Genomic DNA, 63,076 nt, shown 5'->3' with positions numbered 1-63,076 from the left:
AAAGTGCAAGACCTGTACACTCTAAACTACAAAATCTGTAGAAAAATGTTTTAAAGACTAAATAAATGGAAAGGTATCTTGTGTTCATGGATTGGAATATAATACTATTAAGATGGCAATATTTGTGAAATTAATCTACAGACCAAAGCAGTCCTTATCAAAATTCCAACTGCTTTCTTTGGTGAAACTGACAAGCTGTTCCTAAAATTTATATGGAATTGCATGGGACCTAGAACAGCAAAAACCATTTTGAAAAAGGAGAGCTAAGATAGGATCTAACACTTTCCAATTTCAAAACTTACTACAAACCTAGATTAATCAAAATAGTGGGGGTATTATCATAAGGACAGACATATAGATCAATGTAATAGAACTGACAGTTCACAAGGAAATTTACACACCTATAGTCAATTGATTTTTGATAAGGGTGCCAAGGCCATTTAATGGGAAAAAAGTAGTTGTTTTTTTTTTTTTTTTTCAAAAAACAGTGAAGGGACAAATGGATATCCAGATGCAAAATAATAATAATAATTTTGAACCCTACCTCACACAATATGAAAAAATATACTCAAAGTGAATGAAAGACTCAAATGTAATAGCTAATACTATAAAACTCTTAGAAGACAGGTCATAAATACTTGTACCTTATGTTAGTGGAGAAGGAAATGGCAACCCACTCCGGCATTCTTGCCTGGAGAATCCCATGGACAGAGGAGTCTGGAGGGTTCATGGGGTCACAAAGAGTTGGACACAACTTAGTGACTACACCACCACCACCACCACTACCACTCTGTTAGGCAGTGGTTTCTTAAACGTAATACCAAAACGACAAGTAACTGATGAAAAAAATAAATTGGATTTCATCGAAACTAAAACTTTTATATGTCAAAAAACACTACCAAGAAAGTGAAAAGACAACCCATGGGATTAGAGAAGATGTTTGCAAATGAATATAGCTGATAATCTAGTATATAGAATACATTAGAATGCTTAAAACTTTATAAACTCAGTAAAAAGACAAAGAATGCAATTTAAAAATGGGCAAAGGATTTGAATAGACATTTCTCCAAAGAAAATATACAAATGGCACAAACACATGACAACATCATTAGTTATTTGGAAAGTGCAAATCAAAGTCACAGTGAGATACACTCATTGGGATGGCTATAATTGAGGAAATGGAAAAAATAATACTGTGTCAGTGAGGATTTGGAGAAATTGGAACCCTCATACACTGCTGTTGTGAATATAAATGGCGCTGCCTCTGTGGGAAAAAGCTTGGCATTTCTTCAAAAAGTTAGACATAGAGTTTCCATGTGTGCATGCTAAGTTGCTTCAGTTGTATCTGACTCTTTGTGAACCTATGGACCATAGCCTGCCAGCCTTCCTGTCCATGGGATTCTCCAGGCAAGAATACTGGAGTGAGTTGCCATGCCCTTATCGAGGGGATCTTGTATCTTTTATGTCTCCTGCATTGGCAGGTGGGTTCTTTACCACTAGCACCACCTGGGAAGCCCAGAGTTATCATATGACCTTGCAGTTCTACACCTAGGTATATACTTAGGTGTCAGAAGTGAAAACCTACATTCAAACAAAAATCTATGCCCAAATGTTCACAGCAGCATTATTCATTATATCCATCATTCAAAAACTGGATACAATCCAACTGTCCATCGACTGATGAATGGATACAGAAACATGGTATATTCATACAATGAAATATTATGCAGCCATTAAAAAGGAACGAAGTCTCTCGACCTTAGCACCATATTCTGAGAAACTTCTGTGCCATGACAAGTGAAGTGGGGGAAGAAGCAAATGGGCAGGCTGAAGCACAAAAGAAGAAAGATGAGGCAGAGGTCCAAGTAAACCTGTACACCCATGGAAGCCACCGGAATAGAAACAAGGGAAGCCAGAAGCCAGGGACACTGCTGCAAATTGTTGGACTGCATGCCTACCGTCTAGAACTTATTTCAAAGGCTCTTGAACATCTATGGCCATTCTGATCACCATTGGGAGACCCACCTTGCTTATATTAAAATGGTCCCTTTTGTTCTTTTAGAGCTTCCCTTGTGGGTCAGACGGTAAAGTATCTGCCTACAATGCAAGAGACCCAGGTTCCATCCCTGGGTCAGGAAGATCCCCTGGAGAAGGAAATGGCTTCCCACTCCAGTAGTCTTGCCTGGAGAATCCCATGGACGGAGGAGCCCATTGAGCTACAGTCCATGGGGTCACAAAGGGTCAGACATGACATGAGTGACTAACACTTTCACTTTTGGTCCTTTGCCCTGGATCTCTGACATTCTGGACTAATTTTGTTCTCAGTTGTCACTGAGTGTAACACATGTACAACAAATAATCTCTTTTGCTGTCTTAGTTGAAGAAAAAAAGGAATGAAGTGCTGATACATACTACAACATAGATGACCCTTGAAAACATTATGGAAAGTGAAATAAAATGGCATATATTGTCTGATTTCATTTATATGAAATATCCAGAGTAGGAAAGTCCATAGAGACAGGAAACAAATTAGCAATTGCCAGGTGGAGAAGGGGAAACAACTGTTTAAAGGGTACAGAACTTATCTTTGGGTTAATGAAAATGCTCTGGAATTAGTGGTGATAGTTGCACAATATTGTGAATATATTAAAAATCACCAAACTGTACACTTTGAAGTGGTTAAAATAGAAAAATTTATCTCAGAAAAACTTAATTCTTGAAAAGAGAAAAAATGGAGCCTTACTTCTAGACAGCCTATGACAGCAAAAAAAAAAAAAAAAAGAAAGTTTTCTTTTAAAAGGTCTGTATGCCAGCAAATTTAGAAAACTCAGCAGTGGCCACAGGACTGGAAAAGGTCAGTTTTCATTCCAATTCCAAAGAAAGGCAATGCCAAAGAATGCTCAAACTACCACACAATTGCACTCATCTCACACACTAGTAAAGTAATGCTCAAAATTCTCCAAGCCAGGCTTCAGCAATATGTGAACCGTGAACTCCCTGATGTTCAAGCTGGTTTTAGAAAAGGCAGAGGAACCAGAGATCAAATTGCCAACATCCACTGGATCATGGAAAAAGCAAGAGAGTTCCAGAAAAACATCTATTTCCGCTTTATTGACTATGCCAAAGCCTTTGACTGTGTGGATCACAATAAACTGTGGAAAATTCTGAGAGAGATGGGAATACCAGACCACCTGACCTGCCTCTTGAGAAATCTGTATGCAGGTCAGGAAGCAACAGTTAGAACTGGACATGGAACAACAGACAGGTTCCAAATAGGAAAAGGAGTACGTCAAGGCTGTATATTGTCACCCTGCTTATTTAACTTATATGCAGAGTACATCATGAGAAACGCTGGACTGGAAGAAACACAAGCTGGAATCAAGATTGCCGGGAGAAATATCAATAACCTCAGATATGCAGATGACACCACTCTTATGGCAGAAAGTGAAGAGGAACTAAAAAGCCTCTTGATGAAAGTGAAACAGGAGAGTGAAAAAGTTGGCTTAAAGCTCAACATTCAGAAAACAAAGATCATGGCATCCGGTCCCATCACTTCATGGGAAATAGATGGGGAAACAGTGGAAACAGTGTCAGACTTTATTTTTGGGGGGCTCCAAAATCACTGCAAATGGTGACTGCAGCCATGAAATTAAAAGACACTTACTCCTTGGAAGAAAAGTTATGACCAACCTAGATAGTATATTCAAAAGCAGAGACATTACTTTGCCGACTAAGGTCTGTCTAGTCAAGGCTATGGTTTTTCCTGTGGTCGTGTATGGATGTGAGAGTTGGACTGTGAAGAAAGCTGAGCACCGAAGAATTGATGCTTTTGAACCGTGGTGTTGGAGAAGACTCTTGAGAGTCCCTTGGACTGCAAGGAGATCCAACCAGTCCATTCTGAACGAGATCAACCCTGGGATTTCTTTGGAAGGAATGATGCTAAAGCTGAAGCTCCAGTACTTTGGCCACCTCATGCAAAGAGTTGACTCATTGGAAAAGACTCTGATGCTGGGAGGGATTGGGGGCAGGAGGAGAAGGGGGCGACCGAGGATGAGATGGCTGGATGGCATCATGGACTCAATAGACGTGAGTCTGAGTGAACTCCGGGAGATGGTGATGGACAGGGAGGCCTGGCGTGCTGTGATTCATGGGGTCGCAAAGAGTCAGACAGGACTGAGCGACTGAACTGAACTGGGGAAAAGTCAAGAGCATCCTTTTCAATTACTGTATATACAGGGGACTTCAAACAAGGGACAGAAAGTCTTCCCTGGGTGTTTCTATTGACCAAATGCAGTATGCTGTCTTACCTTTTCTTTTTTTCCATTATTGTGGTCTGGTAGAATGGAGACCACCCACTGGTCACTGACAACCGCCCCCCACCCCCTGGACTACTTATCTTTTTTCAGGATTCCAGCAGGCTTCTGCTCTGGCAAAGACTTTATTCACTGTTGCCAGGACCCAGGAGCATCTCATCCAACTGGGAAGAGTGGTCACACCAGATCCCCAGAACTGTGTGGTTCCATGGTCTGAAGTTGAAATGGCCTACCTGACATCCACACTGGTCCCTCTTCCCTGGTCCTCAAGGCTCTTCACAGTCCATGTAGCATCTGGGCTGTCACCACCAGATGACAGCCCCACCAAGCCCACTTCCCTGGCCGGGGTAGACTGGGATGGCATCAGCTGCAAGCATGGTCAGGACCCAGGAAAGCCAATATAGCCTTCAGGTCACAGTGGGTGAGGTCACCACTGTCTCAGGGTCAAGACTGGACTGGTTCCAGTGGCAAGGGTTCCAGGTCACTGAAGTACCAAAGCCACTGTACACCGTTCCCTTCCAGCTCACAGCCCAGCCTGCCTAGGAGGTCTCCCGGGCTGGAGCTCCAATCTCACCTTGCTTTCTGCTGGAACTGACTACTTGAGCTAATGGGGTTTGAAAATCAAAGCTAACTAAGCTTTCTGAATACTTACACCTACATTAGCCTAAAGTAGTGTCATTGGCCCTAAGGGGCCCTTTCCTTCTGGCAGACTGTCACTTGATGACTATATTACACACTAGTGAAGACTGGGCATTACACCACAATTTTCCACTCCACTGTGCTATAAGCAGATACAATCCAGTACTGCAAAAGACTAATGCAACAGACTCAGACTTATTAACAAGACGTTCAAACTGCCTTTCCGAGACAGAACCCTCTCTTTTTACCCCTGATTTTGTTCCCTGGTATTTATAAGGGTATAAAAAGAGTGACCATAGTTCATTGCTGGCTCCAGGAAGTTCTGGGACTTACCTCCCTGCGATGAAAGTCTTACCGCAGTGAAAGTCTTGTCACGGGGTACAAAGACTGGTAGCACCGTTTTTTACAGCCTGGCTTGGGACAATGAAGTATAAGGCCACTAAATCTTCTTGCACTAATACTTATGGGTTCCAGCAGAAACCCTCGCAAACACATCCATTCAGCCCCTGGGGACCACACGACTACCCGCACAGAACCAGCAAAAGGGAGACAACATGGCTGCCCCAGCCCCCTGCACATGCGCACAGAGGCATGGGGTTGTGGGAGGGGTGGAGGAGGGACCTGGACCTGGAGCAGTGTTTGCAAACAGGGTCTGGGAGGCTTTTCTTAACCTGAGGCTGGGGATGAGGGAGTTGGAGTTTTGCACCTGAGTTTGCAATACTTTAGTTAAAGTTGCTACATATAAATTCAAAAATTACCAAAATGGGACTCTGGTGCATCAGGACAGAATTCCAGCTGCCTAGGAAGCATATTTGGGCAGCAGGAATTGGATGGAAAATGGATACGAGTTAGACAGCTGCATTTGAGCAGTGAGGGTGCCCTGGGAGCTGCTTCTAGGACCCAAGGAGAAGAGGAGGCTGATATAGGCAGTGAGGCCAATGTGGTGGATGAGGGTAAAACCAGGTATTTGGAACTGTGAATGAAAAATGTTGCCTATGACTTCCCCAGTGATCCAGCAGCTGAGACTCTGCACTCCCAATGCAGGGGGCCCAAGTTTGACCCCTGGTGGGGGAACTAAATCCCATATGCCACAGTTAAAGATCTGCCTACCACAATCAAAGATCCCACATGCTGCAACTGAGACTTAGCACAGCCAAATAAATAAATATTTTTAAAAAGAAAAATGTCCAAGAGGGAGGGGACATACGTATACCTATGGCTGATTCATGTTGATGTTTGGTAGAAACCAACACAATTCTGTAAAACAATTATCCTTCAGTTTAAAAAACTTCATTTTAAAAAATGCTTTGTAAAAGTGGAAAAAAGGAAGTTGGCTGGCTATCTTTGCTGTGCCCCTCACTACCTCAGCCCTTTGTTCTCAATAAAATCTCTATTCTTAAAAGAAAAGAAAAGAAAAGGAAAAAATGGCTCCTGCCATATTAGCAAACAAAGGATGCCCTCAACCACAGCAGTTGCCCCAATAGTGAGCCCTGAGGGGACTCAGGATGGGAAAGAACAGGATACTGGCCCTAGATAGCTAAGGTGCATATCAAATGAATGATTTCAATGAGCCTAGATTCTTGCATCTTCCCACACAGGAAATTCCTGGAGTAGGAAATGTCAACCCACTCCAGTACTCTTGCCTGGAAAATTCCATGAACAGAGGAGCCTGGCAGGTTATAGTCCATGGGGTCGCACAGAGTCAGACACAACTGAGCATGCACACATAGACACAGGAAAAGCACTAAATTCATTAACTTGAGATGTCTGGGTTTTCTTTAAATAATGGTGAGAGGCTTTTGATGTTCCAACTATCTGGTCTTTGTTGCAAAACTACTATAAAACCCAGTTCTTCCCATAACTCTTCAGAACCATCCCTTAGAGCTATCTGAGAGTCTGCCTCCCAGGCTTAAGTTCTCAGAAAGTTCCTTGAATAAATTACAAATCTCAACTTTTAGGTTGTGTGCCAGGAGCCAGCATGAGGAACTCCGCCCTTGGCAAAGGTCATGAGGAAGGAGGCTCGGCATACACAAAGGCAGGATCAAGCCTCGGGAAACCCCCTGTTCCCGAGCATCTACCCTCAAAACCAGAGTCTGTTTATGCTTTCACCTATACCTCTGACTTTACGGAGGGCTCTCCCCCATCACCATTTCTCTCGGAGAAGGAGTTAACTTGCAGCTCCAGTTAATAAAAATTCCTGGGTGTGACAAGAGCGTTTCAACTTACAAACTCCTCTGAAGGTTCTCTAGCCTGCCTGATCAGGTTCGTCCGGCCACATGTGATTGTTTACAGCCTCCCAACCGTGAGAGGCATGAGATGCTTTAAAACTTTCTATATACAGACTCTTTTGAAAAGTTAGAAAATTATTAGTATAGTATAGTGGGTTGATTAGGAATTATATTGGTGAAGGGTTTTTCATTTATTGTGCCAATAATTACTGCTAATTCCCTGCCCTGGGTGTGACAACGGTGTCTCAGGTCAAACCTCTCTGCTGACAGACTAGCTTATGTGACAACCTCTCAACCATAAACAGCACAGAGAGTTTGGAGTATTTTGAAAGTCTTAATTAGCATAGGGCTTTTCTCATTGTTGAGTCAATGATTGCCGCCAGGCCTCCATATCCTTAGGCACCTGGGAATATATTAATGTATTTAGAATATAGAAAAGGAAATATAGTAGTTTTTGATGTTAGCAATACTAGACTTTTCGAGTTAATGAATTTTCTCTTTTGTTATAGATCACTGTACTTTGTTATAAATCACTGTGTCCTTGCTATGTAAAAATGTAACTTTATCACTATCTTAAGACTAAATAGATCTTAAGGAGAATACTGGTGAAGGGTTTTCATTTGTTGAGCCAATATTTGCTGCTAAATCTCCATATTCCTTGCCCTTATAATGAATATAACTAGCATATAGGAGAAGTAAGTATTAACCTTTAAGATTAATCATGTTAAACCTTAGACTAAGTAAATTCCTTTCTTGATTGTAACCCACTACACCTTCACCCTATAGGAATGCAACTTTATTTGGAGGGTGGCACCTGGTTTAAGAAAAAAATCACCCCTGGAAAAAACAAGTTTTCTGGTTGACTGACCGTTATCAGAAAGGGCCATAAAATGTCAGCAGGCCTCATGGCCAGAAGATGATGTAAAACCCATAAGACCTTTGTATAATTTTATATGAAGCACCTGATTGTGACAAGGGTCAGGTCTGCTGACTCCCACATGACTCTGTATTCATCCCTATGTATAACAAAAAGTATATAAGCAAACCTGAAAAATAAAGAAATCAGATCAGTTTCTGGAAAGACTGATTCCCCTGTGTCGTTTCTTTCTTGCTCCCCATTTTTGTGGCTGAATTCCCATCTGGTACGTGGGTATTCACCAAGCCTACTAATTCTGCCTGGGCTTCTAAGATTGGACTGGAGAGGCCTCAGTGCCTCCTCTCCTTCGGGAGAACGGAAAGATGCCTGTGGCCTACGTAGGTGGTGATTGGTATTCCATGTAAACCAAGTTATTCAGCCTCCTTTTCTCCACTAATTTTCCTACTACATTATCCGTTTCTAATCTCTCTATATATCTGTAATTAAATAAGTTTTTTCCTAGGATGCCTACTCTGTCTCCCCTTCGAATTATCCTGGATCCACTGGGGCTGGACCCCGGCAGTTGTGTGTGTGTGTGTTTTTTTTTTTTTTTTTATCCAACAGAGCCTAGGTCCTGCTGACTGCAAAGTCTGTGCCTTTGTTCACCTTTCTCTTAGAGGCTGGCATGTAGGAGATACCAATAAACATCATTTGAATAAGTAAATTTACACCATGGCTTTTCTTAAAATTCCTTCCCTCCATCTCTGATAAAATCCCTCCAAACCTCTCAAGGCCCAGTTGAAATGTAGCCTCTTCCATGTAGCATTGGGTAATTTTGTGTCCCCTCTCAATCCAGCAGATGTGGTCACTCCTGTGGCCATGGAGTGAGTAAGGGAGAGACAGGGAGAAGCATTCATGCTGGAGTGCAGAGGATTGTTGGGTCCTTTGGGATGGGACAGAGCTGGACTAGCAGGTGAATTCTGAGTTTTGCAAATGGAGATTTTTGGCTCTTGAGTTTGTCTATTGGAGTTAGTGTTGCTACAGGAGATTTTACCTGATTAAATCTATGACTTAATAACCCATCCTGAATCCTACTGTTAGGTAGTTAGAATAGGAAAAAGGAGTCCAGAATGGCAGTGGCTAAAAGACAAAGAAGGGGGGTGGTCCTAAGATGGCAGAGGAATAGGACGGGGAGACCACTTTCTCTCCCATAAATTCACTGAAAGACTATTTGAACACCGAGAAAATTGCAAAAAACAACTTCTGAGTGCTGGCAGAGGACATTAAACACCCAGAAAGGCAGCCCATTGTCTTCGAAAGGAGGTAGGACAAAATATAAAAAATAAAAAGAGAGACAAAAGAGGTAGGGACAGACATTCGTCCCAGGAAGGGAGTCTTAAAAAAGAGAGACATTTCCAAACACCAGGAAACACTCTCTCTGGCGGGTCTGTGGCGAGCCTTGGAATCTCAGAGGGCAAAATAACTGGGAGGAAAAATAAATAAATAATTAAAACCCATAGATTGCATCCTTAACAGCAAGCAGGGGCTGGACAGGGAGGCGCGGGCTGCATTGCTTAGGGTAGGACCAGGCCTGAATGCCCTGAGGGCAATCTGAGGGAACCAGCTTGAGATAGCAACCCAGACTGTGGGATAGCTATCCCATGAAAAGCCCTAACCTAAGACACTGCCAGGCCCGCTCACAGAACAAAGGACTGAGCAGAGCTAGCCGGCTGCAGACGGGCCCATTCCCTAATGGAGACAGGCAGACAAGGGCAGCCAGAGCCGGAAGGGGGCAATCTCGGCCCCAGAGAGGCATCCTGTACCAAACTGCAAGCAGACTGTTGCTAACCAAGACTTCTTGGGATTCTGGACGGTCGACATCCATCGGGAAGGTTGCAGCCAGAGATCAGCTCCTCAGAAGAGACACATGGCACACCTGAGAAGGCACACCCTTGTACACCCAGACAGGGGAGGTGATAAGACACAACCTTCAACTGGGGGCGACTGCGCTCACCAAGCACCTGGTCACCTGAGCAGCTTGGACCTGGGACGGGCACAAAATGCAGGCCCAAGTCTGCGCCTTTGTAGAGTACCCAAGAACCTGAAATTGAGTGGCTTAGACCTGGGGAACGCATGCAACCCAGGGCCCACATCAGACAGTTTCCAGCAGAGCAACCTAGAGCCTGAGCAGTGTAGACTTGGAAAGCACACACGTCGTGAGCGGGGGCAAACCCACTGTGGCCGAGACACTGAGAGCACACGCCAGTGATATTTGTTTGCAGTGTTCCTCCCTCCCCACAGCACGACTGAACAAGTGAGCCTAAAAGTGTCCACCACCACCCCCTTTTGTGTCAGGATGGAAATTAGACACTGAAGAGACCAGCAAACAGAAGAAGCTAAAATAAACACAGGGAACCGCTTTGGAAGTGACAGGTACAATAGATTAAAACCCTGTAGTTAGCACCGACTACATAGGAATGGGCATATAGATCTTGAGAAGTATAAGCCGGATCAAGGAACTATAAGAAAATGAACTGACTCCACACTGTCCGCAACAGCTCCAGAGAAAGTCCTAGATATATTTTTACTATTATCATTTTTAATTTAAAAAAATTTTTAGTCCTATATTACTCCTTTAATTTTCATTTTTATAACCTACTATTACCTTGCAAAAAAAGACCCTATTTTTAAAGCAAACTTCATATATATATATATTTTATAATTTTTGTGACTTTGTTTTTTTTTAATACTATATTTTTGAGAGTCTAACCTCTTCTCTAGATTTTTAATTTTTGCTTTTTGGTATTTGTTATCAACTTTATACCTTTAAGACCCCAATCTTCAGTATCCATTTTTACTTGGGAGCAAGATCACTGGCTTGATTGCTCTCTCTCCCTTTTGACTCTCCTTTTCTCCACCAGGTCACCTCTATCTCCTCCCTCCCCCTTTTCTTCTCTACCCAACTCTGAGAATCTCTTTGTGTGTTCTGGGCTGTGGAGAACACTTAGGGAACTGATTACTGGCTGGATCTGCCTCTCTCCTTTTGATTCCCCCTTTTATCCTCCTGGTCACCTTTATCTCCCTCCTCCCTCTTCTCTTCTCCATGTAACTCTGTGAATCCCTCTGGGTGTCCCTCACTGTGGAGAAACTTTTCATTTTTAACCTAGATGTTTTATCATTGGTGCTGTATAGATGGAAAAGTCTTGAGGCTACTGTAAGAATAAGACTGAAAACCAGAGGCAGGAGGCTTAAGTCCAAATCCTGAAAACACCAGAGAACTCCTGAATCCAGGGAACATTAATCAACAGGAGTTCATCAAATGCCTCCTTAACTACACTGAAACCAAGCACCACCCATGGGCCAACAAGTTTCAGAGCAAGACATACCACACAAATTCTCCAGCAACACAGGAACATAGCCCTGAGCTTCAATATACACGCTGCCCAAAGTCACACCAAACCCACTGACATCTCAAAACTCATTACTGGATGCTTCATTGCACTCCAGAGAGAAGAAATCCAGCTCCACCCACCAGAACACCGACACAAGCTTCCCTAACCAGGAAACCTTGACAAGTCACCCATACAACCCCACCCACAGCGAGGAAACTCCACAATAAAGAAGAACCACAAACTGCCAAAATACAGAAAGGCCACCCCAAACACAGCAATCTAAATAAGATCAAAAGGCAGAGAAATACCTAGCAGGTAAAGGAACAGGATAAATGCCCACCAAACAAAACAAAAGAGGAAGAGATAGGGAATCTACCTGATAAAGAATTCCAAATAATGATAGTGAAAACGATAGAAAATCTTGAAAACAAAATGGAGTTACAGATAAATACCCTGGAGACAAGGATCGAGAGGATGCAAGAAAGGTTTAACAAGGACCTAGAAGAAATAAAAAAGAGTCAATATATAGTGAATAATGCACTAAATGAGATCAAAAACACTCTGGAGGGAACCAATAGTAGAGTAAAGGAGACAGCATAGGATAAGTGAGGGAGAAGAATGGAGAAATAAATGAAGCAGAGAGAAAAAAAGAAAAAAGAATTAAAAGAAATGAGGACAACCTCAGAGACCTCTGAGACAATATGAAACACCCCAACATTCGAATCATAGGAGTCCCTGAAGAAGAAGACAAAAAGAAAGACCATGAGAAAATATTTGAGGAGATAATAGTTGAAAACTTCCCTAAAATGGGGAAGGAAAGAAACACCAAAGTCCAGGAAACACAGAGTCCCAAACAGGATAAACCCAAGGCAAAAACACCCGAAGACATGTATTAATAAAATTAACAAAGATCAAACACAAAGAACAAATATTAAAAGCAGCAAGGGAAAAACAACAAATAACACACAAGGGAAACCCCATAAGGATAACAGCTGATCTTTCAATAGAAACTCTTCAGGCCAGGAGGGAATGGCAGGACATACTTAGAGTGATGAAAGAAAATAACCTACAGCCCAGATTACTGTACCCAGCAAGGATCTCATTCAAAGATGAAGGAGAAATCAAAAGCTTTACAAGCAAGCAAAAGCTGAGAGAATTCAGCACCATCAAACCTGCTCTTCAACAAATGCTAAAGTATCTTCTCTAGACAGGAAACACAGAAAGGGTGTATAAACTCGAACCCAAAACAATACAGTAAATGGCAACGGGATCATACTTATCAATAATTACCTTAAATGTAAATGGGTTGAATGCCCCAACCAAAAGACAAAGACTGCCTGAATGGATACAAAAAGAAGACCCCTATATATGTTGTCTACAAGAGACCCACCTCAAAACAAGAGACACATACAGACTGAAAGTGAAGGGCTGGAAAAAGATATTCCACGCAAATAGAGACCAAAAGAAAGCAGGAGTAGCAATACTCATATCAGATAAAATAGGCTTTGAAATAAATGCCATGAAAAGAGACAAAGAAGGACACTACATAATGATCAAAGGATCAATACAAAAAGAAGATATAACAGTTATAAATATATATGCACCCAATATGGGAGAACCACAATATGTAAGGTAAATGCTAACAAGTATGAAAGGGGAAATTAACAGTAACACAATAATAGTGGGAGATTTTAATACCCCACTCACACCTATGGCTAGATCAACTAAACAGAAAACTAGCAAAGAAACACAAAGTTTAAATGATACAATGGACCAGTTAGACCTAATTGATATCTATAGGACATTTCACCCCAAAACAATGAATTTCACCTTTTTCTCAAGCATGCACGGAACCTTCTCCAGGATAGATCACATCCTGGGCCATAAATCTAGCCTTGGTAAATTCCAAAAAAACTGAAATCATTCCAAGCATCTTTTCTGACCACAATGTAGTAAGATTAGATGTCAATTACAGGAGAAAAACAATAACAAATTCCAACATATGGAGGCTGAACAACACCCTGCTGATTAACCAACAAAACACAGAAGAAATAAAAATAGAGCTATCATGTGGTCCAGCAATCCCACTACTGGATATATATCTAGAGATAACTATAATTTGAAAAGATACATGAACCCCAATATTCATTTCAGCACCACTGACAATAGCCAGAACATGGCAGCAACCTAAATATCCATCAACAGATGAATGAATAAAGAAGATGTGGTATGTATACACAATGGACTATTACTCAGCCATAAAAAAGAATGAAATCATGCCATTTGCTCAACATGGATGAACCTAGAGATTGTCATACCAAGCGAAGTAAGTCAGACAGAGAATGACAAATATCATATGATATCAGTTACATGTGGAACCTAAAAAATAATACAAATGAACTAATTTACAAAACTGAAACAGACTCACAGATTTTGAAAACAAACTTCTGGTTACCAAAGGGGAAAGGAAGGGAGGGATAAATTAGGAGATTGGAATTAACATGTATACACTACTATATACAAAATATATAAGCAACAAGGACCTACTGTATAGCACAGGGAACTCTACTCAATATTCTGTAATAACTTATATGGGAAAAGAATCTGAAAATGGATGCATATATGTATCTTACATATATATATATACATATATATATATATAACTGAATCACTTTGCTGTACCCCTGAAACTGAAAAAATTGTAAATCAACTATATTCCAATAAAGATTTAAAAAAAGAAAAGAATCTGAAAAAGAATGGTTATATGTATAACTGAATCACTTTGCTGTACACCTAAACTGAACACACCATTGTAAATCAACTATACTCCAGTTGAAATTGAAAAAATAAAACACAAAAACTTTTGGTTGTGCCATATAGAATATGAGATCTTAGTTCCCTGACAAGGGATCGAATTCATGTCCCCTGCATTGCAAGGCAGATTCTTAACCACTGGACCACCAGGGAAGTTCAAAATTTTTTTAATAGATAGAATGGAGGTAGGTCAAAGTCCTTAGGTTTTAAGAAGTCAAGAACTGCTAGGCCTACATTTTGGATGAATAAAACAGGTGAACAGTGAAGCCCGTTGAAGACAATGACATGATACTGGTAAAGAAGGCTGTGTGTTAAAAGCTAAAATCCCTGATTTACTTTGAGGACATGACCAGTGTCTATGCATTAGAATATATACATACATACACACATATCTGGGCTTCCCAGGTGGTGCTAGTGGCAAAGAGCCTGCCTGCCAGTGCAGGAGACATAAGAGCCACAGGTTCAGTCCCCGAATTGGGAAGATCCCCTGGATGAGGGCATGGCAACCCACTCCAGTATTCTTGCCTGGAGAATCCCATGGACAGAGGAGCCTGGTGGGCTACAGTCCATAGGATTGCAAAGAGTCAGACATGACTGAAACGACTTAGCACACAAGCACAAGTCCCAACAGTGGGAAACCATGTTGTAAACAAATGTACTGTCATCCAGGCTTTGTTGATGCATTTTCAGAGCACAGGCAGGGTAGATTTACCATTATTGTTATGGGCTCTAGGATTTTTGGTGGTGGTTTAGTCACTAAGTCATGTCCGACTCTTGTGACTCCATGGACCATAGCCTGCCAGGCTCCTCTGTCCATGGGATTCTCTAGGCAAGAATACTGGAGTGGGTTGCCATTACCTTCTATAGGGGATCTTACTGACCCAGAAATTGAACCTGGGTCTCCTGCAAAATCACTGCAGATGGTGACTGCAGCCATGAAACTAAAAGACACTTACTCCTTGGGAGAAAAGTTATGACCAACCTTGACAGCATATTGGAAAGCAGAGACATTACTTTGTCAACAAAGGTCCATCTAGTCAAAGCTATGGTTTTTCCAGTGGTCATGTATGGATGTGAGAGTTGGACTATAAAGAAAGCTGAGCACCGAAAAATTGATGCTTTAGGACTGTGGTGTTGGAGAAGACTCTTCAGAGTCCCTTAGACTGCAAGGAGATCCAACCAGTCCATCCTAAAGGAAATCAGTTCTGAATGTTCATTTGAAGGACTGATGTTGAAGCTGAAACTCCAATGCTTTGGCCACCTGATGTGAAGAGCTGACTCATTGGAAAAGACCCTGATGCTGGGAAAGATTTAAGGTGGGAGGAGAAGGGGATAACAGAGGATGAGATGGTTGGATGGCATCACTGACTCAATGGGCATGAGTTTGAGTAAACTCTGGGAGCTGGTGATGGACAGGGAGGCCTGGTGTGCTGCAGTCCATGGGGTTGCAAAGAGTGGGACAAGACTGAGTGACTGAACTGAACTGAACTACATTACAGGCAGATTCTTTATCGACTGAGCTATGAGGGAAGCCTAAGGTGAAAGTCACTCAGTTATGTCCAACTCTTTGTAACCCCCTGGACTATACAGTCCATAGAATTCTCCAGGCCGGAATACTGAAGTGGGTAGCCTTTCCCTTCTCGAGGGAATCTTCCCAACCCAAGGATCAAACTCAGGTGTCCTGCATTGCAGGTGGATTCTGCACCACAAGAAAAGCCGAAGAATACTGGAGTGGATTGCCATGCCTCCCTCCAGAGGATCTTCCTGACCCAGAAATCGAACCTGTGTCTCTTGCATCTCCTGCATTGCAGGCAGATTCTTTACCAACTGAGCTATGAGGGAAGCCCTCAGGATTTTTGGAATCCTAAAATGAGCATTGGCTTCAGCTTAAAGCCACCAACTGCACTAGCCCCTAATAGGAGTCAGCCTGTTCTTTGAAGATTTGAAGCCAGGTATTGACTTCTCCTTTCTAGCTATGAAAATCCTACATGGCGTCTTCTATCAATAGATGGCTGTTTCATCTACATTGAAAATATATTGTCTTGTATAGCCAGTTTCATTAATTTTCATAGCTAGATTATCTGGATAACTTGCTGCAGGTTCTATATCAGGACTTGTAGCAGCATCTTGCACTTTGATGTTATGGAAACAGCTTCTTTCCCTAAACTTTATGAACCAACCTCTACCAGCTTGAAACTCTTCTGCAGATTCCCCACCTCTCTCAGCCTTCATAGAGTTGAAGAGTTAGAGCCTTGCTGTGGATTAGACTTTGGCTTAAGTAAATATTGTGGCTGTTTTGATCTATCTAGACCACCAAAACTTTCTCCACATCAGTAATAGAGCTGTTTTACTTTCTTATCATTCATGTGTGCATTGGAGTAGCACTTTCTATTCTCTCCAAGAACATTTCCTTTGCATTCGCAACTTGACAACTGTTTGGTGCAAAAGGCTGAGCTTTCAGTTTTTCTCGGCTTTTGACATGTCTCCCTCACTAAGCTTAATTTAACTGTTTCTAGTTTTTGATTTAAAGTGAAAGGCATGCGACTCTTCCTTTCACTTGTACACTTAGAGGACATTGTTGAGTTATTAATTGGCCTAATTTCAAAATTGTTTTGTCTCAGTGAATAGAGAGGCTCAGGAGAGGAAGAGAGGAAGAGAGATGGGTAAATGGCTGGGCAGTGGAGCAGTCAGAACACACACAATGTTTATTGGTTAACTTTGCCATCTTATATGGGCACAGTTCATGGCACCTCAAAACAATTACAGTAGTAACATCAAAGATCATTGATCACAGATCACCATAACAAATACTGGAAAAGTATGAAATTTTGTGAGAATTACCAAAATGTGACATAAAGACACAAAGTGAGCAAATGCACAAAGACATAAAGTTAGCAAAATGATACCAAAAGAAAACTCAACACAGGGTCTCCATAAAGTTTCCATTTGTAAAAAATGCAGTATCTGAGAAGTGCAATAAAACGAGGTATGACTGTATGAGAACACGAGATATGATTGCAGTAAGGCTGCTCTCCCAAACTGCTAAGGTGGTGACAGAGCTGGCCTCTTGGGAACAGTTTCTGTTGTCCTGATTATGAACTCTATAATATTTAGCTTTTGAACTTTTTTTATTTTGCAGGAAAGTGACTTTCTCTAAACCTGCAACGTATCTTAAGCTTTGTATAAAAGTTAATATTTTGTGTAATAATTTTTTATTGTGGTAAATTACACATAGCATAAAGTGTACCATTTTATATATTTGAAAGTGTATAATCTGGTGGTGCTGAGCACAATCATAATGAATGAATGGTTTTAAACAAAAAAAGGCTGGTGGGGCATATTTGTGGTGGTGGCAAAATACAGTGGCAAGGTGCTTCAGACCAAGTACTAGATCTTGAAGCAGCTAGTGGCTCCAGTGTACGTTCTGAGGTGGGTGTACCTACCTTTGTGCTCAGTTGCTCAGTCGTGTCCGACTCTTCAACCCTGTGGACTGTAGCCCACCAGGCTCCTCTGTGCATGGGACTCTCCAGGCAAGAATACTGGAGTGGGGTGCCATTTCCTCCTCCAGGGGATGTTCCCGACCCGGGGCTCGAACCCGCGTCTCCCACATCTCCTGCACTGGCAGGCGGGTTCTTTACCATTAGCGCCACCTAGGAAACCTAGTATTATTATCTATTTTTTTCAGAAAAGGGGGCATGCCTCCTCCCACCCACCATTCTGATGGGGATTAAGGAGTGGCTTGTTGAAAGAGAGTGTGATACATTCACACTAGGGAGTGAACTTTTTTGGGTGGAGGTGGCTAACCATGCAGCTTACAGAATCTTAATTCCTCAGCCATGGCAGTGAAAGCACTGAGTCTTAACCACTGGACCTCCAGAGAAGTCCTGGGAACGAAACTTTCAAGGAAGATTTCCTGGATTGGAAAAGCAAGAAAGAGATAAGTGAGCAAGAGAAACTGAAACAACCATAAACAAAACTGAGAAATGGGTGACGTCTGCTTGTGGTGACCCCCTTTCAAGCCCAAGTCATTACTTCTCTAATTTAGGTTTTTACTGATACACACACAGGCACCCATATTGTCTGCCAGTGCTCTAGAATCTTCCCCTCTTTTGTTCTCATCACTAAAACTCACTTGTTCTATATGTTCTAGACTCTTGGAAACCAATCGTGCCCTAATTTACTAACCTGGGATGAGATGTTAACAGGCTGCTAATAGTTTCTTGTTTTCTCCCTGCACAGCACTTTTATGCACCTTAACTTACAAGAGAGACTGGCTTGTAAAAACTACCATTCTGGGTGGAAGGGATGGGGCAGAAGCGGGAAAGTGTTTGGGCAGAGAAAACTTTCCCATTTTGCACAGGCAACTGCTTACTTAGCCCTTGGATGGAGTGAATCTTGAACAGAAGAAAAGGAAAATGAAGTAAAATAGGCAGGTCCTTCCCAATAAAAACTTTGATGCCCTCAAAGTGCTAGTGAAAGTGAAAGTGTTAGTGGCTCAGCGAGTACAACTCTGCAACCCCATGGACTGGAGCCCACCAGCTCCTCTGCTCATGGGATTTCCCAGGCAAGAATACTGGAGTCAGTCACCATTCCCTTCTCCAGGGGATCTTCCTGACCCAGGGACTGAACCTGCATGTCTTGCTTTGCAGGTAGATTCTTTATTCTCTGCGCCACCACAACCACAAAGTTGCAGCCATCTCCTTTCCAATTCACACTCATTATCACTCACTGACATTACCTTTTCTGATCCTCTATCTTTCTAGGTTTTCCCAACCCTTGCTTGGGCTTCCCGGGTAGCTCAGCTGGTAAAGAATCTGCCTGTAATGCGGGAGACCTGGGTTCAGTCCCTGGGATGGGAAGATACCCTGGAGGAGGGGATGGCAAGCCACTCCAGTATTCCTCCCTGGAGAATTCCCATGGACAGAGGAGCCTGGCGGATTACAGTTCAGGGGGTCACAAAGAGTCAGACATGACTGAGCGACTAAGCACAGAACAGCAGCAAGCCCTGCTTGCCTCAGATCCAGTCTGTTGCCACCTGCATTTGCCACCTACTTGTTTTTAGATAAAAGAACTGCCCACTGCTTATCTAGCATGACATTAGGTACTGATGGGTTGCTTTCCAGGCCAGCCTTAAATGAATGGCAGAGAAAGTGGTGTGCTAAGGCAGAAATGTGTTGGTAAAGTTTTAACTGATGGCTTAGATGGTCAAGAATCCACCTGCAATGCAGGAGACCCAGGTTTGATACCTGCGTTGGGAAAATCCCCTGGAGAAGAAATGGCTGCCCACTCCAGCCAGTATTCTTGCCTGGAGAATTCCATGGACAGAGGTGTCTGGCAGGCTACAGTCCATGGGGTCCCACAGAATTGGACATGACTGAGCGACTAACACTCTAAAGTTTTAACAATCAGCTCTCTGAAGGAGGGGGAGGAGAGGAGGGTGATCCCTAATTTGTAGCATTTGCCGATTTCTGTGTTGTAAACACACCCACTATGACCAATTTTAAGTTACCAAGGCGATGCAAAGCAGAACACCATTATTTAAATTTCCACTATACAAATACAACAGATGTGAATTACCTCAAGAGCACAGATGATGATGCGATACAAATAATTAGGAAGTCATGTTCTACAACATTTCTTATCTTTATTAAAATTTATTTAATTTGAAGCTTTATATCATGTGGTTTTTAAAAATGGCTTTAACAACTGACTTGAAAAATTCCTGAAAATGTAACCATCAACTTTCACCAGTCAGTATGAGCCAATTCTGGCACATCAGTGAAAGAACCCCGGAAGTCACTCCTTTTCATCTTGCACGTCTCCTTCCCACTCGTCTACCACAAAGGACTGGAAACAAACCATTTGCAATGTACTCCTTTGATCTGAACTCTGCCTTTAGTGTACTAAAATGAGCAAGACCAGGAATAAGGACACAAGTTCTAATCCCAGTCTTAACATGAATTGGCTGTGACCTTGACCTCTTTGGATTCCAAGCTCCTTATCCATAGAATAAGGGGCTTAGACAATTGGTGTTCTTAAACGACTCTTTCAGACACATTTGTGTGTGTGTGTGTGTGAGTGTTTACAACTCTGTTGAGGTGCAATTCACATAAAATAAACTAGATATATTTTAAAGAGTATAATTTGATGAGTTTTGTCGGAAATAATCACCACAAATAAGAGAAAGAGAACATCCATCACACCCAGATGTTCTCTTGTGCACCCTTATGTATCCCTGCCTCTCAACTGTCACTAGGTACCAGTAATCTTTTGTCACTATAGAATACTTTGAATTTTCTATAATTTTATAAAAATGGAATCATACAGTATATATGTATTATGCTCTTTTTTTTCTGCTTACTTTGGATTAAATTTGATCTTCTTTTTCTAGTTTTTTGTTACAGAACCTGAGGTTATTGATTTAAGAGCTTTTCTAAAATAATGGTTCAGTGCTATAAACTTCCTTCTAAGTACTGCATTAGCTATATCCCACAAATTTGTATGTCTGTTTTCACTTTCATTCTTTTTAAAACACTAACTTCCCTTGAGACTCACTCTTGAGCCATGGATTATTTACAAGTGTGTAAATTTTTCCAAATATTTGGAAGATTTTCCATACATCTTGCTTTTACTGACTTTTAATTTAACTCCATTGTGGTCAGAGAATACATTTTATATTACTTAAATCCTTTAATATTGAGAGTTGTTATATGCTCCAGATATGGTAAATATTCAATGTGCATTTAGAAAGAAAGTTTTCTATTGCTGTTGGGTTGAGTGTTGTACAGGTGTCAATTAAGTCAAATATATCGCTATTCAAATTTTCTATTTTCTTTTTGGTCTATCCATTATTGATAATGGCACCCCACTCCAGAACTCTTGCCTGGAAAATCCCATGGATGGAGGAGCCTGGTAGGCTGCAGTCCATGGGGTCGCTAAGAGTCGGACACAGCTGAGCAACTTCACTTTCACTTTTCACTTTCATGCATTGGAGCAGGAAATGGCAACCCACTCCAGTGTTCTTGCCTGGAGAATCCCAGGGATGGGGGAGCCGGTGGGCTTCTATCTATGGGGTTGCTCAGAGTCGGACACGACTGAAGTGACTTAGCAGCATTATTGATAAAATTATGGATTTGTCTCTCCTTGTTAAGTCAGTTTTTCTTCATGTATTTTGAATTTGTTATTAAAGTGCACATATATTTAGGGTTATTATGTCCTTATGATCAATTAGCCACTTTATTATGAAATAGCCCTCTTTATCTCTCTTTACATTCTTTCCTTTGCAATCTACTTTCTCTGATAATAAGTCATTCTAGCTTTTTAAAAATTAGAGTTAACATAGTGTATCTTTCTCTAGCTTGTATGCTTAACCTATTTGTGTTTTCATATTTAAAGTGGACTATCTATGAGCAGCATATGGCTGAGTCTTTAATTTTTTTTTCCATTCTACCAGTCTCAGCCTTTAAATTGGGTTGCTATAAAACCACTGACTTTAATATGACTCCTGATACAGTTCTGTTCAAAACTGCCATCTTGCTACTTTTTATTTGTCCCAACTCTGCCTGTTATCCAATGTGTGGAAATGGTTGTTTCCCATAATTTGCCCACTTTTGGAGTTGTTCATGTGAGAGGGCAAATCCATTCATTGTTACTTCATTATTGCTGGAAGTCAAAGTCCTCTATGTTATGTTTTTCATACTGATTTGTTATTTATATTTGGGTATTTGTTATTATATATGGATATTGATCTTATCTTTGTACATGTGCCAAATATGTTCCTCCAGTTTATCAATAGTCTTTCAACTCTCTTTATGGTGATTTTTCCATGAAGCAATTTTTAATTTTGATATTATCAAATATTTCTCTTCCTTTGGGTTTTTATGTCATGTTTATAGATGCCCTATATTATCTTCTAAACTGTCATGGTTTAAAAGAAGAAAAATAACTTCTCAATATGAATGAGTTTTATTTTTAACATCAAGTTTATTAATTATAAAAGTAATACATGCACATGGTAAAAATCTAGTAAAACAGACTACTAAAGATAAAAATAAACAGTTCCTTTCCTGTTCTCCCAATGCCCCTGCTTGCCAACTTCCTCTTGCCAAAAGTAACTCTTATTAACAATTTCTCATCTATATCTTTCCTTACAGATTCTGGACACATACATACACATGCATATTTATCCTTTTTGTACACAAACAGGATACACACATGTGAGTGCATGTGCACACACACACAGGATTGTGCAAAGTTTTCATTTAACATTATATTTTTGAGTTCTTAATGTGACTGAGTTTTATCAGATATTTGCCAGACTGACAGAGGGACCAGAGCAATCAGAGAACACGGTAAGGAAAGTGCACAGCAAAAGGCAGATTCATCTCTGCAAAGCCAACACTTAGCAAAAAAAAAACGCCTTGCACAGAATAAATCCTCAATAAATGTGTTAAACAACTAAAAGGAAAGAAGAACTTGAGAAAACTGGAAACAAATTGCTATCTTGACCATTCTCAGGCCAGACCGGGTCTCCTAACTGAGAGTCACCACCTCTGAGGGCAACAGGGAATAGTACTCAACGATAGATGAGGACACGGAGTGGCTAGACCTCTTGCCTGCAATCGCTTTCCACTGTGTGTCTCCTTCCCCACTAGATTTACCACCTTCAGCACACACATTTAGTTCAAATGCACAGTTCACACTAACTACACAGCAAGAAAATCTGGGAGCTCAAAGACTACACATATCAGCTATATGACAGGTACAGGCTCATACAAACAGCTACCATTAATCAGTACCTACTGTGGGGTAGGCATCAGGCTGGAAACAACAGCCCTGCAAGGTTAATGTCAATCTACTCCCATTTTATAGATTAGAAAACTTAAGGCTCCAAGAATCCCAGTGACTTATTCAGGGTCACACAGCTAGCAAGCAGCCTCCAGAGACAGCTCTACACCTTAATCAAGTAAGCCTATTTTTCTGTCAGTCTCACAGACTCTGTGATATTTTCCTTGCCTGGCATTCCCTTTCTCCATTTGTCTCATCTGGTGTTTTGTGGAAGCCAGGCAGAGATAGAAACATGTGGTTGTGGATCCATCCTAGGCTATGGAATATGTTGTGAGGGATGAGAGGTGTCAGTCATAAGCGCCCATGAAGAAGGACACACACGTGGGGTATGTCTTGAAAGTTCAGAAGGAGAACGGAAACTGGGTACTGGAGAACACCTTCAGAAGCCTAAGATATGAATATCATGGCAGCACAAGAAACTCTAACACAAATATTCCCCTCTTCCTAAGTGCTTTTGGTGAGCTGCTCATGAACATGGCCCTTTCGTCTGCAGTCTCACATCTGCTGGCCAGTATAATCCTTTCATTCTCAAGGCCCACATTAAGTCTTACCTCTATGAAGCCTTTCCCTATTGATCTACTCATTCCTCTTACTTTCTTTTGTGAATTACAGTTTTACTTAAAATCAGCACCATAATATATAACATGTGTTTGTTTGTACACCCTCTTGTCCTTTAATCATTTCAGGTATTTTGTCTCTTTACGTGGACTCCTTCATGGTTATTATTTTTTTTTCCTATTGTTTCCCTGTCTGGTCTAAGTTTTGGGAATCCTGGTTGGAGGCTAGTCCCAACTCTCCCACTAATGAGCTGTGTGACTTGGAGCTCGTCACACCTTCTCTGAGCCTTATTTTCCCACCTGAGGTTTTTGTAAAAACAGTAAACATTGTAACACAATATATTGATGTAAGGAATTATTGCTGAAGATATTTCAACTAAGGTGCTTCCTTTCATCTTTTACATTCTATTTAGTGGATGGTTCTACATAAGAAATAGCAATCACTGCTGCTTGTTTCACACTAGCATCCTCAGCAAAGGTTCCGAGCAAGAATACTGCACAACTGTTAGAGACGGTGCCAGAGAGAGAGGAGGTCTCTATGCAGCTGATTCAGGGACTCTCCTTGGAAACTACCAGGTGATTCCAGGCTTGCTCATGTTTAAAGCTTCTATTTTTCTGAATGTTTCTTCGTGTAAATGATCTGTGTCAACGCTATGAAAAACAAAAAGAATCTTGTGTCATGTCAAGCCGACAGATGCCTTTAGTACCTTTCCTAGTCTTTTAAGGATAAGATTCCCATTCACATTTGTGTCACATCACCACTCAGTTACTTCACCCACCCTGGTATCTACCTCCTCCCTTAGTCTTAGCTCTTCTTAGATCTGAGAAAAGAAAATTCTTAACTTCCTCCTGAACTCTCACTTCTATCCCTCGCTTGCCTTTGCTGAAGGTCCTGTATCTATAACCTCTCTCTCTATGAGCTCTTTTCTCTCAGCCTACAAACTGGCCTATCCTAAAAAAAAAAAAAAAAAAAAGATAAAGAGAACAACTCCACCCTCTGCCAGCAGCTACGACCCCACATTTCCTCTCCTATTCACAAAGATCTGGAAAAAGCAGTCTCTACACCTTCTCTACTTCCTTATCTCCCATCTTCTCAAGTCACTGCAAGCTGATTTCCGACCCCATCACACCACTAAAATAGCCCTTAACAAGGTCATCTATGGCCTCTTAATTGCTAAATCCAAAGGACACTTTTCAGTACTCATCATTTTGCATTTGACACTGCTGAGCAATTCTTCCTTGAAACTCACTTTTACCAAAGCTTCCAGGACACCTTTCTCTCTTGGTTTTCTCTATGGGTTTTCCTTTCCATGTGGTGGTTGCTTAGTCACTAAGTCATGTCCGACTCTTTTGACCCCATGGACTGACTGTTTCCTTTCCATACTCACCTCTTAAAAGTTGGTATTGTCCAGGGCTAATTCCCCAGGGATGTTTCTCAGCAGTGCTTCTCTTCTCACTGTCTCTAGAGGAATCTCATCCACTGATATGGCTTCAGCTGTCACCTCCAGGGAATAATCCTATACCCAACTGCCTACCTACTAGAAAACTCCCCACGATGTCCTACAGGCAATTCAAACGCCACAGGCATATCCCCGATTAAAACCTACTGACTGTAAAAGAAGGTATAAACTCTTTCAAGAGTGTAGCGAGTTACAGATTTTAGTTTTTAATGGATAGAAGCTAATCTTTATCTAGCAAAGGCAAATGAGTAGCTCTGCTAGTTATGCAACTGTAGAGTAAGTAAACATTTAATGCCATGGAAGTGTATCAAGACATTTAGAATTTTTTGAATGACTTAGCAAAAGCTGTCTTACCTCCTGACATGCACAACTCACTGCTGGAGGAGAGGTAGGCCAATATGCTTAGGAAGCCTGGAGGTCTCCTGAGACTAATGAGACCACCTACTCTGAACCACTTCTTTCCAAAGTTAGAATTAAGAACATGTGTCAGGATGATTTGGGGGGCCTTTATACAAGGCCCAGTGCCTGGGAAAGGCACTAAGGCACCAAAAATAAAATATCTTGAAGAAAGAAGAGGGCTTAAGTGGGGCTCCTGCCTCAACTCATGGGCTTACATTTTTGTGGGCAAGGCCTGGCTTCACACATATATACTTGTGGCTGATACAAGGAGCTCTTCTAGACCCAGACCTTCTGACACATATGGTATTTTAGAGAATGATGACTGCACATTTGGGTGAAGACTAAAATATATGTAAGCTAGGAGTCCAGATATATGGCACTGCAGGGCTGGGAGGGATCCACTTCAGTCAGAGCATCACTGTTCAGTCACCAGGCTTCTGTGGGATTGGGAAGGATCAGTCCTCAAGATGAGCACCACGTGGCAGTAAGAAAGAGCACCAGCAGTGGACTGATTTTCCAACCAGCTTTGGGAGCAAAAGTGGCTCCATTTTCAGGACCAGTTTTGGAAAGGTGAGGGAAGGCCCTCAAATCTCCTACACTCAGATATGTGAGAAAGAAGAGTGACAGCTGAATCTGTACCCAGAGTCCTATAAACACATCTTACTAATCACACATGGAATACAAAGCCTTGCTTACACCCTCAGTTTCATTTCTTGACACATTCTGCTTTGCACTTTATGTTCCCATAATAGCAAACTTCCTAGACATTTCCCACCTGTATTCCTATCAAGTACTATAAAATATGCTGTTTATTGTCTACCTTTGCTCATGCTAGCTCCTGAGTATAGACTTACCCTTCTCCATAGTTACCCCCATTTCCCTGGCTATAGTCCTGAGCCTCCTGAGCTGGGTGAGTTGTCCCCTGCCACGGTTCCCTTAAGATCTCGTAATTACCCTATTGCATTCATCACTTCATCTGTCTGTCTCTACCACTAAGTCTACGGTCCCAGAAGAGTACAAATCAAGTCTCAAGTTATTCATTCTTGTCTCCTAGCACCTGGCACATTTGCCTAGCACATAGTAGACATTCAGCAAATGTTTGCAGAATGAGTGAAGGTAAGCATGGTAACTCTGAGGCTACAACCTCTTTTTTTCCCCTTGATCTTCTGAATGTCTAGACACCTAGTCTATATTGAACACATCATTAACTGTCTCCTTGTCTTGCCCTCAGATGCTCAAAATTAATAGCTGGCTTCCTATATGTTTTTACTAAATGCAAAGGACTGAGCTAAAAATGTTTACAGGGGAAAATACAATGAGAAATAAATTCAGACCTCACACTCAAGCAGTTCTTAGAAAGCAAACTTTTTCATTCAGCTTTTACCATTTCCAGACAGGACTCCCCTTTTAAGAGGCTCTCCTGGACTTATCCCCTATCTAGCCTACCACATTAAATGATCAACAGTTTCCTCTCACCTTACTTGGGTAAGTATATATTTCTACTGATTTCAGTGTTGTCTGTCTATATACACTCTAATGTTTAAAATTTGAGGTCAGTGTATGGTGTGTATTCTGTTAACGTGTATCCTTTATTTTGTATTTTGAGCTATTACTACACACTGCTATCAACTTATAATAGATTGACAAGTTATAAGGGTTTGAAGGTTGGCCTGAAAACACAGTGGAAGTAGATTGGTTAAGACAAAGGGTGAGAGAGACAGGAAACAGTGCAACAATTTACAATAATAATAATAATAAAAATAACAGCATGTACCATCTCAAAATAATTTATCCATGATATCATTTAGGACCTCTGCTGAAGCTTACATACTATAGAGTGTTACCACATTAAATTAAAGAAACATTAGGATTGATTGTTGAGTTTATTTCAAATTGCTGACAATATAGAGTCCAGTCACCTTTTTCTGAGAAAGACATCATGGAGGTCCCTAAACCCCTGGGGTTTATTATGTTGTGAATAAATACTCTGGAGTCAAATAGACTTCACTTTACTAGTAGAGAACTAGCTTCTATTTCAGCCAAACTTGCAATCAGGGCTTTATGCTGTTTTCATTTATGTTTCAATCCATCAAGTTGGCTTTGGAATGTGGAATTTTTGCACTCAGCCGTTATTTTCCATTATGTGTTCCAGTTCTGAATGACAGAAATAAATGGCCATTTGGCCACTGGTTAGCTGCCAAAAGAGCATAGCTACATCCTAATTAAGAATTACTTTGTGTGTTATGCCAGGCTGCTGAGCTGGCAGATGGAAACTGACCTGAAAGGGTGATGACCTCCACTTTCTATAATTATAATTCTGTAATAGCTTCATACCCCTGCATCTTAAAGGCTCTCAAAATGTAAAACCACAAGCCCTCTATCAGGTATTAGAAGAAGGGAAAGGGTCTAATATTTATGGAGTACCTCCTATATGCCAGGGTTGCACATTCATAATTAATGTCTTGCTTCATCCAATCTCCATGCTAACACCAGGTAGTCAGGTACTACTCATGTTGGCCCCATTTTATAGATAAGGATGCTAAAGTTCAGGAAGGTAAAGTAAGAATGGCCACATAGCTAGTAGATGACAGATCTAGTACATAAGCCAGACCTAGCAGAATGTGGATTTGGTGCTCTTTTTCTTACACTTTGTTTCTTTTCTTAGCAATGACATCTAGGACTATCTGTTCTTTACCTCTCTCCTTGCCTGTGTCCAGGGAAAGGGCCTATTTCACTTACCTTGATATTTTGCCTAGGCGTGGTCTGTCCTCAGTTCTTCTCTTTTCTCACTGCAATGGCTATGACCAAACAAGAACGCCTGTCCTGACCCTCTCTCGCCCACTTCCCCCACCGCTATAACTTACTAGAATGTTTGTAGTTTACATATGGGATGAAGCAGTGCATCACACAGCATTTGAACTCCAAAACCTTTAAGGTGATTTCCACTGAAGTCTACCAATGTTAGGTTCTCGTTTCTGCTGAGGACAGAGGTGAGGGCTCCACAGCACGCACCTGTGAAATGGCATTCTGCTAGGCTACGGGGAACTGGGGATTCAAGAAAGAAATCCATTTACCCCAAGTTCCATAATGACCTTCCATTTCATACACAGCTCGAACAAGAGCCCAGCGAACAAGGAGTCTCTGTGAACTTACCACAACGTCTGTAGCTTGCAGGAGGGGTGTTTCAGCCCTTCACAGAGCAGCTGCATGCCTTCATCCCCTAAGGCATTGGCACTGAGTTCAAGGACTCTCAGGTGTCCATTGGTGTCCAGTGAACTGCATGAATGCTGACAACACTCTCCAGTTAGGTGACAAGTCCACAGTCTGCCAGGAAGTAAGATAGATAAGGCTGGCATAATTTCATCAGGATTGGGTTACTTTAGATATTGGGTTTACCCACTAGAAAAATACATTAGAAAATCAGTTTGTCATGTAAAAAAATCCCTTGGGCCAGGGCCAAGCAGAGATTGTGGAGAGAGGAAGATTTATTCCCCCTAAATTATCGAGTCATCATGTTTCGTTGGAGACTGTATCACCAGGCCAGAAAAAAATCATTTAATTTGGGGAGAAGCTCAAACATCAAGGAACTCTGCCTGTGGCTATTGTCCACGATACTTACACCAGATCCTTTAACTGACAGTCAGGCTATGTTAATCCTTCACACAGCAATTTCAGTCCCAAATCTTCAATTTTGTTATTAATTAGAAGCAGTCTTGTCAGGCTCCCGGTAGAGCTTAGGACTTGGGTGAGGGACTCACAACAAGGTGGAGAGAGGGAACATTTAAAAAGTCTGCAGGTATGGGGACACCAACATTGTTGTTAACCATGGCAGCAGGAGTCCTACTGAACCTCAAATGCAATGCCCATGAGAAGGACAAGGATGAGCAAACACTTACACAGGATTCTTGATTATACCATTCACGTGACACAGCCCTTCACAGAGATGCTGTACTCCTGTGTCCCTCAGGGAACTGGCAAACACAAACAGCTCTTTTAAAGTCTGACTCACTTGCAAGAAAGAAAAGAGATACACACAGCTTGCATCTGTCAGGTAACATGTGTTCAAGCTACCCCGAGACAAAAAAGAAAAGTCAGCCACTGCTGTCATTGAACTTCCTGGGAATGTTTTCCCAGCCTTCTCATTTAGCCAAGTCCTAGTTATCCTTCAAGTTCTAGCTCCTGGCCCACCACCTACACAGTCTCCTCCTGAGGTCTCCAGCCCACAGTGACCTTCTCTCTTTCCCTGGGCCCATCTGACATTTCTGAATGATTCTATAGCGTTAGGCACTTGATTACACATTCAACTGCGTGGCTCTTTGTTTCATATCTATGTGCCTTTAAGGGCAGTCTTGTCACTTGCTATCCTATTGATAAATCCATTCACGTCTAGCCCAGTGTTGGACACATAGTAGTATTCTTTATAGAGTTAATGTTTAATTAGCATCACTCCTGTAAACACACATGATGGTTGTATACTGGAGACAGCATGGGATATGGATAAGATAGATTCTGGAGTCACATCTTGACTATACCACTTTTGTATAGAACAGTCTTTTGGACTCTGTGGGAGAGGGCGAGGGTGGGATGATCTGGGAGAATGGCATTGAAACATGTATAATATCGTATATGAAACGAATCACCAGTCCAGGTTCGATGCATGATACAGGATGTTCGGGGCTGGTGCACTGGGATGACCCAGAAGGATGGGATAGGGAGGGAGGTGGGAGGGAGGTTCAGGATGGGGAACACATGTACACCTGTGGTGGATTCATGTTGATGTATGGCAAAACCAATATAATACTGTGAGGTAATTAGCCTCCAATTAAAATAAATTTATATTTTTAAATATTTATTTATTTATTTTTGGCTGTGCTGGGTCTTTGTTGCTGCATGAGGGCTTTCTCTAGTTGCAGACAGTAGGGGGATACTCTCTAGTTGCAGTGCACAGGCTTCTCATTGTAGTAACCTCTCTTGTTGTGGAGCATGGGCTCTAGAGCACTCGCGTTTCAGTAGCTGTGGTATGCAGGCTGAGTTTCCCACTGTATGTGGGATCTTCCCAGACCAGGGATAGAACCTGTGTCCCTGCACTGCAAGGCAGATTCTTAACCACTGGACCAACCAAGAAAGTCCCTGACTACACTAATTTTTAGTGGTGTGATGTTGGACAAGTCACTTTCTCCCCAATCCTCAAAATTTCCTCATCTATACAATAGGGCTAAGAAAACTCAACTTATATAGTTATTTCAAGGAATGAATTATCTGAAATAACTTCTGGCAAGCACCAAGCATAGATCCTGCCGCAGAACAGGCATTCAACAATTTCAGTAGTTGTAAGATGTCAGCAGATAGTTCTAAAACCTTACTCTTGCTTCTCCACCTTACAGTTCGAATGTCTGAGACTCTCACAGAGAAACTTCACCCCTGTGTCCCCCAGGGGATTTTCACTCAGGTCCAGCTCAGTGAGGTTTGGATTGCAAATGAGAACAGAGGCAAGATATCTGCCAATAGTCTCTGAGCTTCCAGGGAGAAAACTAGCAGACAACCTGGAAAAAAAAGACACAGAATTGGCCACTCATTCTCTACCTGCAAAACATCATGAGAAAAGAAAATAAGGCCCACCTATATGAGACCCCCAACCTTGAATATGTCACAACCCCCTTTTACCTATGACAGGGATTTGTACATTGCCCCCACAACACTGTATGCTCCAGTGAGAACTCAATAAATGTTGACTGCCACCAAAAAGAAAAGAATTGGAAGGAAATATCAAATGACCTAATCTCACTTTAATTCCCAGCATGAATTTTATCACTCTCATATCTTCTTTCAAATTACTGGAGAAAATGCTATAATCATCCTTAATACACTCAAAAGATCTTTCGTTTCCTCTTATCTATAAGTTCATTACTAATTAATAATTTGCCATCCTTAGAGAGACATCAGCATCATCCATATAATATTTCTTCTTGGACACAAAAAGTGGTTTTTACTGACCTTCCTGTCTTCTCGATCTTTGTCTCTCCATATTAAGCAGTCCAATTCCTTAAACTGTTTCCCATCAACTTTCTCTGCTATCACTTTCAAGAATTTCTGTTATATACACTACAATATCTGAGTCCTCAATTTTTCTCTTGAGTTACCAGGCTCCAAATGCAATCTTAAAGAGGGCTCATAAAGACATCATGTATACATATTTTCCCAATTTAGACATTTTAAATAGAGGTATTTTAAATAAAAAATTAATTTCAAAGTGGATTTAGAAAGGTTTAATGCTTAAGAGCTTTGACAATAGAAAACTCCAAATATACATTGTGATTGTTAATTTCATGTTATCAAGTTGCCTGTCAAGGTACCCAGATTTTTGGTCAAACATTATTCTAAAAGTTTCTGTCAAGGTACTTTTTAAATGAGACTAACATTTAAATCAAGATTAACATTCAAAACAAGACCAGGAGCTGACTGTGGCTCAGATCATGAACTCCTTATTGCCAAATTCAGACTTAAATTGAAGAAAGTAGGGAAAACCGCTAGTCCATTCAGGTATGACCTAAATCAAATCCCTTATGATTATACAGTGGAAGTGAGAAATAGATTTAAGGGCCTAGATCTGATAGATAGAGTGCCTGATGAACTATGGAAGGAGGTTTGTGACGTTGTACAGGAGACAGGGATCAAGACCATCCCCATGGAAAAGAAAGGCAAAAAAGCAAAATGGCTGTCTGGGGAGGCCTTACAAATAGCTGTGAAAAGAAGGGAAGCGAAAAGCAAAGGAGAAAAGGAAAGATATAAGCATCTGAATGCAGAGTTCCAAAGAATAGCAAGAAGAGATAAGAAAGCCTTCCTCAGCAATCAGTGCAAAGAAATAGAAGAAAAGAACAGAATGGGAAAGACTAGAGATCTCTTTAAGAAAATTAGAGATACCAAGAGAACATTTCATGCAAAGATGGGCTCGATAAAGGACAGAAATGGTATGGACATAACAGAAGCAGAAGATACTAAGAAGAGGTGGCAAGAATATACAGAAGAACTGTATAAAAAAGATCTTCACGACCCAGATAGTCATGATGGTGTGATCACTCATCTAGAGCCAGACATCCTGGAATGTGAAGTCAAGTGGGCCTTAGAAAGCATCACTACGAACAAAGCTAGTGGAGGTGATGGAATTCCAGTGGAGCTATTTCAAATCCTGAAAGATGATGCTGTGAAAGTGCTGCACTCAATATGCCAGCAAATTTGGAAAACTCAGCAGTGGCCACAGGACTGCAAAAAGTCAGTTTTCATTCCAATTCCAAAGAAAGGCAATGCCAAAGAATGCTCAAACTACTGCACAATTGCACTCATCTCACACACTAGTAAAGTCATGCTCAAAATTCTCCAAGCCAGGCTTCAGCAATATGTGAACCATGAACTTCCTGATGTTCAAGCTGGATTTAGAAAAGGCAGAGGAACCAGAGATCAAATTGCCAACATACGCTGGATCATCAAAAAAGCAAGAGAGTTCCAGAAAAACATCTATTTCTGCTTTATTGACTATGCCAAAGCATTTCACTGTGTGGATCACAATAAACTGTGGAAAATTCTGAAAGAGATGGGAATACCAGACCACCTGACCTGCCTCTTGAGAAATCTGTATGCAGGTCAGGAAGCAACAGTTAGAACTGGACATGGAACAACAGAATTGTTCCAAATAGGAAAAGGAGTCCGTCAAGGCTGTATGTTGTCACCCTGCTTATTTAACTTTTATGCAGAGTACATCATGAGAAACACTGGACTGGAGGAAACACAAGCTGGAATCAAGATTGCCAGGAGAAATATCAATAACCTCAGATATGCAGATGACACCACCCTTATGGCAGAAAGTGAAGAGGAACTAAAAAGCCTCTTGATGAAAGTGAAAGAGGAGAGTGAAAAAGTTGACTTAAAGCTCAACATTCAGAAAACGAAGATCATGGCATCCGGTCCCATCACTTCATGGGAAATAGATGGGGAAACAGTGGAAACAGTGTCAGACTTTATTTTGGGGGACTCCAAAATCACTGCAGATGGTGACTGCAGCCATGGAATTAAAAGACACTTACTCCTTAACTTTGGAAGAAAAGTTATGACCAATCTAGATAGTATATTCAAAAGCAGAGACATTATTTTGCCGACTAAGGTCCGTCTAGTCAAGGCTATGGTTTTTCCTGTGTCATGTATGGATGTGAGAGTTGAACTGTGAAGAAGGCTGAGCGCCGAAGAATTGATGCTTTTGAACTGTGATGTTGGAGAAGACTATTGAGAGTCCCTTGGACTGCAAGGAGATCCAACCAGTCCATTCTGAAGGAGATCAGCCCTGGGATTTCTTTGCAAGGAATGATGCTAAAGCTGAAGCTCCAGTACTTTGGCCACCTCATGCGAAGAGTTGACTCACTGGAAAAGACTCTGATGCTGGGAGGGATTGGGGGCAGGAGGAGAAGGGGATGACCGAGGATGAGATGGCTGGATGGCATCACTGACTCGATGGACTTGAGTCTGAGTGAACTCCGGGAGTTGGTGGTGGACAGGGAGGCCTGGCGTGCTGCAATTCATGGGGTCGCAAAAAGTCGGACACGACTGAGCGAGTGAACTGAACTGAACATTTAAATCAGCACACTTTGAGTAAAGTAATTTACTCTCCATAATGTGGGTGAGGCTCATCCAATCAGTTGAAAGTTTAATAGAAAAGACTAACCTCCTAGGAAGAGAGAATTCTGCCAGCAGACTGCCTTTTGACTTGCAGTACAGCACTAGCTCTCCTGTGTCTCCAGTCTGCTGGCCTACCCTGCAGATACTGAACCTGCCAGCTGCCATAATCTGAGAGAGCACCAATTCCTTAAAATAAAGCTCTCTATATGTTTATTCACATTTTACCTCTCTGTTTCTTTGAAGAACCCTAATTAGTCCAGGTTCTTCAGAAAAGAAGATATATATATATATGATAAATCTTTTATCAAAGTCATTACATGGACTTTGGGCTTCCCAGGTGGCACTAGTGGTAAAGAATGTACTTGCCAATGCAGGAGATGTAAGACGTGGGTTTGATCCTTAGGTTGGGAAGATCCCCTGGAGAAGGTCATGGCAACCCATTCTAGTATCCTTGCCTGGAGAATCCCACGGACAGAGGAGCTTGGTGGGCTACAGTCCACAGGGTTGCAAAGAGTCAGATATTACAGAGGTGACTTACCACACATGCATGTGGACTGTGAGGTCAGACACATCTGGGTTTCCTATTGTGTCTCTGTCATGTTATTTAGCCTTACACTATTGGGTTTCTATTGGGTTTCTCATCTGCTAAAATGGGGACAGTAATCTGAATCTTGCAAAGCTGTTGTACACATTAAAGGAAATCAAAGCACTCAGCACAATGCTTAGCACAAAGGAATTGCTCAGTGAGTTTTCATTATTGACATTAACGTTATTGCTACTTTCACTGTTCTTCCTCTCCATGACTCCTTGAAATGTGTTTTGATTATACAACATCCATCTTGAGCTGCATCTTTATAAATTTTTTCTTGCAGTATGAAAACTAATAGTGACAACTTACTTGAGCTTCTGTACTTTGCAATTTGGATCTTTTAAGCGTTCACAGAGCAATTTCAAAGCCAAAGCTTTCAGTTTTGTTTCAGTAAATTCCAGCTCAGTGAGCCACTGATTGGTGCCGTGAACAGTTGCTAGTGCACCACAAGAAGCAGGAGAGATAAGGCATATCTCTAAAGGTTGTAAAGGTATAACCTTTAGACAACAGAAGAATGACCTCATTACTTTATTCATGCTCTCCCCCAAAACAAAAGAAACTGACCAAAAAAATTACATGAACACAAACAACAAATTCTCCTGCTCTCAGTTACCTCAATGTCTATAAGATACAGTTCAGCTGTTTTAATCCTTCACACAGAAACTTCATTCCAGAATCTTCCAGGGTGTTTTTCACAAATCCCAAATCTGTCAGATACTGGTTGGTTTCAAATACTAAGGCGAGGTCTCTTCCATAAGAGGCTGTGAGGTGGCAGAAAATCAGTCTGTGTGGAGAAAAAGCATTTCAGAGGAGAAAATAGAACTCTCTATAAAGGTACTTGTTTGCCTCATTACTGATGTAATGAATTATTTCAATTAATTCAGCAATTAATTTATTAGGTGCTAACCACTGTGCTAGATGTGAAAACACAGAAATAATTAAGATGCAGCCTAGACTCTGTCCTCAAGGAATGCCCAGTTAATAGGGAAAATTTTTAGAAAATCATGAATTATAATACAGTGTGGAAAATACTGCATATGGTGAGCACAAGCACCATGGAGACACAGAAAAGTGGCACAATCCAGCCTAGCCTGTGGGAAGGGGTTGGAGGATCAAGAAATACTTATAAGAGGAGCAAACACTTTAGTTCTGCTTGAAAGGGTAATAAAGATTGAACAGGAATTAGGTGGATGAGGAGAGTGGGAGTGGGGAGAGCAGGCGGCGCTGAGGAACAACCTGTTCATGAAGCAGCCTGTGCAAAAGCCAGGAAGCAAGAGAGGGGAGGCTTCAGTTGAGAAACTGTCAATTACTTGCTATGGGCTACTTAATAACACTGGAAGATAATATCAAACTGTTAACAATGGTTATCTTCCAGGTAGGAGGGAAGGGTTGGATTATAGGGAGACATTTACTTTCTAGTATTTAAATGATCAGAAATTATCAGAAATAAATAGTTTAAGAAATGTGAAAAACATAATACATGTTTATTATAAATAAATTTTACAATAGAGAAAAATATAAAGAATAAAATTTTTTGAGAAAGTACTGTATCCTTACCACCCAAAGATAACCACTGTTAAAACTTTGGTAAGTAACTTTCCAGATTTTAAATGCATGCATACATGTAAGACACTTGCTCGGACACGACTGAGTGACTTCACTTTCACTTTCATATATGCTTCCACTCCTTTCTCCAAGATCATAGAAACATATGAATGTGCACGTGCTCATGCGCATGCGCACGCACACGCTCCCACGCACACAGAGGATTTGCACATTTTACAAAAATAAAGTGGATTCACTTAGTCATGTCCGACTCTTTGCAAACCCATGTACTGTAGCCTACCAGGCTCCTCTGTCCATGGGATTTTCCAGGCAAGAGTACTGGAGTGGGTTGCCATTTCCTTCTCCAGAGGATCTTCCTGACCCAGGGATCGTACCCGGGTCTCCCACATTGGAGGCAGATGCTTTGCTGTCTGAGCCACTGGGGAAGTACCTATTTACAAAAATGGGACCAGAGAAAACATTACTACTTTACATACGTTTTGTCATTCAGTCCTCAGGCCCATGGATAAAAACTGAGACAGTCACAGCACATCATATAGTAAGTGGTAAAGTAGTACTCAACTCAACCTGAGAGCTGGCAAGTTTATCTTATAGGCTTGGAAATACCATCAGAAGTTTACAGAGACAGAGTCAGGTCCTTATGACAGGGTACGGCAAGAGACAAACCTGGTGCACAATGGCTGCAGGCAGGGCGGGGGGGGCGGTTAAGGGGGGAAACGGTGGTGGTGGCAGAGATGGTACGCACTGGAAGTAAACAAATTCAAGACACGAGCATGTTTTGGGAATGGATATGGCCAGGATTTATGGACACTGAAATTAAAAGACGCTTACTCTTTATAAGAAAAGTTATGACCAACCCAGATAGCATATTCAAAAGCAGAGACATTACTTGGCCAACAAAGGTCCATCTAGTCAGGCCATGGTTTTTCCACTGGTCATGTGTGGATGTGAGAGTTGGAGTGTGAAGAAGGCTGAGCGCCGAAGAATTGATGCTTTTGAACTGTGGTGTTGGAGAAGACTCTTGAGAGTCCCTTGGACTGCAAGGAGATCCAACCAGTCCATTCTGAAGATCAGCCCTGGGATTTCTTTGCAAGGAATGATGCTGAAGCTGAAACTCCAGTACTTTGGCCACCTCATGCGAAGAGTTGACTCACTGGAAAAGACTCTGATGCTGGGAGGGATTGGGGGCAGGAGGAGAAGGGGACGACCGAGGATGAGATGGCTGGATGGCATCACGGACTCGATCGACATGAGTCTGAGTGAACTCCGGGAGTTGGTGATGGACAGGGAGGCCTGGCGTGCTGTGATTCATGGTGTCGCAAAAAGTCGGACACGACCGAGCGACTAAACTGAATTGAGCTGAGGTGATGGGGAATGAGGCGGTAGTCAGGTTCCACTTCCTGCCTCCAGGGGGCAGCCGAGGCCACTGAGAGATGGGGCTATTTCCTGTTCTAGACTATTCCATCTCTAGAAGGGTCCGGCCCCTGAGTGGGACAAACCATTATGGTGGGGGGTTGAGAATTTTGGTATTTGATTACAAGCGCTTCATGTTCTTGGTTCTGAGTCTTTTTTGACCACTCCTGTTTCTTCCCACCTTCAAACACTTGCAATACTGCAGGAGGTTCCCTTATGTCTGGGGGAGGGGAGAAAATCTTCTACATGCACCCCCCTCCCCCTCGCAGTTTCTGGAAGTTGGAACATTCCTGAGGTAAAATCCTCGAAGGGTAGGCCGGAGCTTCTCTTTCCTTGGTACCTTTGAGGAGAGAGAGGTACCTTTTAGGTGTGGTAGGCGGTTTTGTTTGGCCTGTACTCTCACTGGTCAGGAGGTGAGGTTTGGTGGGAGGTGTCCTGGGGCAGGACAAAGGGTCTTTAGGAGGGTGTGCCTTGTGGGGGGAGGCAAGCGGAGAAGAGGAGATTCATGGGGTGGGGGAGGGGAGTGGGACTGACTCATTCATCCCCACAGAGCCAGCCAAGCCCCAAAGGCACTCAGTCGTCATGGCCTTGAAATCTGAGGACCTCAGTAGTGGGTTCCGGTATGACAAAGTGATGGCTTTCATCAACGAGAGGATGTCCAAGCACGCGAAAGGCCCTGAGTTCTACCTTGAGAATCTTTCTCTGTCCTGGGAGAAGGTGGAGGACAAGCTCAGGGCCATCCTGGAGGACCGCCTGGTGCCCAGCCAGGCCAAAGAGGCCTGTGCCTGGAGCAGCCTGGCCCTGGGCGTGCGCTTCGCCTACAAGCAGAGCCAGTTACACAGGCACAGGGTGCAGTGGCTGCATGACTTCACCGGGCTGCACAGGTCGGCAGCTCAGGCGTTGGCCTCAGACCTGACAATGCTCGCGGCACAGCACGAGGTGGAACGCAAGGAGACGGCCTTCCGGCTGCAGCTGACCCAGGCCAGCCTGGCGGAAGTGCAAAAAGAGCGGGACCTCCTCAAGTGGAAGATATTCAAGGCCGTGAGATTATCGTCGCCCGCCCACCCCCGCCCCTGCCCAGCCCCGCCCACTCCCCGCCCAGCCCCGCCCACTCCCCGCCCAGCCCCGCCCCGCCTCGCCCATTCCGTCCTGCTGCCCCGCCCCCCCCATGTCAGGGCAGGTCGCAACTCTGCTCACTTTCCAGGAGCTGCAGTCTGCCCAGGCGCCAGTCACAGAGGGGCCAAGCCTAGCCACTGCCGGTGGGGCTGGAACAGAAGGAACAAGTGAAGAGGAGGAAGAGACAGGGGCCACTGCTACTACTGCTGCAGCTTCTGAAGCCACAGGAGGAGGAAGACAGGAGGATGCAGAGGGGGCAGAAGTTGCCAAGGGGGCAGAATATCTGAGTGCAGACCTTATGCAGCTTCTTGAAGTTGTAGACCAGAAAAATTACATTTCTGGAGGGCAGAGGGAGGGAGATTTTAGGTCAGTGGAAACATCCATGTATTCTTTCTCTGATATGCTCAAGCCCGAGGCAAGAGTCTCACCTGAACCCCTTCCTGTCCAGCTCCCTGCCTCATTCACATACTCATACTCATGCCCCTTATCCCCCTTCCCGGATGCACCAACACCATCCCCACCCACATCTCCACCACAAGCACTGTTCACAGCAGGAGCTTCATCTCAAACATCTCCCCACTGGGGATCCTCTGGTTTTAGCTTCTGGTCTGATGGAGGGATGCAGGGAATAGACCCTCAAGGAGGAGACAGGAGCGACTCTGATCCCCTTCAGCAGCTAAGACTTCCAGTATTCCACAGGCCTGGGAATTGGGATTGCCCTTGGTGTAAACCTGTTAATTTTTCACTGAGAGGAAATTGTTTCCACTAAGTGTATCTGACTACAGAGCCCTCAAGTGAATTCAGAAATGTGAAACAACAAAAATATATTCAGCGGGGCGGGGGGGGGGGGGAGGGGGGGGAGGGGGCTGTGTGGTGTGGAGTCAGGGGAAGACAGAGAATGACGTTAGGGGAGGAGGGTAGGAGTTGGGGAGGGTGTATACTACTAGACTGTTAGTATACACCCTCCCCAACTCCTACCCCATTTCCCACCCTCGTTGACCCCCTTTGTGTTCCAGGGGCTTCCCTGGTGGTGCAGACAGGAAGGAATCTGCCTGCAATGCAGGAGACCCTGGGTCAATCCCCTGGGTCAGGAAGATCCTCTGGAGAAGGAAATGGCAATCCACTCCAGTAATTCTTGCCTAGAGAATTCCTTGGACAGAGGAGCCTGGCAGGCTACAGTCCATAGAGTCACAAAAAAGTCGCACACGACTGAGCAAGTATCCACACCCCAGAACTGCTGCAGCTTCTGTTTGTTATTTCTTTTCCCAACCCTAGTATCTGTTGGACCTGGGCAGCCAATATATAACACTCCCACTCCCTACCCCCGCCCCCACACTAAGCTGTAGATGATTGGAGCAGGAATGGACGTTTGACCAATCCTGAGCCAAACAGTTTCACATCGGACATGTGACCCATCCTGAACCAAATATTCTGAGAATCTGAACAGAGGCAGATTCCATAGTCCAGATATGTTGGGAAGTGAAGCAGTGGGTCACTGGGAGTTGGGGTCAAGGTCAGAGTCATGAACACTAAGGCCACAGCTGAGACCTGGCCCTGGCTGTGGGGGAACAGACCTGTGTGCTTTACAGAGGCCAGGTGTCTTTTAGAGAATGACACTATGAGGGCCCAGGAGGCAGAGAGGCACAGAGAAGCAGAGAAGAGTTGATCCTGTGACCCCAGAGATGGAGAGTGACAGCCTGACCACTTTTCCACTTCCTGCAATTTTGCTGAGTGAAAATCCACAGCAATCCTCTTTTCTTTAAGCTAACTTGAACAAGTTCTTGTTCTGGGCAACCAGATTTTTGCCAAGCCAGAAATTTATACCAGAAGAGAAGTTGCAAACTGTAAACCATCAAAGATGTTGGAACTGACTGCTGAGGTGCATCAGGGAGTGATGGGTAGTGGGGGTTCCTGCATCCCAAGGCTCCAGGAATGAATTGGACAAGCAGCTCATTCATGTTATGAGAGAGTTACATGAGAAACAATTAAAGCAGGCCTGGGGTTAACCCTGGGCTTACAACAGGGCAGAGATTCACCACCCGTAAGGGAATCCCTCAGGGCTTTGTACAGAGGACGCCAGCACCAGCTGCAGACAAGGACTGTTATCGTTGTTCAGCATCATGAGAGGAGAATCCTCCCCAGTCCCCACTTGGGGACAGGCAGATCTGAACAGAGACCTTGTACCACTTCCAAGGTGAGTCAGCAACTGATAGTGCCTGGAGGGTTTGCTGGTCTAGACCACTGAACAAAGGATGATGCCATCCTGAGATTTTTCTCCCCCCATCACCAGATTACAGTGGGAGGGGAGTCTGGCTACAAAGCTCATAGTAAATTCAGAAATGCATAATTGATGGGAAATCAATTTCCAGAGGGAGGGGGTAGAAGGGGGAGGATGGTGTGCATCTCCCCATCTGATGCCTATAAGCTGTGTTACTGCTACTGCTAAGTCATTTCAGTCATGTCCGACTCTGTGCGACCCCAGAGATGGCAGCCCACCAGGCTCCCCCGTCCCTGGGATTCTCCAGGCCAGAACACTGGAGTGGGTTGCCATTTCCTTCTCCAATGCATGAAAGTGAAAAGTGAAAGTGAAGTCACTCAGTCGTATCTGACTCTTAGCGACCCCATGGACTGCAGCCTACCAGGCTCCTCCATCCATGGGATTTTCCAGGCAAGAGTACTGGAGTGGGGTGCCATTGCCTTCTCCGATAAGCTGTGTTGAGGGGAGCTAAATGTATGTTTTAGCCCACAGATGGAAGGATGGATCAAACTGAGACAAATGGACATCGCCTTGGACATCGCCTGGGAACTGTTGACCTAGATACTGAAGCTGTCATAACCTGGGACACCCCTGCAGTAACTGGATGTGACTTTGGGCTATATCTGGTTAGAACAGATGTTAACAGTCATCAGGATTAGGGGCAAGATCTCTATCCTCCACTCATCAGAAATTTCTCTGGGCTTGTTTATATCGTAGGCACTGTTTCCAAACCTCAGAACTCTTTGACATTTGAAGTTAGATAATTCTTTGTTTCAAGAGGCTGTCCAATATACTAGGATGTTTGGCACAATATTTGGCACAATCCCTGGCCTCTACCCACTAGATGCCAGTAGCACCTCACCCCCACCAAAACAACTCTTGACAACCAAAAATATCTTTATATGTTGCCACATGTCCACTCGACGGCAAAACTGCACTGATTGGGAACCATGGAGGCAATGAAATACTTGGGAGTAGTTGAAACGGGGAAGAAAGTTGCAAGGGGTGGGACACTAAGAGAGGAAAAGTGTTCATTGGGTCTGGCCACGTCTGATCTTTAAGCCAGTCTGGGTGGGGGGTGGGCAGAAGCCCAACTGCAAGGACTGAGGAGTGAGCAGAAGTGAGGAAGTGCAGTTACTGAGGGGGGGGTTCTTCTTCAAGGACCCTTGACTGTGAGGTAGATCCTGCATACTGTGTTGGAGGCATGTCCACTGTACTATTCAATGAAAAAATATGAGTGCCATTGTGTTTTTGTGTGTGAAATAAAACTTCCACTAACTTCTGTGTGTGTGTGTATGCTATGTATATTACAGATTTATGTGTGCCTTATGCTATAGGTTTATATTTGAATATGTAAAAGATGTCTGGGAAGACATTTAGCAAACAAGCTATTAACTAGGGAGGGTGGTGGGATCAGGATTAGAGGATGGGAAGCAGAAGTAGGTATATGGGGTTGGGTGGGGTATGGGGCAGTAGGGTGAGGAGCTTTTATATTTTTATATACTTTTGTGTTGTATGAAGTAAAATAAATGCTCACAAAAGTACAAAAAATAAAAAGTGAATTTACTGGCTTGGGTGGGTTTAGAAAGGCCACCTCTTCCTCTGGGACAAGAGGGAAGGAAAGCAGACACTAATCTGTGTGGGGAGGAGGTGGGGAACCCAAGTGGCTCCTATTTGTGTGTTTACGATGTGGACAGACTAGACAAGGGGACCTGAGAGTGAATGAGAACATAAGGTCAGGGTGTGGGGTGGGTGCTTCTGAGCAATTGCACTTGGGGAATAACTGAGGAGGAGGGTGGGAGTGAGGAATGGAGGGAGAGAAAAGGAAACCAAAGGGAAGACTGGGAGTCTGGAAGGAAAAGGCGGGGGATGGAGTAAGGCAGGTCCAGAAGGGGCACCAGACACAAACCTCTAGGTATTCCAGCCTGACACCCACTTGCTACAGCAAAAAGCAACACATACTAAAGGGGAAGAGGCAGGAAGGGTTGGCAGAGATCTCTGCCTGACTCCCTACCCCTTCTACACTTGTAGCGTATCTTTTCATTTGCTGCTGTGCTATGAAGAAGCTCAATGCCAGTTATACTGTTTTCAAGTCCAGTCAGATGGGAGTACCTGCAAATACCTAAGAGTTTAAAGCAAGGTCCAACTTACTTCAGGTCTTTGATTTTACAGTATGGATTATGCAGTGCTTGGCAAAGCAAGTATAGTGGACAGATTGGCAAATTGTGCAGCTTGAAGGTCCTAAAAGATGTGAAAGCAAAAATAACAAAATTATTAAAGCAAAATTTTAAGTAACAGGCTTATTTTGGCTTGTCATCTTAGTACTAACTTACAAAAACCTTAGGAATTAATACCCCATTTTGCAGATAAGGAATCAAGGCACAAAAAGTAATTTGCCCCAAGTCAAATAGGAACAGAATGAAGTTAAGTATTCAGGTTTGTCTGACTCCAAAGTCATGGTGCTGTGTCCCAGGCACTGAGGTAAGCACTTTACACACAGTTTATTTTATCTTGTCCTTAACCCAATGACAGGTATCGTAATCAGCATTTTGCAGATGCTCTGAGAGGTCAAGTGATTTGCTTAAGCTATCTGTACGCTATAACTGATTCTTGGCTGTCAGTACTCATGACAATAATTGAGAGCTAGGAACGTTTGATACAGCTGACCATTGAACAATGTGGGGATCAAGGGCACCACACCCCTGCAACTGAAAATCCACATAAAACTTTCAAGTGAGCCCTTCTTATCCCTCCATATTGGAGGTTCTGCATCTGAGAATTCAACCAGCCTCAATCCTGTGGTACACATTTATTGAGAAAAATCTGTGCAGTTCAAATCTTTGTTGTTCAAGGACCAACTGCAGTACACTCTCACTTAGTCAACATGCCTTGAAGAAGAGGTTTTTGTGGGCTTTTGGTGTTTTATTTGATTAAATTTTGGAAAGAATTTAAGCCTTCTGATAAAGGTAATGGGTTGAGGGGTGGGGACTCCATCTAAGGCTGATTTTCTGGAAACACCAAATGAACAAAACCCCCTTTTGTTTCCATCAGTGCTTACTGTATATTGTGTATATTGCACTCAGTGTATATTGTCCATTATTTTACTTTATAATAGTTGGATTGAAGCTGTCATGAATTCATGAAGACATGGTAGCCAAGGTCTTTCATAATTCCAAGTCCAGGTAACTTCTCCTACCCCTTTCTTTCTGGTCCCAAACACAAACTCTTGCTGCACCTCCCTGCCCCTCTCACTTCCCACAAACACACATATCCCATGCTCAATTCCATCTCTATGCTACTGCCCACTGAGGAACTAACAATTACCAAAGAAAAGACTCGGGTTAACTCATTTTCCAAGTTGAGCCTTCCGCCCACTGTCATCCTTCTCAAGATCCCCTACCCTTCACCTGACCCCACAACTAAAAGAGAGGCACTGTCCATATTAACCTGAGTATTGAAAACAGACTTGATCAGTGGCATTTTTCTTGAGTCAGTCAGTAGAGCTGTACTTTGCAGTATACAGAGTACATATTGTGTAAGTGGTTTACCTAAGCCTCTTTGAACTCCAGCTCTCAACTCTCCACATAGGTGTCATTTTGGCAGAAAGAACTCAGGCTTCATAGCAATATACACAGGAGTGCCTTATAGCAATATATACAGAGTAAGCTCTGTCCCTTACCAACCTGGAGCTCTTTGAGGCCTCAGTGATGAAATACATGTAGAGAAGAGTGAGGACCAATTCAACTTTAAGCTTACAACCTTTTCCAAAATAGTCATCAACACCAAAATAGCAGAGTACTCAATTATAATCTTAATGATTTATATGCTCATAACCTTTTATAATTATGTAACACCTTCACAAAGAGACAGTGAAGACTAATAGACACACACTTGCAGTGGCTAGCCCAGTGCCTGGCACGTAGTAAGTACTCAAAAATGTCAGCTTTCCCTCAGTGTCTGCCTAGGCCAGTGTTCAATATGCGATACTCAATAAATCCTAAAAATAAATAAATAAATAAATCCTTATTGACTGACATACAGTATGAAAAGCAAAGATAAATCATTTTATTTATTGACAATGCTAGAAATGATCATGTGCCTGAATACTTGAAATAAACAAGAAGGCCAATCATTTCTGTAGGCCAAGACAGTGGTGAAAAGACAGTAATATACTCACTGATTAAGTGTCAACATTGGTGGCATGAATGCTGAGGCTCAACTTTCCTCTTCAAATCCAAGTAGGTGCTGACACTTCAGAGACACTGACAGGTGACTATGACTGCTTTTCACACTGAATGACACAGCCAGAATGTCCATTTTTGTATACATAAGTTGAAGCAATATAATTGACCTTAAATCATTAATTATCCTTTTTGCATATTTTTCTTCTTGAGTCTCATACAGTAAAACAAGTCCATCGGCTCAATCTGTAACCTATAAGGTTTATCTTTTATTTCTTTCTCAGTCCACTTCAGTAACTCTTCTCGAAGTCCTGGAGACACTTTTTCCCCAAAAGTTGTTTGCACAGCCTTTTCCTTTCCTTTATGTAAGAGGCCAAATAAGAATTGTGTTGTTAATGATAAAAACCCTTTTTCATACTGTTGGAAGATTTCTTGCCATGTTTTCCCTGATCAAAAAACATCCAGCTGCTGTCATTCTTCAGGGCGTAGAACACAGCAGTCAGGAAATCTTGGAAACTGAAGTGAAGGAAAGTGTAGACACTGACAACTCCTTCAACTTTTTTCAAAAAGTGATTGAGAAAAGTGCGATTGGTATCATATACTCCTATCCTATGTCTTCTGAGGTCACTGACTTCAAATAGGACCTGCTGGTTCTGTAGTCCTTCTGTAGCCAAAGAGCAAAGGCCCCACCAGCAAATTTGTCCCTTCTACACCGAGATACCTGTAAGGGTGTTGAGACACTTGGAAAAGTAAAACAAGATACGTATCAGTGATGGTCTGACGTGACCTCATAAGAGTCCTGCCTCCATCTTCCTGTGACTCATCCAGGAGGTGATGGGAAGAGAAGACATAATGTCAAGGCCTTCATTTCTCGCAGATCATAAAGGACTCTCGTAGCTGCATTAGCACCTGAAAACTGACTCAAGAAATATGCTCTTTTTTCAACATCTGTAAACCACAGGATCTCTGGATAGGTTGCTTTAACAGAGAGTGAAGCTTCTTCATGGTCGTAGGCTGGGCAGTTATCAGGAGGGAGGATTCAGGGAACAGTTTTGTCTTCATGAAACTGTAAGAGAGTCTCTACTGGCTTCCTTTCCAGGGGATTGGTACTAAGATCCTCTTCCTGGTCACTGACAGAGTACTGAAGCTCAGGAAATCCGTCAAGAATGAACAGAAACTTCTGTGGATATATGAGAATAATGTCCATGATTGGTCCACCTGTATCTTGAAAAGTGTTATTGATCAGGTCAGCACCACTAAGGTTAGCAAAATGGCCATCTCTCTGCAGTTGACATAAATGAGATAGTCAAATCTGCCTGGAGTAACCATTCCGCTGCCCAGTCAAACATGAACTTATGTACCACAGCTGTTTTCCCAATCCCAGCACATCCCCCAAGCACCACAGTTTGGGATGAGATAGAACCCTCTTCATCAAGATCAAACACACGTTCCATCTCAATAAACTTACCGTGTTGAGGAATTTTGCATGGTGGCTTTTCTGATATATAGTGTTTTTTTTACAACAAGCAGTCCTGTCTCTATATGTTTACCACGATGATAAGATCTATCAACTGCTATTTTTAGGTATTTTTCTTTTAGATGTTTTCTAAATACTTCCCGGTAATCTAATAAGGTGACACCAAGAGTTAGTAATCACAGAATCCTAGACAAGAATACAAGTAACAACTATAACTAATACTACCATCACCTCCATCTCCACTCAGATGTTTCAAAGGCTCCTCAAACTTCATGCATCTGAGCTCTTGATTTCCATTCCACTTCCCACTACCCCATCCCCAGGAAAAAAAAAAAAAAAACCTCCTCAGACATCTCGTCTTGGTTAAATGGTGCCACCCGGTTTCTCATAAAAATGTCAGGAGTCATTATTTCTTTTTTCCCCTTGAATCCTCCATATCCAATAAGCAAGGCCTAGCATTCATATCTCCAAAACAAGCCTCCAACCCATTTATTTATCACCACATCCTCAAATACCACCCAAGTACAAGGCACTATATCAACTCTTTTCTAAATAGGTGAAACAGCCTCCTACTCATCTACTCTTGCCATCAAGAGCACCTCTCCACACAAGCAGCCAACATGATCTAAAAATATCAATCACATCATGCCCTGGCCCAAAACTTTTTAAGAGCTTTTCATTGCACTTGATATTAAATCCAAAATCCTTACCTTATACGACAACCTGGGCCCTATCTATCTTTGCTCCCTAGCTTTGTTTCATATCACTCTCATTCTCAGTTTCTATACTAAAGCCATACTGGCTTACTTTTGAATGAAGTGAAGTGAAGTCGCTCGGTTATGTCCGACTCTTTGTGACCCCATGGACTGTAGCCTACCAGGCTCCTCTGTCCATGGGATTTTCCAGGCAAGAATACTGGAGTGGGTTGCCATTTCCTTCTCCAGGGGATCTTCCCAACCCAGGGACCGAACCTGGGTCTCCTGGACTGCAGGCAGACGCTTTACTGTCTGAGCCACCAGGGAAGGAAGCCCTGATGGCTCAGAGGGTAAAGCATCTGTCTGCAATGCAGGAGACCTGGGTCTCCTGGCTTACTTTTAGTTTCTCATAAATGCCATTTCTTTCCCACTTCAGGGCCTTTCCACCAGCTATTCTCTCCACCTGGAAAATACTTTTTTCTACTCTTCCCATGGAGATCCCCTTCTCATCCTTCAGATCTTAAACACTACTTGCTAGGAGAGGACTTCTCTGACCACCCAGTTTAAAGCAGATCCTCTCTACTATACCCTTTCCCAGGACTCTGTTTTCCCTTTGTAGCACTTATCACAATTTACAATTGTTTTGTTTCCTTTTTTTCCCTTATCTGTCCTTCCCACTAATCTACATGAAAACAGGGATCTTATCTGTCTTCTTCATCATAGTATCCTAAGTACCTTGCTGGTGCCTGGAACACGGTAGACACTAAATATTTATTGAAAATGGCTATAAATGCTTGCTTTTGAATTACAAAACAAGCCGTTTATTATGCCTATTCTGTGTCAGATACTACACTAGGCCCTTTACATATATAAAATTTATATAGGTAAATTTATATAAATTTATATATATTTAAATTTTATTATCATAATAATCCCATGAATTAGATATTATCCACATTTTACAGTTAAGGAAACTGAAAACTTATAACCAGGGTTATACGTTCATGGGTGTGCAATCTGTGCTTAGGCTTTGTGCTCAGAGGATCCATACTTTCTGTAATGCACTACTGTTCCTATCTTGAAATTTTTAATAATTTTTGAACAAGGAATCCTGCCTTTTCATTTTGCACCATACCCCACAAGTATGTATCCAGTTCTGCTTATAGCACTGGGTAACTTGTCCAAGATTCATAAGCAAGTAAAGGGCAGAGACTTAAATTAAGACTCAGGTTTGTCTAAGGCCATGGCCTACGTGCTTAAATACTATACCACATAGCTTTTAACTTTCTGCAACTAAAATAAATAACCCAAGGAGTCAGTTATCAAGCTCTAACTTCTATTAAGTGAATATCCAAACTAGCATTTTCCAAATAAGTTTTTCATGGAACATTTGCAAGATATTAATAGGAGAGCTATGAAAAAGTTGTCCTATGGTCAAATAAGGTAAGGCAAATGCACCTTCTATTCCATTTTTTAGTTTCTCAATGCATATTAGCATATGAAAGGCTCTGAGCAAATAAATGGTTAAAAAAGCAGGCTGTTTGACTTTTGTTTAATCCTTATTTTCTAGACTTAAATGACTATGGAACCCTTTTTTTAAAGCAAAATTATTAACTTCTGGAGAATAGTGTTCTGTAGAATTCAGGTTGGGGAATGCTGATCTAAAGTGTTCTCAAACTTTTCCTATAAAATTTCATAAATAGATTAAGCTTTTAGGTCTCTGCTGCAATTACAAGCATACCTTGGAGATATTGTGGGTTTAGTTCCAGACCACTGCAGTAAAGTGCATATTGCAATAAAGCAAGTGACACAAATGTTTTGGTTTCCCAGTGCATATAAAAGTCATACTAACTATACTGTAGCCTATTAGGTGTATAATAGCATTACATCTAAAAATAATGTACATACCTTAATTAAAAAATACCTTATTGCAAAAAAATGCTAATCATCATCTGACAATACAGGGTTGCCACAAATCTTCAGTTTGTAAAGAACCATAATATCTGTGAAGTACTGCTACTGCTAAGTCACTTCCATCGTGTCCGACTCTTTGTGACCCCATGGACTGCAGCCTACCAGGCTCCTCCATCCATGGGATTTTCCAGGCAAGAATACTGAAGTGGGGTGCCATTGCCTTCTCTGAGGTACAATAAAGTGAAATGCAATAAAACAAAGGATGCCTTTATTCAACTCTGGCATCCTAGTATGAAAGCAGCCATAGGCAATATGTAAATGAACGAGCATGGCTGGCTCCAGCAAAACCTTACTTATAAAGCAGGCAGCTAGCTGGATTTGGCCCACTAGCTGTAATTTGTTGACTCTATCTAGATCATTCCAGAAGCAGACTGGTTTATTCCATCCATAAAGTCCCATATATCTGTTGCTTTGACCATCATCAGAGGTCCTCCTAGGATTTGAATACTTATTCTAAAGGATATAAAAGTCCTATTTGCTATGACAGTTTGGGACTTCATGAACATTATAAAAAAAAACAAACCCATTGTTTGTTGCCCAGCGAATATGGGGGAAGATATGGGAGAGAAGTGAGGATGAGTGGGGTTCACAGGAGGCACTATTCCCAAAACAGAAAAAAGTAAAACAGAATAGACATCTACCTGTAAGCTTCTTCCATGAAAATGAAGCTAGAGAACTTGAAGCAGCTGTGGGAGGAAGAGTTGGGGTTAACAGTATCCCAAATACACCTTTACACAAAAACATGAAATACACACAAATTTAGCCACACTGTTATAGCCATTCATGCTGTTCCCCAACTAGAAATACAACAAAGCCACCTTATATCTATTCTAACTGATTAAAAAGCTATTTTATAGCTAATGTCCAACATAAAGTAAACCTAAGATCTTTCCACACAATCATGAATATACTTAGGGTGTAAACATTTCTATTTATATGACAAATAAGGAAATTTTTAGGCGTGAACTTAAAGGGGCATTCATTATTTGAAGTGACTGTTTCTGGTGTTTTGTTTTCCATTGAACATTAACTTATTGCTTCTGTTGGAACTCTTGTTGAGCTTAACTTGTTAACGAGAAAGAATAAGGCATTGCTGATATCAGTTCAACAGAAATATACAATAACCTACATTCAAATGCATACACACACACACATACACACATGCACACACATCCACATTCCTGTAGGCTTTTAGTATTTGCACACCTTTGTAGGTAAGGGTGAGACATAGATGGGAGGTGTGACTAGGTGGGTGGGAGGAAGTGGAGTCTGGAGAGGCAGATATTAGAATGGCACAGAAGTGGGCATCAAGTGAGTGGTCTGTTGAAGATAACAAGTTTCTATTCCCCATAACTAAACATTTCTTGGAGTTCAGGAATCAGCCACAAGGGGAAGGATTTCAGCAATCTTCACTCTTTACTCTTTTGTGCTCTCTCCTGTGAAAATCTGTGATTACAGTAAAAGGAGAGACTTAGAGTCTTTTATGATTATAAATGCTTTGGGGACTATGGAAAACAGTATAAACTACAAAAACTTTCTGGTTTTTTTTCCCCTCACTTTGGGAAACACAAAAATTGCAGAGAGATTATAACGGGTAAATTCTATATCCATGTAATAACTTAAATACACATACCTCTACACATACAACACAATTTTAAAGATTCAGAAAAATCCCAAAGTCCATGAGAAGAAGTAGGGGGAAGAGAATGAAGATTATACCCTCTCTTACCTCATTCGGTTATTCACCTTTCTGTTCATACAATAAACTCCAGGTGCAAGCAGGTCCCATATCTTTTCATTTCTTTCAACAGTACATCCTGGCAAATCAAGAAAACTGGAACCCAAAACAGAAATGATAACTGTAAGGCCTGGTGGAAGCCCAGAGTACAAAAGTAACTCAGGAAAGACTACTCAAAGCATTACAGAGCTGGGGAAATGAGAAGGCCTAATAAACAAGTAGAGAGCTAGGGTGGGATTAGGAGATCACATGAAGACAGACCAAAATTAACAGTCTTCAATTTGAAGACCAAAAAAAAAAAAAAAAACACTAAACAGAAGATAGACTATCTACACAGTTTTGAAGAGTACAAATATGAGGAATGTCAAATTGAGCTCTAAAATACATTACCAAGGGAAGGATATGGTTTAGGGAGTATACCTCTGATGCCTGTGGTCAAGATAAGGATGACTGTGTCCTTCTGTAACACAGCCAACTTGGTACCATTGGTAAAGGGAGAATTCTAAGACCACAGATTAAAATACTGTGATATAAGAGAAACACTCTAGAGAGTTAGGAGATCCAAGCCCTAGTTCCATTTCTATAACTATCTACCTCTATGGTCCTTAAGATTCTTCTACTTTCTGAATCTGTTTTATTATTTTCAATATGGTGGAGAGAATGTTAGCCCAGGTTTCTTTCCAGGTTGAACATTGCAAGATCAGTTGTCTAAATCCCAGTTGCACATTAGAATTACCTTCACACCACCTTCCTGAAAATTTTTGTTGCAATGTTACTTACCCATTTCTAATTAACTTGATGGTTTTCTCATGTATTAGGCTTATTGTTCATTTACAGTCTTTCCCCCTTGGATTGAATTATTGGCCCCAATTCTCAGCCTTTGCCATGAATTCGGCAGGTCTGCACAAAAGAAGTGAAACATTTTCCCACCTCTTATCTTTGAGCTCGGCTCTGAAACTTGCTTTGGGTAATAGCTTGTACACAGATGTGACTCAAGTAGGGGCTTGGAATATGCTTGCACAGCTGTACATGCTCTCTTTTGTGATTCTGCCACTGGCGTGATACAAGCCATGAGAGAAACAAACCATTGGCCTAAGAATGAGAAATACATGCAGTACAGCCACCCTAGTTGACTCACAGTCCTGCAGCAAGACAGACAGTTTAGCTTAGCCCAAATCAGAGATGCCCAACAGAACTCTGCCTAATCAGCTAAATTCCAGCTGATCTCCAGAACGATAAGAATAAATGCTTAATAAATTCTTAACTTTTCATGCCACAGAGATTTTGTGGTTATTGTTATATATTGCTGTAGCAATAGCTGACTGATATACAGCTTGTTAGAAAGTAAATGCCTAGAAAGTGTTTGGCATACAGAAGACATCCATTACATGGTTATTGAATAAATGAGTAAAATCTTAAAAAAAAAAAGAAAGCACACAGGTAGTGTGCTTACCTGATCAATTAAATCAGAATCTTTGATGGTGAGGTTTGGAATCAATTTTTTTAAGTTCCCAAGGTGATTCTAACACATAACCAGGGAAGAGAGCCACTGCTTTAGGATTTAGTTATTTTTGATACAGTATATTTGTGAAACAAATAGGCTCTGGAATCAAATAGATGTGTTCAGGCCCTGACTCTACCACCTACTATGTGACAACCATGGAATTCACATTTCTAAATCCCAGATTCTCAACTATTAAACAGGGATAATGACAGTTTATAACAACATGTGATCACAACCTTTCTTAAAAGGCTATTATGAGGACTAAATGAAGTTTGTATATGAAGTATTCAGTACATGACATGGTACATAGTAAGGGCTCAATAATTCTAAACTATAGCTAATGATGGTATTGCTGTATCATTTGATAGAGAGTAAAAATGTCTGAACTCTGACAGGCTTTACTTAAATTCCATTTCCACTGCTTTCTAGCAACATGACTTTGAGTAAAATTACTTAAACGCCTGTGACTACAGTAACCTATCTGTAAAATGGTGGTGGTTTAGTTGCTAAGTCGTGTCCGACTCTTGTGACCCCATGGACTGTAGCCTGCCAGGCTCCTCTGTCCGTGGGATTTTCCAGACAAGAATACTGGACTGAGGTACCATTTTCTTCTCCCGAGGGATCTTCCCAACACAGGGATTGAACTCAGGCCTCCTGTGCTGCAGGTGGTCTTCTGAATGTCAGGCAGATTCTTTACTGATTGAGCCACCAGGGAAGCCATCTGTAAAATATGGTGATAATAACTACTTCATTGTTTTGTTGTGAGAATTAAATAAGGTGACACACATAATATTCTTAGAACAGGACCAAGTGCAACATAAATAATAAATGTTAGAAAAAGGTAAGTTGGCATTTATTATAACTGACATAGAGAAGTTTAACACTTTAACCTCTGAGCCACCAGGGAAGCATAAAGAAGTTACATTCTATTAAAATCTCCACATAACTACTTCTTATGAGACAGAATGTTTCCAGCACAGTTACATTCCCACATTCTGGATTCAGTTCCCAGTCACTGGGAATACCATGTCCTTTAAAAAGCAAAAAAAAATTCTCTAGTTAAAATTACTCCAGTAAGCGCCCTGCCCTCAGATAATGGAACTGGAGAGGTACATGGTCACTCACTTTCATTCTAGGCAATCTCTAAGATGCCCATGACTTCAGTTATCCTTACAACTCCTAATTTGTTCATCCCAGTCCAGCTTTATTCTCTCGGATCCAGATTTATTCATCTTTAAAGGCCTAATCAAGCCATTTGGATGTTGACACCTCTCTTTGTCTTATCTCTTTTGGTAACTACTACTTGGTTTGTCCAGCATTCTTTCACTGACCTTGGTTTTGAAAAGATATCCCGTATCTCTTAATGGAATAATCAGATTCTCTGTGCCTGAATTTTAAAACCTGGATGGGGACTATACAGATTGAGTTTCCACTACCTAAATGCCCCAAGCTTCCTCAGTTCCTGACCCTCCTGAGGCATCATTTTGGAACACTTCATGTAGTTTGAAGCAACTCCAGTATCTTTCCAAAAATCCCTATTTTTGCTCAAGTTAAGTTATTCAGAATCAATTTTTGTTGCCTACAACTAAAGAACTCTGACATAGAAATTATACCAGAGACATGAACAACAAATGATCAGAAAGAGAAATTAAGAAAACAATCCCATTCACAGTCACATCAAAAAGAATAAAATGCCTGGACAGAAATGGACAGAAAAGACCTGTACTCAGAAAATTATATACACTAATGAAAGAAACTGAAGATGACACAAAGAGATGGAAAGACATACTGTGCTCACTGATTGGAAGAATTTATATTGTTAAAATGACCATATTATCCAAGGCAATCTACAGATTCAGTGCAATCTCTATCAAAATACCAATGGCATTTTCACAGAAAAAAATTCTAAAATTTGTATGGAAACACAAAAGATCCCAAATAACTAAAATAATCTTGAGAAAGAAGAACAAAACATAAACTATCATGCTCCTTGATCTGAAACTATACTACAAAGCCACAGTAATCAAAATGGTATAGTACTGGCACAAAAACAGACATATACATTAACGGAACAACATAGAGTACTTAGAAATGAACCCACCTTTATATGGGGTATATACAACAAAAGGAGGCAAGAATATACAATGGAGCAAAGATAGCCTCTTTGATAAATGGTGTTGGGAAAACTGGACAACTAATGCAAAAGAATCAAACTGGACTATTTCTTCACACCATATTAAAAAATGACTCAAAATGGACTGAAGACTTAAATGTAAGACCTGAAGCCATAAAATTTCTAGAAGAAACCACAGGCAGTACACTTTTTGACATCAGTCTTACCAATATTTTATTGGATATGTCTAGTAAGGCAAAAGAAATAAATGCAAGAATAAACAAATGGGACTACATCAAACTAAAAAGCTTTTGCACAGCAAAGGAAGCTATCAAGAAAAAGAAAGGCCACCTGATGAATAGGAGAATTTATTTGCAAATGGTATATCTTATAGGGGGTTAATATTCAAAATATACAAAGAACTCATAAAATTAAACATCAAAATCAAACAACCCAATTAAAAAATTGGCAGAAGACCTGAATAAACATTTTCCCAAAGAAGACATATGGATGGCCAATAGGAACATGAAAAGATGATCAGAATTGCTAATCATCAGAGAAATGCAAATAAAAGCCACAATGAGATACCACCTCACACCTGTCAGAATGGCTATTATCAAAAAGAGGAACAAGTGTTGGCAAGAATATGGAGAAAAGGGAAATGTATAGAAACATCAAATCACTCTGTTGTATACAAGGAACTGACATAGTGTTGTAGGTTAATTATATTTCAAAAACAAACAAACTCCTAGAAAAGAGATCAGATTTATGACCAGATTTGTGGAGAGAGGGTATTAGATGAAGGCAGTCAAAATGTACAAACTCCCAGTTATAAATTAAGTACTAGGGATGTAATATACAGCGTGGTGAAGATAATTAATACTGCTGTATGAAAGTTGTTAAGAGTAAATCCTAAGAGTTCTCGTTACGAAGAAAAAAATTTTTCTATTTCTTTTATGTTGTACTGATATGAGACAATGTATTCATTTCATGATGTATGTAAGTCAAATCACTATGATATGTCAATTATATCACAATAAAACTGGAAAAAACAAAGTTGAAAAAAGAGAAATTATACCAGAGAGTGGGTTACAGTCAACAGTCCTGTAGGGAACTATGGGAGTGTTTTGTAACTGGTTATTAGATTCAGTTAGAGTAAAAGGCTGTGAGGTGGCCCAAATTCAATGATCAGTGGAACGGAATGGAAAGTAGTATCCATTGTACTAGGGGCTTCACAAGAATATATGAAATCTTTATTCTAAGTACCAAAAGGTGCCCTCTTCAAGAAGACAAATCAAAGTAAGATGTCTCCTTCAGGCAACTGAATTACAAAATGGTAAAATGGTGCTGCTTCCTTTGAGCTGGAGGAGCACCAAGCTAGGGAACAAAAGTTAGATAGCAGGGTATGGACTAATTTCAGTCCCCCACCACACCCTTGGTTGTGTGCCTTTTCAGTCAACAAACTAAAGCTTTTCATGGTGATTTGACATGTTATGCATGCTGCCAAAAAATAGGAGAAAGAAATGCTACAAATTTAAATCTCACCTCCAGGCCTAAAATGAGTCTCTGTGGTTTTCTTTTATTGAGATAGAATTCATATATCATAAAATTCACTCTTTTAAAGTATACAATTCAATGCTTTGCAGTACATTCACAAAGTTTTGTAACCATCACCATTATCCAATTCCAGAACATTTTCATGACCCCCAAAAGAAATGCTGTACCCCTTAAGCAGACACTTCCCATTCTCCCTTCTCCCTACCCCTGGCAACCACAATTCTATTTTATGTCTCTAAGGATTTGCCTATGATGGACATTTCATATAAATGGAATCATACAATACATGACCTTTTGTGTCTGGTTTCTTTTACTTAGCATAATGTTTTCAAGGTTCATCCATGTTGCAACATGTATCAGTCCTTCATCCCCTTTTTTATGACTGAATAATAATCTATTTCACATCCACTGGAATGGCTGTACTTAAAAAAATGAAAACTGGCAAGGATGTGGAAAAAATTAGAACCCTCTCACATTGCCAGTGGGAATATAAAATGGTGCAGCCACTATGGAAAAGTTCAGCCGTTCCTCAATAAGTTAAAGATAGCATTACCATGTGACCCAGCAATTCCACTCCTGGGTGTGCTAAGTTGCTTCAGTCATGTCTGACTCTGTGATCCTATGGACTGTAGCCTACCAGGCTTCTCTGTCCATGGGATTCTCCAGCCAAAAATACTGGAACAGGTTGCCATGCCCACCTCCAGGGGATATTCTTGACCCAGGGATCGAACCCGCATCTCTTATGTCTCTACATTGGCAGACAGATTCTTTAGTACTAGCACCACCTGGGAATTAATACATAACCAAAACAACTGAAAACAGATATTTAAACAAAAGGTTCTACAAGAATATTCACAACACCACCATACATAATAGCAAAAAGATGGAAGCAACACCAATGCCCATCAACTGATGAACTGAATGAACAAAATGTGATAAAATGGAATACTATCCAGTCACAAAAAGGAACAAAGTACTGATATGTGCTACAACATGGATTAGTTTTGAAAACATTATGCTATGTGAAGGAAGTCAGACACAAAATGGCGCATATTTCATGACACCATTTATAAGAAATGTACATAATAGGCAAATTCATAGAGACAAAGCAAATTAGTGGTTGCCAAGGGTTCAGAGAAAAGAGGAAGCGGTAAGGGTTAGGAATTTCTGTCTGAAGCGTTGGAACATTCTGCAATTAGATAGTGGTGATGGTTACAGAGCTTTGTGAGTATACCGAAAATAACTAAATTGTACACTTTAAATAAAAGAGTGGATTTTATGATATGTGGATAAAATCAATCAATATCAATTTAATAAAATCAATAAACTAAATATGTGGTAATCATTTTTTAATACAGCCATTATGTTGTACACCTAAAACTAAAACAGTGTTGTATGTCAATTATATCTTAATTAAAATAGAAAAAAACAATTGTAAAAGTAGAAAAAGTCATTTAAAAATGCAATTATAGAAGAAAAATGAGAAAGTAGAAACAACACAAATGTCCATCAAAGGATGAATGGATAAACAAAATGTGATATATACATACAACAGATTATTCAGCTTTTAAAGGGAAGGAAATTCTAAAACATGCTACATGGATAAAACCTGAATACATTATGCAAAGTGAAATAAGTCACACACAAAAGAGAAAATATTGTATGATTCTATTTATATGAAGCACATAGAACAGTCAAATTCATAGAGTCAGAAAGTATAATAGTGATCACCAGGGTCTGGGGGGAGAGGGAATAGGGAGTTATTGTTTAATGGGTATAGAGTTTCAGTTTAGGAAGATGCAAAAATTTTGAAGATGGCTAGTGGTGATGGTTGGATAACAATGTAATGAACTTAATGCCACTGAATTGTACTTAAAAGGGACTAAAGTGACAAATTTTATGTTATGTATACTTTACCACAATAAAAAAAGAAAATGGACAAAATATTTAACAGAGCTTTCACAAAGGAAGATATACAAATGATCAATAGCACATGAAAAGATGCTCAACATCCTTAGTCACTAAGGAAATATAAATAAAAATATAAATAAAAACTACAATGAGGTTCATACTCACCATAATGGTTAGTATTTAAAAAAGTGACACTACCAAATGCTACTGAGGATGCTGATAGGAGAGTAAAATGGTACAAACAAATGGCAGTTTCACATAAAACAAAATATATCCCTATTTTCAGTCATAAAAAAACCCTGAAATCTTGCTATTTGTGACAACACACATGGGCCTTGAGGGCATTATGTTAACTGAAATAAGTCACACAGAGAAAGACAAATACCATATGACTCATACACGGAGTCTTAGAAAACCAACTCAAAGACACAGAAAACAGATGGGTGGTTTCCAGAGGCTGAAAGTGGAGAGTGGGCAAAGTGGGTGAAGGGAGTGAAAAGATACAAACTGCTAGTTACAAAACAGCTAAGTCATTGGAATCATGGGAAGGTAATAACAGCATGGTGACTATAGTTATTATTATATGTTTAAAAGTTGTTAACAGAGTAGATCTTAAAAGTTCTCATCACAAGAAAAAAATTCTGTAACCATGTAGGGTGATGGATATTAACTAGACTTATTGTGATAATCAATTAACAATATGCACAAATATCAAACTGTTACTTTGTATGTCTGAAACTAATATAATATGGTATATCAGTTATACTGCAATTTAAAAATAAATAATTATTGAAACAGAAAGCAAATACAAACAATAGAGTAGATGAATAAAAGGAAATGATAGTTCTTTGTAAAAACAAGAGTGAACAAATTTTTAGCAAGTGTGATTTCAAAAATAAAGCCATTATAAATTAACATAAAAAATGAAAGAGAACCAAACTACAGAAATGAGAAATTAAAAAATTATCCAAAAACTACTATATATAATCTTTACAGCAATTCTAAAAATCTAAGTTAAATGGATAATTTACAGGAAAGTAAACAACCAAAATTGGCCTAAGAAATAGAAAACTTAAAAAGGCCAATTGATCATGGAAGAATGTGAAATGATAATACTCTACTTCAAAAGTCACTGGCTCCAAAAAGTTTTGTGAACTGGCTCCAACAAGTTCTGTGAGAGAGTTTGACCACACCAGCAAGGAACAGATTAACCAAACTTTATACACAATTTTCCATAGCAAAGTAAAAGGGAAATGACACCATACAGCTATCAATTCAGTTCAGTTAAGTCGCTCAGTTGTGTCCGACTCTTTGCAACCCCATGAATCGCAGCACCCAAGGCCTCCCTGTCCATCACCAACTCCCAGAGTTCACTCAGACTTACGTCCATCGAGTCGGTGATGCCATCCAGCCATCTCATCCTCTGTCGTCCCCTTCTCCTCCTGCCCCCAATCCCTCCCAGCATCAGAGTCTTTTCCAATGAGTCAACCCTTCACATGAGGTGACCAAAGTATTGGGAGTTTCAGCTTTAGCATCATTCCTTCCAAAGAACACCCAGGACTGATCTCCTTCAGAATGGACTGGTTGGAACTCCTTGCATTCCAAGGGACTCTCAAGAGTCTTCTCCAACACCACAGATCAAAAGCATCAATTCTTCGGCGCTCAGCTTTCCTCACAGTCCAACTCTCACATCCATACATGACTACTGGAAAAACCATAGCCTTGACTAGACGGACCTTTGTCGGCAAAGGAATGTCTCTGCTTTTGAATATGCTATCTAGGTTGGTCACAACTTTCCTTCCAAGGAGTAAGTCTTTTAATTTCATGGCTGCAATCACCATCTGCAGTGACTTTGCAGCCCCCCAAAATAAAGTCTGACACTGTTTCAACTGTTTCCCCACCTATTTCCCATGAAGTGATGGGACCAGATGCCATGATCTTCATTTTCTGAATGTTGAGCTTTAAGCCAACTTTTTCACTCCCCTCTTTCACTTTCATCAAGAAGCTTTTTAGTTCCTCTTCACTTTCTGCCATAAGAGTGGTGCCATCTGCATATCTGAGGTTATTGATATCTCTCCCAGGAATCTTGATTCCAGCTTGTGCTTCTTCCAGCCTAGCGTTTCTCATGATGTACTCCGCATATAAGTTAAATAAGCAGGGTGACAATATACAGCCTTGACATACTCCTTTTCCTATTTGGAACCAGTCTGTTGTTCCATGTCCAGTTCTAACTGTTGTTTCCTGACCTGCATATAGGTTTCTCAAGAGGCAGGTCAGGTGGTCTGGTATTCCCATCTCTTTCAGAATTTTCTACAGTTTATTGTGATCCACACAGTCAAAGGCTTTGGCATAGTTAGTAAAGCAGATTTTTCTCTGGAACTCTCTTGCTTTTTCCATGATCCAGTGGATGTTGGACATTTGATCTCTGGTTCCTCTGCCTTTTCTAAAACCAGCTTGAACATCTGGAAGTTCACTGTTCACATATTGCTGTAGCCTGGTTTGGAGAATTTTGAGCGTTACTTTACTAGCATGTGAGATGAGTGCAATTGTGCAGTAGTTTGAGAATTCCTTGTTATTGCCTTTCTTTGGGATTGGAATGAAAACTGACCTTTTCCAGTCCTGTGGCCACTGCTGACTTTTCCAAATTTGCTGGCATATTGAGTGCAACACTTTCACAGCATCATCTTTCAGGATTTGAAATAGCTCAACTGGAATTCCATCACCTCCACTAGCTTTGTTCATAGTGATGCTTTCTAAGGTCCACTTAACTTCACATTCCAGAATGTCTGGCTCTAGGTGAGTGATCACACCATCGTGATTATCTGGGTCGTGAAGATCTTTTTTGTACAGTTCTGTGTATTCTTGCCACCTCTTCTTAATATCTTCTACTTCTGTTAGGTCCAGACCATTTCTGTCCTTTATCGAGCCCATCTTTGCATGACATGTTCCCTTGGTATCTCTAATTTTCTGGAAGAGATCTCTAGTCTTTTCCATTCTGTTGTTTTCCTCTATTTCTTTGCATTGATCGCTGAAGAAGGCTTTCTTATCTCTCCTTGCTATTCATTGGATCTCTGCATTCAGATGCTTATATATTTCCTTTTCTCCTTTGCTTTTCACTTCTCTTCTCAGCTATTTGTAAGGCCTCCCCAGACAGCCATTTTGCTTTTTTGCCTTTCTTTTCCATGGGGATGGTCTTGATCCCTGTCTCCTGTACAACGTCACAAACCTCCGTCCATAGTTTATCAGGCACTCTATCTATCAGATCTAGGCCCTTAAATCTATTTCTCACTTCCACTCTATAATCATAAGGGATTTGATTTAGGTCATATCTGAATGGTCTAGTGGTTTTCCCCACTATCTTCAATTTAAGTCTGAATTTGGCAATAAGGAGTTCATGATCTGAGCCACAGTCAGCTCCTGGTCTTGTTTTTGCTGACTGTATAGAGCTTCTCCATCTTTGGCTGCAAAGAATATAATCAATCAGATTTCGGTGTTGACCATCTGGTGATGTCCATGTGTAAGAGTCTTCTCTTGTGTTGTTGGAAGAGGGTGTTTGCTATGACCAGTGCGTTCTCTTGGCAAAACTCTATTAGTCTTTGCCCTGCTTCATTTCGTACTCCAAGACCAAATTTGCCTGTTACTCCTGGTGTTTCTTGACTTCCTACTTTTGCATTCCAGTCCCCTATAATGAAAAGGACGTCTTTTTGGGGTGTTAGTTCTAAAAGGTCTTGTAGGTCTTCATAGAACCGTTCAACTTCAGCTTCTTCAGTGTTACTGGTTGGGGCATAGACTTGGATTACCGTGATATTGAATGGTTTGCCTTGGAAACGAACAGAAATCATTCTGTCATTTTTGAGATTGTATCCAAGTACTGCATTTCGGACTCTCTTGTTGACCATGATGGCTACTCCATTTCTTCTGAGGGATTCCTGCCCTCAGTAGTAGATATAATGGTCGTCTGAGTTAAATTCACCCATTCCAGTCCATTTTAGTTCACTGATTCCTAGAATGTCAACGTTCACTCTTGCCATCTCCTGTTTGACTACTTCCAATTTGCCTTGATTCATGGACCTGACATTCCAGGTTCCTATGCAACATTGCTCTTTACAGCATCGGACCTTGCTTCTATCACCAGTCACATCCACAACTGGGTATTGTTTTTGCTTTGGCTCCATCCCTTCATTCTTTCTGGATTTATTTCTCCACTGATCTCCAGTAGTATATTGGGCACCTACCGACCTGAGGAGTTCCTCTTTCAGTATCCTATCATTTTGCCTTGTCATACTGTTCATGGGGTTCTCAAGGCAAGAATACTGAAGTGGTTTGCCATTCCCTTCTCTAGTGGACCACATTTTGTCAGACCTCTCCACCATGACCCGCCCATCTTGAGTGGCCCCACACGGCATGGCTTAGTTTCATTGAGTTAGACAATGGCTGTGGTCCCAGTGTGATTAGATTCACTAGTTTTCTGTGATTATGGTTTCAGTGTGTCTGCCCTCTGATGCTCTCTTGCAACACCTACCGTCTTATTTGCGTTTCTCTTACCTTGGACGTGGAGTATCTCTTCATGGCTGCTCCAGAAAGTGCAGGCGCTGCTCCTTACCTTGGACGAGGAGTAACTACCCACCGCCGCCCCTCCTGACCTTGAACGTGGAGTAGCTCCTCTCAGCCCTCCTGCGCCCGCGCAGCCACCACTCCTTGGACCTGGGGTAGCTTCTCCTGGCTGCTGCCCCTAACCTCTGGCGTGGGGTAGCTCCTCCCGGCCGCTGCTGACCTCGGGCGTAGGGTAGCTCCTCCCGGCTACCACCCCTGACCT

At 41.4% G+C, this 63,076-nt stretch overlaps 1 protein-coding gene and 2 long non-coding RNA genes across 3 annotated transcripts; 1 reads left to right on the top strand and 2 right to left on the bottom strand.

The window, feature by feature from the left end:
- Nucleotides 1–28,375: 28,375 nt before the first annotated feature.
- LOC120881373 lies at nucleotides 28,376–35,213 on the bottom strand. The gene is made up of 3 exons (XR_005725294.1): nucleotides 35,068–35,213; nucleotides 28,659–31,048; nucleotides 28,376–28,540 (listed from the first exon to the last, which is right to left on the bottom strand). It is a non-coding gene; the product is annotated as an uncharacterized LOC120881373 (long non-coding RNA).
- Nucleotides 35,214–38,319: 3,106 nt separating this feature from the next.
- On the top strand, nucleotides 38,320–39,726 carry TEX13B (testis expressed 13B). The gene is made up of 2 exons (XM_040266609.1): nucleotides 38,320–38,778; nucleotides 38,942–39,726. The coding sequence occupies exons 1-2, from the start codon at nucleotides 38,320–38,322 to the stop codon at nucleotides 39,620–39,622; spliced, it is 1,140 nt and encodes a 379-aa protein (XP_040122543.1). The 3' UTR covers nucleotides 39,623–39,726.
- A 5,427-nt stretch (nucleotides 39,727–45,153) lies between these two features.
- LOC120881372 lies at nucleotides 45,154–50,128 on the bottom strand. Its single transcript, XR_005725293.1, has 2 exons — nucleotides 50,079–50,128; nucleotides 45,154–46,471 (listed from the first exon to the last, which is right to left on the bottom strand). It is a non-coding gene; the product is annotated as an uncharacterized LOC120881372 (long non-coding RNA).
- Nucleotides 50,129–63,076: the final 12,948 nt, after the last annotated feature.

This window comes from Oryx dammah, unplaced genomic scaffold (assembly GCF_014754425.2).
Source record: "Oryx dammah isolate SB20612 unplaced genomic scaffold, SCBI_Odam_1.1 HiC_scaffold_23, whole genome shotgun sequence".
Lineage (NCBI taxonomy): Eukaryota > Metazoa > Chordata > Mammalia > Artiodactyla > Bovidae > Oryx > Oryx dammah.
Note: the sequence above shows the minus strand (reverse complement) of the source record. Positions and strands in the feature narration are given on the sequence as shown.

Excerpts from the sequence above, each read along its gene's own strand:
- TEX13B (XM_040266609.1), top strand. The coding sequence starts at position 38,320 with ATGGCCTTGAAATCTGAGGACCTCAGTAGTGGGTTCCGGTATGACAAA. Across the intron at positions 38,779-38,941 it reads AGTGGAAGATATTCAAGGCC|GAGCTGCAGTCTGCCCAGGC; the intron begins GTGAGATTATCG and ends CTCACTTTCCAG.